The 72,089-nt window shown below is 30.3% G+C and overlaps 3 protein-coding genes across 3 annotated transcripts; all 3 read right to left on the minus strand.

Annotated features, from left to right (window-relative positions):
- Nucleotides 1–9,541: 9,541 nt before the first annotated feature.
- Nucleotides 9,542–16,413, minus strand: LOC126842100 (uncharacterized). Its single transcript, XM_050578981.1, has 9 exons — nucleotides 16,221–16,413; nucleotides 15,690–15,852; nucleotides 14,535–14,608; nucleotides 11,735–11,903; nucleotides 11,610–11,668; nucleotides 10,214–10,370; nucleotides 10,070–10,140; nucleotides 9,763–9,949; nucleotides 9,542–9,673 (listed from the first exon to the last, which is right to left on the minus strand). The coding sequence occupies exons 1-9, from the start codon at nucleotides 16,275–16,277 to the stop codon at nucleotides 9,594–9,596; spliced, it is 1,017 nt and encodes a 338-aa protein (XP_050434938.1). The 5' UTR covers nucleotides 16,278–16,413; the 3' UTR covers nucleotides 9,542–9,593.
- A 12,317-nt stretch (nucleotides 16,414–28,730) lies between these two features.
- On the minus strand, nucleotides 28,731–34,401 carry LOC126842099 (uncharacterized). Its single transcript, XM_050578979.1, has 9 exons — nucleotides 34,135–34,401; nucleotides 33,624–33,786; nucleotides 32,795–32,868; nucleotides 31,538–31,706; nucleotides 31,408–31,466; nucleotides 29,456–29,612; nucleotides 29,312–29,382; nucleotides 29,005–29,191; nucleotides 28,731–28,917 (listed from the first exon to the last, which is right to left on the minus strand). The coding sequence occupies exons 1-9, from the start codon at nucleotides 34,189–34,191 to the stop codon at nucleotides 28,796–28,798; spliced, it is 1,059 nt and encodes a 352-aa protein (XP_050434936.1). The 5' UTR covers nucleotides 34,192–34,401; the 3' UTR covers nucleotides 28,731–28,795.
- Nucleotides 34,402–36,554: 2,153 nt separating this feature from the next.
- On the minus strand, nucleotides 36,555–42,427 carry LOC126842072 (uncharacterized). The gene is made up of 9 exons (XM_050578931.1): nucleotides 42,212–42,427; nucleotides 41,871–42,033; nucleotides 39,670–39,749; nucleotides 39,058–39,238; nucleotides 38,930–38,988; nucleotides 37,369–37,525; nucleotides 37,230–37,300; nucleotides 36,923–37,109; nucleotides 36,555–36,844 (listed from the first exon to the last, which is right to left on the minus strand). The coding sequence occupies exons 1-9, from the start codon at nucleotides 42,266–42,268 to the stop codon at nucleotides 36,753–36,755; spliced, it is 1,047 nt and encodes a 348-aa protein (XP_050434888.1). The 5' UTR covers nucleotides 42,269–42,427; the 3' UTR covers nucleotides 36,555–36,752.
- Between the last annotated feature and the right edge of the window lie 29,662 nt (nucleotides 42,428–72,089).

Below are 72,089 nucleotides of genomic sequence, written 5' to 3' on the forward strand. Positions count from 1 at the left end.
AGAGTCGATAATAAATAAAACAGTTTATTTTCAAACCTTTAATGCGATTTACTTAATAATAGTCATTTCACTAATATATATGTATACATAGACATTAGGTATAAACCTTCCAGAAATGAACATTTAACAAACTTGGAATTTAGCACACGATAACGTGTTAAAAAGTAATATAAAATCAATGTACTTTTCAAATTAAAATATGTAGGATTAATTTTCGTACTCTGAATTGTTCTTACATAAATCTTATTTAAGCCAACCCAATACCAATGTGATTGTGGCCAGCCAGAATATGTTTTTCCACAACTCTCGTTCTCTCACTACATATAAAATATAATGTATATACCTGGACTCACTAGACACCAGGCTGAAAAATTGTAAAATAAAATAAAACGAAATAAAATTAGCTCGCGCCATAATATGTCCTTAAATGAAACACCCATTTCCCAATGCTCTCAAATCAAATATTTAGACTTAATATTTAACGAGCTCCTAACCTGATCACCACATTTAAAAGAAAAACGCGAAGCACTCAACTATCGACTTGACATGCTTCGACCTCTTCTACACTCAAAAATACCAATAAAAACAACCTCCTTCTTTACACTACCCTATATGAACTTATGATATTATTATCTGGTGATCAGCAAAAGCTTCAAACACAAAAACAATTCGGGCCTTTCAATCCATATGCCTCTGAATAATCACAAAGGGCCTCTTGGTATGTTCAAAATGTTTCACTCCATTCCGGACTCTTAGACGACTTGAAAGAAACTGGCCCAGAACTGGCTCAAGAACTACTAAAATTATACATTTTTTTATCTTATTCTAAAATAGTAACTGATAGGCCTAAAGAGTTTGATGAAGATCAAAACACACTTTATAAAATATAACAGGCGTAGCTAGTATTTAATTCAGAAAAGCGGTTTACAGCAGTTTTTTGGAGTAGTTCATTAAATATAAAAAAATTAACATTATGAAAAAAAATTTAGATGTGAACGAATACTTAGAGAGAGTTAAACCAACATTTTAAATACATTGTCAATAATATATTTTGTTATTTTATAAATTGCTTTTTTAATTAGTAGGTACTTAGTTAAATAAATATAAAATATAACTCAGACATAGCCAATATAATATCGCTTATAACAATTTAAAAAAAAACTTAACAATATTAACATAAAAGCATTCAGAAAGTTTAAAACTTTATAATTTTTAAAAAAAAATACTAGATTTATTCTGGGTTTTTCTAAAATTTTCTGCGAGAATGATTTGATGGAAATGATTTAATAATATCATCGTAATTCAAAATTGTTTTGGTTATAGATTACTCTATATTTAATAAGGCTAAACTATTTAATCTTTCTGATGACATAGTTGATTCTATTTAGGGTTCAAGTGTCAAAAGTCGATAGACCCTAGGATAATCCCAAAAAAGTTAAATATTTAGTAATTTCATAATGTTGTAAAATAACATTTTTTTTTTAAACTACAAAATTGCAATTTGCTTAAGAAATATTGAGTGTTAAATTGATCACCCTGTATATCTTAAAATGGCGTTACACCGTTTAGTTGCTACGAAAAATGATTGATTTCGCCTGTAAGCGTAAAGCGTTTTTTTTGTGTCTCAAAAAAACATGTTGTAAAATTTATGTGCATATTATGCCTTGTGCTCGGGTCTAAAAAACCGACACGAAGCGCTGAATATGAAGTATTAGGTGAACGCTATATATTTACAGTAAGAAAAAAATATTATGATACAGACGATTTTGGCTCGGTGGTAAACATACAAAAGAAAAACAGCTCATCGCAAAACAAATGCCTTACCTACGTTAGATTGGTTCAAAATACAGTATTACTATTTACTTGGCACCGATGAAAAAAGTCAGAATAACAAGTCATTGTATAGGTAAAGCATACGTTATATTTATACACACTTGTTACATGCCCAAGGGACATGATAAAATAACAATATAATGAAAATATTTTCTGTTGATTCACTCACACATAGCAATCTAGAAACTGACTACGGCCAAATTGTAAATTTACCCTATTTTTGTGGTTTTTCCTTAATAAAACAAAATTTGAATACAGATTTTTGAGAAAATTGTATATGTTATAGTTCCATTTTAGATCTACCTTCGGTCTAATTTTTAGATCTAAATCTAAAAAACTTTGCTTTCAAAATTGAAATAAATAAAAAAGTTCTATCCCTTCTAGGGGAAAAGATGATGGTTAGGTGTATAGCGTGGAAGTAAATGAGTATACACTAGTAACCAATATAAATATAATATTTATATTAAATATAATAATAATAAATAAATAAACCAAATATACAATTATTACACTACTATTTAACAACACAAATGATATCACTGAACTCGCGAAAGTGTAAGCCTGTAGTACTGTAGCAGGCGAGAGTTCGAGTGAGACTAATGTTGGCTGTATGATGGTGTAGCGCTGATATGCGCCGTAGAATATTCTAGGAGCGGCAACCGGTTGTGCGTGCTAGAACGTTCGGAAGCATTCTTCCAGAGACGCGGCGGCTATTGCTGTACGTCGCGAATGTTCGAGAATATTCCCTTACACCACATCGCCCCCTCTGGGAAGTGAGTTGCTGTGCTTGAAAGAACTTGGTAAAACAAACACGACGACCTGAACAAGGTCTGTCCGTGGACGTGGCATCATCAATGGCTGAGCTAGGAAGTTCTTCTTCAGCTGGTTTGGCTAGGAAGCGTTGGGTTGGATTGGAAGGGTTGGGAATGAAGTAAGCCGGTTTAAGGCGGTCAATTGACACGGTCGACTTCTTGTTTTCAACCTAAATGTCGGAAGCTTGTCACCACAGGTTAGAACTGGATAAGGTCCGGTGTAAGGTGGCTGAAGAGAAGCTCTAACCAAATCGGTGCGTAGCATGACACGAGTGCATGAGTTGCTAGATCTCGATGAACGAAAATGCGACCTTTCGAGTGAGGTGATGCAGGAACGGGACGGAGTTTTGAAATTACGGTTCGGAGTTCCGGATCGGTTTCTTGACTACGTGCCAGAGCTGAGATGTTAATTGGTGTTGGAACTCTCTTTTATGGATCGCATAAAAAAACAAAAACTGACAGCAAATAATATTGACAATAAATGGGGAAAAACGGCAATCTACGTAAATGAACAGATGACTTTAGCATACAAAGATCTATTTTTCAAGACAAGAAACGCAGTAAAAGAGGTTGGTTACAAATTCATCTGGTTCAAAAACAATAAAATCTTTGTTAGGAAAAACGAAGGTTCAAAGGTTATTATAATAGTTGATGAACTTTCCATCTCTAAAATTAAATAACTGTTATTATTTATCTCTTTTAATGTTTAATGTATTTGTTTCTTTTTTTGCATGGTTGATAATAATATTATTGAAAAATACGATAATTATGACACTAGATACTATGAATCTATCTCTGAATTTGTAAATAAAAAAAATCTTTTAACTAATTATTCTAAAAATTGTAATGTAATGTGTACTAACATTCGAAGTCTAATTGCTAATTTCGATGAAATAATTCTGTTTCTCGAGAATGATACTCATTCAAAAAACAATAACATTTTAATTTTAACTGAAATTTGGCACATCAATGCAGATAACTTCGGCTCCTGTAACTTGGTTACAGTTCTTACGTATCCTCAATTAAACGAAATCAAAACGATGGTGTTATTATTTTTGTCAAAAACAGTGTTACTGTTGAGTTGTATGAGTATGAGTTTGAAGAATGTAATATTGTAAGACTATCCGTAATTACCTATAGTATTATTTTGTATATACCATTCACCGTCTAGTAATAGAAATGAATTGATCAAAATTGTATCTAATATTTTTAATGACGGCAACGTAGATAATGAATATACAATAGTAATAGGTGACATCAATATTTATATAAAAGGTAAAACAGATAACGAGTATTTCGACGTAATGGCTGAAAATGGTTTTTTAATCATTTGTGAATATCTTTACGAGATTACCCACCTATGGTGTGTTTTCGTGTCTAGACCATATCTTCATAAGGTCTTCCCATTACGTTCTAGATATCACTGATGCGGGTGTACTACAAACGCAAATTACTGACCACTTTTCTCTAATAATTTCAATGCCAAAATACAATATTTTTAAACAAGAAGGTATTGTCGTAAAATCTGTAAATTATATTATGTTGTCTGACATTTTAAAAGAAGAGAGATGGGAAAATGTATATTGTACGACAAATACAAATGATTGTGTTGATAATTTGTACGTAAAAATAATAAGTGCTGTTGAGAAATCTAGGTTTTTGTTTAAAGTAAATTCGAAAAATAAAATACTTAAGGAATGGATGACATTAGGTTTACTTAATTTAACCAGAACAAACCATGAATTATCTAAAAAGGACCCTTTAAATAAGGGTGTTTTTAAAAACACCCTTTAAATATAAATTTACGTAAATATTGTAAAAAATATTCAAATAAACTAACTAATTAGAGCAGTGAAAATTACATTTTATAAGCATAAATTTTCAATACTTTTGGGAAACCCAAACTTAACTTGGAACTTAGTAAAGGAAATTACTGGAGAAAAAAATTAAAAAAACAATAAGGAATCCATAAATAGAATTCTTTATAATAATCAGATTATAAATGTACATAAAGACCCAGTACTTGCCGCAAACATACATAATGAGTATTTCATAAATGTTGGTAATGAATTATCAGAAAAATTTAAACAAACATCGCCAGAACAAGGTAATGTAATTTGTATTTATTCATTTAATGAAACATTTTTAATATCCATTGAGACTAAAGAAGTGTTGAATATAATACAAAATTTAAAAGGAGAATCTGCTTCCGTCTTTGATGGAATTTCTGTTAAAATTTTAAAAGTGATTCAAAATCATACTGTGGAACCTTAAACGTTTATTTTCAACACTTGTTTAAAACATGGACTTTTCCCAAATAAATTTGAAACAGCCATTGTCAAGCCACTATAAAAATTAGGTGACAAAGTTTTTATTTCAAACTACTGACCTATTTCCATGCGTTGCAATTTTTCGAAAATCTTTGAAAAAATAATTAAATCTAGACTTATTTCTTACTTGGAACCAAATAATCTTTTATCCAATAATCAGTATGGTTTTCGTCCAGGCAGAGGTACAACGAATGCTTTGTATTTAATAACGAAATTCATAAATGAAAATTTAGATAATAGTAAAAGAGTTATAACAATTTTTCTTAATTTAGCAAAAGCGTTCGACACTGTAGACCACAAAATTGTAATAAATATTCCACCTAGTTTTGGTATAAAGGGAGAAAATCTTTGTCGGTTTTCTAGCTATCTACATAGTAGGACTCAGATGGTATCATTAAACAATACTGTCAGTAGGGAGGGACAAATTGTTTGTGGTGTGCCGCAGGGCAGTGTATTGGGACCAATTTTATTTAACTTGTACATAAATTGTATTTGTGATTTAAATTTAGGTGGCTCAATAGTAACATATGCTGATGACACCTGTCTTCTTTTTTCTGATATAAGTTGGGATGCGGTGCATCAAAACACAACTCTAAGTACAGTACATAAAAAAATAAATAGTAGGACACTAACCTTAAATACTAAGAAAACTTATTTTATTACTTTTTCCATAAATAACATAATGATATATAATATATATCATATGATATATTTATTCACTCTTTTAATTATCCAGACTCCACTTTTTGTAACTGTCAGACAATAATTAGGGTTACACGAACAAAATACTTGGGTTTAATTATTGACTGGAATTTAAGATAGGCTATACATATTGAAAACTTGATAATGCGCCTGAAGTTAAATATATTAAAATTTTATAAACTAAATAAAATTCTACCATGAGATGTTATGCGTACTGTGTATGAGTCATTGTACAAGTCTATTTTGCAATATGGACTAATAGTATGGGGTGGATGTGGAGATAATGCAATAAAACCACTACTGGTGCAACAGAATCTAACTGTTAGAATATGTACGAATAAAAAAGAAATACTCGGATCTACATCATTAAACTACAAATATTTTAAAGTACTACCAGTTAGGGATCTGTTTAAGTTATCTGCTAATTTGTTGGTCTCCAACACTCAAACAAGCAATACTTATTGGGTCGAAAAAATCAAAATGTAGTTTATCGTTGTAAACTATATTATTTGTGAACTTTTTATTTTCAATAAATAAAAAAAAAAGTATTGTTTAAGCACACTTTGCAAAGGAAAAATGAATCAACTAATTACACCTTATAAGATATTGATTGACTCACGATAAAAAATTGATCTTGCATAACAATATTGTTAATTTAATCGATTCAATTTCGGTCATTACTATGATTTATATATTTTGTATTTTCAATAATGTTGCTTACAAATAATATACCGAGATCAAAGATATCGGATTTGTTATCCATCTTTACACCTATTTAAAATAAATTACAGGCAAGACAAAACTCAATTGTAGCTCAAAAACGAAACACGACACAATACGTTAGGTATTTATCACAGAATTCGACCAAGTTATTATGACAAATTGTTCCTATGGCCCTGAATCTAATTGAACTAGTTACATATAATTTACAGAGTGCAAAAAGAAATCACAACTAGGTATTAACAACAACAATAGTTGTATTTAATAATAATTTTGATTTTAATGCAAATTGCACGACAACGCTAAAATGTTCTAGACAGATAACAGCCTTGTGATAGTGTGTGTGTTTGTGTGATAACGAGTGATAGCCACAGGTGGAGTTAAACTGTCGCGCCAAACTATGTGTTTGCATTTTATAATGATGAGTAAAACAATGTTGGAACTATAACTGAGTAACGTAATTACAACACACAAATAAAAGCAAGCTTTTAGTGATATTTAATTTACTTAAAGTTTAATTAACCTATAATTAGCAGGTTAAAAAATCGATAGATCAAATGTACACTGAACATATAAAAATCATGAAAGAGTATTACTGCGTATTATATGCAGTTTTATTAGGTATTACAGTAATTACTGCAAAATAGAGAATTATTTACACACTAAAAATAAATAGTAAAACCGACTGCAAAAGTTAAAACAAAATTATACTAAACAAAATAATACACAAGTGTAAACATAGAAATTATTACACAATTTGAAATTAAATAAGTAATTTTGAAAATTACTCGATTAAATTACAAGTTATATGTAATGACATAGTTTAGCCGAGCAACGTATGGTTTAGGAATTTTTTAATTTTTAACACCCGTATAAATTATATATTTGAAAAAAAATTCAAAATTTGTTACAACAATATTTATTAACCAATATCGTTTAAAATCTAAATAGTTATTTCCCACTTCAATTAGGAGTCTATGCAACACTTCTGCATCACTTCTAATGCAATTTCCATCTGTTTTTAAGTTTTGGTTATTATAGCAATGTGTTCAGCGAATCTAAGCATTTGTATAAGTTCTCATTCGACTATCTCTCCTATTTTTGGTCTATTGAGCTTTTCCTTTATTTTTTGGATTGGTTGTTTGACATGTACATTAAACAACATTCCTAAATGTTATGCTTATAATAATATCTTAAGCCATTTAAGTTTTGCAATTAGAATTTTGCTGAATTATATTTTTTACACTTGCAATAATTGGTACATTAAGGGTACCTAAAAATGTCTGCATCAGGTCATGAATAATTTTACTATTTTATTTTTATATTCATTTAAACCCTTTTTGAAAACAATATATGGTTTTATTATTGTTATTACTATTACAAAAAAATGTATATTTAGTTTCTTACACGAAAACACAGTTTAAGTGTTATTCATTGAAATAAGAAGAAAACATTTTATTTTGATGTGATGTTTTGTAGGCTTGTTCAAACAATTACCTAATAGTCATATACCATTTGCACTAAATAAGAAATTTATACAAAACAAAAACCATGTCGTTACCATTGACCTAGATGTATTATTTTAAGTGTCTAAAATTTAAACAAAAAACATTAATAATTTCTATAACTAACGATATTCCTCCAGCCTATTTCTCAAAATGCTAATAACACCATAAATATTTATACAAAACTTGTTTTTTTACTAGATATTTATGATATACCTAATAAATAATTAAAGAATATATCTATAATATTTTTTTTTATTCTATCCAGAACGATTTTTTCTCAACGTGTGTAGAACTCTTCAACTAGAGACCCAAATTTAGGTTTCCAATTGAAGTGTTGTATGTAAAAACAGAATTATTTTTTTTTTTGTTTTTGGCGTTTTATTTTTCTCGGGTTCGTATCGAAGTGAATAACATATGAGTAATAGCCCACCCAAAAACACTTTTCTAAATCAATACACAACCACAAAAACAATTCAACAAACTTGGAATTTAGCACACGATAACGTGTTGAAAAGTAATATGAAATCTATGTACTTTTCAAATTAAAATATGTAGGATTAGTTTTCGTACTCTGAATTGTTCTTACATAAATCTTATTTAAGCCAACCCAAGCACTCAACTATCGACTAGATATGCTTCGACCTCTTCTACCAATAAAAAACAATCTCCTTCTTTACACTACCTTTTTGAACCCTATATGAACTTATGGTATTATTATTTGGTGATAAGCAAAACCTTCAAACATCAAAACAATTCGGGCCTTTCAATCCATATGCCTCTGAATAATCACAAAGGGCCTTTTGGTATGTTCAAAATGATTCACTCCATTCCGGCCTCTAAGATGACTTGAAAGAAACTGGCCCAGAACTGGCTCAAGAACTACTAAAATTAATGTTTTATTTTAATCATATTTGGTGTCTCAACTTTGAGATTCCTTATTCATGTTATTCACTGACAGTTTTGCATTCTTTAATATCATTCGTCACACCCTTGGACATGTGATACATGTTACATGATACACTTTTTATTTAATTATATTCTGATTTTTCAGTATAATGTAATAGTATTTTTATTAGCGCGCATTTACCAATAAGTTTTAAAAATCGATAAAAAAACAATAAGTTTGGAAGGGTATTAAAAACAAATAAAACGTGGGGTATTGAAATCATATTGTTTAAAAACACTTTACAAAAGAAAAATGAATCTAGTAATTCAACATTATAAGATATTGTTTGACTCACGATAAAAAATTTATCTTGCATAACAATATTGTTAATTTAATCGATTCAATTTGGGTCATTACTATGATTTATATAATATGTATTTTGAATAATGTTGCTTACAAATAATATACCGAGATCAAAGATATCGGGTTTGTTTTACACCTTTATATTTAAAATGTTCACAGTGCTGAGAAAATGTAGTGTAATAATATATAATGGGATTTTAATTAATTAAAAACAATAACTTTAGGTACTGATTTTTTTTTAAAATTATTTATTAATAGAAATCTAATTATTTAAGTAATTATTTTTTTTCTGACAATGAAGAGCGAGATATTTAAATTGAAAACACACAAAAATATTAAAAATACTATTATTATATATAATATATATATATATAATATGTATGGTTATTGAATATGTCCAATTAATATTGTTAAAGCTTGTACTTAATCACCAGCGGTATTAAGCTTTTAATTCATTGGTATGATTTTGAATGAAAAATACCGCTTTAATGTAATCCAAAGCATTTATTGTTTGAATGTCTAAAAAAGAAAAATTATTTTTTGTATTAGACAATGACCACTAATCGACGTTAATTAAAATATTTTAACATTGTTTAAATTAACTTCACCATCGAATTTGCTTAAACAATGTTTCGCTTTTTCGACAGTTTCTTCCGACCCTTTAAACACAGTACGCGACGTATCCACGTAGTTTTCATACTCTTTAGGGGAAAGTAAACAGTCATTGTTATTGTCCATCTTAATGAATTCGTTTATGGCAGTTACGACATCGTTTAGACTTAATACACTCAATTCCTAAACATTTTTTTCAGTTACAATGTCAAATAGTTATTAATCAGTAGGCATGATAGTTTAACAAACATTTTAGCAAAGAACTTTTAAATTTAAAAAAGAAATAATTATGAACGATATTACATTTTCCTCAACCGCCGTATTGCGTTCTGCCGCAAGGATGATTAAATCCATCAACAATCTTCCAGCCGGTCCTGTACGAATTTTAATAATTAGCAGTTCTCCATTTACTTATCATACGTATTATAATACAAACATAATTCTTACGCTGGGAGTTAAATAGCAGTTCCAATTCGTCATTTACGGTCATACCAAGCTCTTTGAACACTTTTTCACATGCTACACGATCAACGCTACCGGATGTCTTATGTGCTTCGTACAAACCATCAAACATTTCTATTTGTGCTATAGTTAGACCATTGCCCTACAATGTATGAAAAAAAATATTAATTCAAGCTTGCCCCTAAGATCGATAATAGTCTATTCAAACAGTAATTCCCTAAAATTCCACATCTCTAGACTCAACATTTCTACATTTTGAAAAAAAAAAATATCTTTAAAAATAAATTGCTGGCAATTTTTGTGAAGATTTTTCTCTATATTATGTGTAGTGCTCAGGTGCACAACTAGACATTCGTATAATTTGTGTTTCATAGGAAACGTCATAAATCACACACATATATATATATATATGTAATTGTGTTCTATTTTCTTACAAATTGGCGATGAAGAAAATAATTATCTAAAGTAAAAATTTCTAAGCAAACTCTATTGAAAATAATGTTCAAAAGAGAGCAGTATTGCTTTCGTAGCTAAGAAATACATACTATATTCTTGTATCTTAAAATTGACGAGCAAGTTTCACACACATTGTCAAAATACACTGACGCTATTTCTTCAGCTCAGGTTCCAGAAAATCAAACAATGTCAAAATCGTTTTTAGGTTAATTAACTTATTACATCAAATTTACACCAAATGCAGCAGATATTTTAAAACTACATTATTTGCTTCAACGTAAAGTTATTAAATAGCATTGGCCATTAAATTTTGACAAATCGTACAAAAAAATACATAATAAAACAATTTTTTAAAAAATGTTCTATTTTATTAAGTTATTGAAATACATTTTTGCTAATGTATAGGAATGCACCCCATCACCAACACATGAATCTCCCGCTCAACTTATATTAGGTCATTCGATACGAACAATATATGATTTTTTAAAACATTAACGAAGTAGTTATTAATAATCAAGTAATCCAAATAAAAAAAGTGGGTAAAAGAGACTTAAATTTAGACAAGGGGATGGTGTGATATGTATAGGTTACAGAAAAACAGGTGAAAATTGGTAAAAAGGTATAATTATTCATAATATTAGACACAACACTCATTAGAAGTTATAAACGATGGTTCTGAATGGATAAGACACAATGATCAGTTACGGCCACACAATCGAAATGAAAATTTGTTGAAAGAATTTTGACTTTTTGACCAATTAAAACTTCACATTATTTGAACTAATATAAAAATAAGTAAAAATAATAGGATCTGCTGTTTATTTATTTTTAGAAATCCTTATTTTAAGCCGGTTCTTATAAAAGTTTTCTTTTAAATGTTTCTAGAGATTACATTTTCTCCCTTTTTTATTAATTTTGCACTTACTGTTGGATTGATTTCCATCATAATCAACAAGAACTCCGTAGCCATTATTTCATGGTCGTCTAAAACAAAAAATTAAAATAATTGTCTACATCAAATGAACCGCCTCCTTGGTATATGTGCATTACCGCCTTTTTCTTTTTTAAGTTCTACTGATTTTGCGTTCAATGCATTATTTACACTCTTCCAATTATTGAATTTTTTTGATAGCTGTTGAATATTAAGGTAACCCAATTCGTTGTCATCCTCGAACTCTTCTAGATAAAAGCTTACATCCGAAAACGTGAGTTTTTTAACCTGAAAACAATTTATTATTACAGAATGGTTGGTTATGTGTAAGTCATATGAACTTAAGCTTTTCCTAAGTAAAGTATATATGTCAATTTTTTTTGCAAATTTCGACGGGTCAAAAGCCGTTTCTGAGGAATTAATTTTAAAGATACTCGCGCTGTGAACGTTGTCCGCATAACACGTGCTAACTTAACTCCGCGTTAATAAAATTATCTCAGGTTTATTCTCAATTTTTTGTGCTCTTATGTGTTATTAAAAAAAATCATCAGAAAAAGCTCTTTGAGATACGCTAATCAAAACTTTGGTTGAACCATCTTCGATCACATTATAACAAATAAACTGGTAATTATAATTACAAATATCAAATACTGCAGCGCACTGCTCATCACTAACGACTCCCCGGCTATCGGTCGGCGGCATTCATCTGTTTATCAAAATCAAAATTTATCTGTAACGACGTACAATTTCACATGCTCCTAAATCGTCAAAAGACCGCACCGCTAATACAAATCATTTCGATAAATGGCCTAAGCAACACTACTAATACAGCTACAAACGCATACAACGCGCGCATCATGCACTCTATCTCGTCTCCAGATTACAGTAACATTTCATCTGGACATTCCTTCCAAAACGCCTAAAAATACAGTCAAACGCACCTCCACAAGAAAAAAAAAACATCAGACTCCCCTGAGAAAAAAAACAAAACAATTTTTTGCTTCAACAATTAGGTACTCGCCTTTAGCTATAGACGATGCCGACAAAATACCACTATTCGAAACCCCATCAAACGAAAACTTAAATCCCGAACAAAATAAAACTAAAACGAACCCTCTTCCTCCGCCAACATTCGTCACTGGTGTTCTAGACTTTGTCGCTTTAAGATCTAATTTAATATAACTTATCAACTCGGAAAATTTCATTTTGAAATCCACCAAAAATAATCTATAAACACAAACAAGTACCCTTGACTCATATAGGGCTACTATTCGATATCTTAAAGAAAATAAAGCAGAATACCACACTTACCAAATGCAACAAGATAAAGCATTTCGCATAGTCATAAGAAATCTTCACCCCACCACACCAACAACAGAAATTGGGATAGCAATAGAAGAAATCGATTTCAATGTACGCCAAATCACCAATGTCACTCATAAAATAACAAAAATACCTTTACCGCTATTTTTTGTGGATTTAGAACCTGCAGAAATCAATAGGGATATTTTTAGTATTACATCACTTCTTCATACTAAGATAAAAGTTGAAGAACCGTACAAGCGCCATAACCTCACACAGTGTCTAAAATGTCAATAATACGAGCATACAAAATCCTACTGTGCACACCCAGCTAGATGCGTCCGTTGCGCAGAATATCATCTCTTATCTCAATGCACTAAATCGCGAGATCTTCCAGCCAAATGTGCCTTATGTAATGAAAACCATCCAGCATCCTATAAAGGCTGAAATATTCATGAAGAACTTCAAGAATTGCGCCATTTAAACTATCACGAAAACAGTCATCAATTTACTAAAAATAACGAATATACACTTAAGACTTCTCAACCCGCGCAAACTCCACCCAGCCACTCCTCTCAAAAACCTTCATATGCAAAAATCACAGCTAACCAAGATTATGCAACTCCTACCACAACTCTTAATGATACAGGTCTCCTACTTACCAATTTCTTGAACGATTTCAAAGGTATAATAAATCCCCTTCTCTCCCTCCTAACTACAGTACTCAACAAATTAATTTCTCAAAATGATAAATAATTCTCCAACATCAAAATCACTACTCATACTTTTCTGGAATGCCAACGGTATAAAAAACCATTTAGCTGAACTACAACAAACCCTTCACAAAAAAAAAATCGACGAAGCTTTAATATTCGAAACACACTTAACCGAATCAATGAAAATTTACATACCAAGCTATAAAATAATCTACACAAATCATCCGGAAAACACATCTCACGCTAATGCAGCAATTCTTGTCAGATCTACTTTAAATTGTATTTATCATTCACAACAAAAAAATCTTCAATCTGCAACTATACAACTAACATTGGACCACTCCCCTATCACAATGACCTTCTGTTATTGCCCACCAAAGCGTAAAATAACTGTAATCATTCACCTAACACACTTACTAAACGAAACTCTAAGACTCTCATACTTTCCAATCTCATGGAAGTTCTCAATAATAAATATTTTTCCAAAGCCCAACAAGCCAAAAATCAAGCATCATCTTACAGACCCATCAGTTTCCTACCTTTTTTCTCCAAGCTATGCGAAAAACTAATTTTGAAACGATTATATCCAATTATTAAAGAGAAATCTATCATTCCCGATACCCCATTTGGATTTCGAGAACCACACTACATAATACATCAAATTCACAGGGTATTGAATTTAAGATAAGACACTAGTTATCTCTAAAAATTACGATTATGTTAAGAGAAAATAAGATAATGTTTAATTCTTTATGTCTTAACACATAAGAGATGGGGCTATATTGTTGAGAAATATATTAAATTTCAGCTAATTCACAACTAGAATAATAGTATGATAGAGAATAATAAAAAAAGTTCACACTTAACCAACGCGCATTAAATTATTTGAAAATTTGAATACCTTGTCGTAGCTTTTTTCGCCTTTTTCCGCTAACGCAAGTAATAATTGATATAAATTAAAAGAATCAGACTCATCTGAAAAAAATGATTAGTTTTTAATTAAGTCATTAAGTATTTTTAATAAATTAGTTGTAACGGTGGCTTTTTGCCTGACGCACTATAAGCAATAATACTATTGTACATGGCTGGTGGTCAGTTTTGAATAAATAGTTTTCAAGAAAAAAAATTTGCAGTTGTTCCACAATTGGTTTTTTCACCGAACTGTTGTATGAACAACGCTGATCTACTTCTTGTGGTGAATTGCCCAGGAAATAAATATGACGAGATCTGCAACCTAAATTTTTTCGTCTTATGGTTGCATTGCAATACTACTTATCACTAAAATGGGCAACTATGTAAACTATGTAATGTTAAATGTGAAACTACTTCTTTTTTGGCCTGAAATAATGAATAAATACGATCAACCTTCAAACTGTCCATTTTTCAATAAGTCAGCTGATCAGCTATCAGTTGTAATATTTGCCCATGTAGTGCCATCTATTGGAATAAACTTTCAATAAAATTTAAATTTTTTTCGGCTAACTTTTAAAACTTTTCTTTCCGTAAAAAGCTTTATTCGGACTATTTCAAACATTTAAGAAAAAAATTTGCCAAATCGTCCCAGCCGTTCTCAAGTGATGCGATCAGCAACGAATAACATTCCATATATATAGGTAGATATAATTGTAGATAGAAGGAAGGGTGAATTGTTGAACTATTTGTATTTGCACACAATACTCAACCGCACGCCACTTCCTACCCTAACTTTCAAACTTAATCGACTTAAAAAATATTTATTCAAAACTGGTTATCGACAAGTCAATATTTTCAGCAAATTGTTCTTAACTTAACAATTTAATTTATTATGTATGTTACTAATTACATTTTGAAATTTGATAAACTTCCAACAAATACTAAAATAAGGTAACAATTTGTTTCAAGTATTGTGCTAAAACATGTAGTATTTAACTCGTGTAGGGCGTTAAATTCTTCACATTTACGAGCCATAAAGCTCATCAAATATTAACTAACTAAACGTAAAGCCTTTAACGGCCATAACGGACAACTTGTAGTGCTCAAAAAATAATTGTAATACAATTGTTTATTAATATGTTACCTTTGTTGTAGTTGAACATTTTTTCCGTATCTTTCCATTCCAGTCCAAAATATTCGTTTACGACTTGTGCGATTTGCTCCTCATTAACTCCATTGGTAGGCGTACTGTGATTTTCATAAAGTTCATGCAATCGTTTTAACTGAACACTGTCCAGTCCAGTGCTCTAAAATAAAATATACGGCTATCACTTTTATTGGTAAACGTACAAAATGAACCTAAGAATCTTTATCATCATCATCATGAAGCTTAACGAGCCATGAAGGCCCAACGCTGCCATCATGAGATGGTTTCTTGACAAATCCACTATCCGGGACGGGTCATCAGTCCGTCTCCAGAGAAGGGGATGGCGGCTCCTTTGACCTTTTCACCGGATGATTGCTCGCCCAGCAAACGGAGCACTCTTATCCGAGTGTCGAACCGGCGACAGTGATCGCTAACACACTACCGCCTTACCCACTCCGCCACTCCTCCTCATATAATATAATCGGTATGTATTTAAGATTTTGTAAATATAAAGTATTATAATCTTACCCATGTCGACGTTAAACATAACATCATGGAGACGAAAAGGGTGCTCTTGAAATGCATAATTTTAAGTGTTTTTTTAAAATATTTAAAAAATTTAATCGAGAACTTGTAATACTTTAGCTCTAGACTATAGGCATATAAGTCGAACGGCGAATAAAAAGTAAAATAAGTATTTTCTACGCGTCTTGTCGATGTTGTCGTCTTCGGCTATTTGCTAGACACATACAAAACCGATTTTTCTTATGTATTAATGTACACATTTTTTAGCAATGACGTCAACAAAGAGCGTGTTATTTTTCAATCGCCGACGCGAACGCCTTTTTTTTCAATAACATATTTTTCTTTTTTACCCGTGTCGACAACAGTCAATGAGTTGTTATTTTATTATAATGTTTTTATTTGTTATTATAATAATTTACAAAAACCCGTGACTTTCCCGATCACCCGATATGGACCACTTTTTTTTTCACTTTTAGGCTATTTATTTTTTGGGACACGATAATAATATAATATTAATAATAATTTAATATTATTAAATGGATGACACTGTGATGGGGGAAAACATTAATATTTAATAAATTTCGAAAACGAACAAATGCTAGTGTAGTTTGTCCACAGCTATTATCTTCGGAGTAGAAACGAATATTATACTTGACTCACTACTCCGAGCAATTGCTTCTCAAAACAGTGAACTCGATACACCAGTGGACTCGGCCAACAACCTTATCATGCTGATCATTGAGAGAGGGCAAAGGGAAAGAGAATCAGTTGTTTGGATTGTTGAGGTTCATCTAAATCACTTTTAGAACCTCATCTCCCAACCCATGTTCATTAGTTTCATGAGGAGTAGATCCCGTAAAATTGAGGAGTTAATCCAATGTTACAACTGATTAGGTTTCTCTCACACTAGCGTGTAGTAGAAGTCCGTTTTCAGGCTCTGAATATTTTTCTTCGTTACCCACCCCCTCCCCCCCCCCCGAGGACTAAAACCGCGTTAGCATATTCGTCTTCAACCTAGAGACCCTGGGCCTGCGACCACCTCTTAAGGGCACCTAGGCACCTAACATACTGGAAGTGACCTTCCCCCCCCCCTAAAATTTTGGTGTTTTGTAAACGTCATAACTCCGTAACAAACGGTCTTAGAAACTTGATCTATACGTTGATTATTTCGATTTGGAGTACCTTAACTGGTACACCATTAATCTAGGGGTCTACGATCCCTTCCAAGGGACCTCCCTAAGTTTTGGGCCCAAAGCTCTTAAACTCTGTAACCACCTTCAGGTGGCCTAACTTAGCCTTCTTACCAAATTTGGTGGCATTCGGATGATTTTAGCCCCGTGGTTAACGGTTTTAGTGTTGTACACCGTGTCTACAGCCCGTTGATCGTAAGTGCTGCATTCACGACGTAGTTAAGTGCAAATCGCGGCAACTTAATTTTCCATCAGTGTGCGTTAATGCTAGTATCCTCAACTATGGGGAACATCCACAAAACGAGGATTCTGAAATGAGCAATGTGGAAGATACGCCGTCGAGTCCACTCCATAAAAAACAGAAGTTGAGTTCCTTACACTTCCAGTCTATTTTGCATGCGGTAGGATAGCTTAAGACCACCATCGAGATAAAAGTAGAAACAACCAAGAAGTTATCTAAAATGACTGCCTTACTACTTTCTGGCCAATTGGTTACTATCATTAACTTAGCCAACCAGTTGGAGACAGATCGGAAAAATTTCTCAGGAATAGATATTGGTGTTCTTGTGGTCGAGTTCACAAAGGAAATATCGAATAAGCAAACAGAAATCAAGGTTCTCAAAAACCAGATTACCTACTCACACACACACAGACTATCTACTCACAATGAGATCTCGGAAACAATTGAGATGGAAGTTGTTGTTAGTGAGGAACCATATATTATAGGACTTATTTAGAACCCTAAAAACAAATGACAACCATGTTAAGTTTGTTATATCATTCTTGTTTAAAATAAATTTCGAAAACGCTACTGAGCTCTTATCGTTAAAAGTTAGGAAACCCCATATAAGATTTTTTATTCAAACCCTATTTTTGAATATAAAATAGCAATCAGATTATTATCGCTAATTCTCGGTTTGTTAATACTGCTGTCCGTCCAAATCCGATACCAAAGATAATGTGACAATTGAATCATTCCAATTTCCATGAGAAACCGACACTAGAAAGGAACTACTATTACAATATTTTTTTTCTTCTTCTAATAGCCAATAGATAGCAACAAATATTTCATTCCTATGTATAAACTGATAATATCAACATGATTCCCGTGAATTATCGGAGACAGCAACATCAAAAAAACGTCAACATTGACGTCTTTACTCGCCAAAAGGTTAAATTAGGTTTTGTTATGATGTTTTTTGCGGTTTGAAAATAAATCGAAGCAAATAGTATTAAGTTTTAAAATATCGATAGTGTTTAAAAAATGTATTTAAGTAGTAATGATTTTGATAAATATAATTAGGACTAAAGGAAAGAAAAACGGCAGAAGTCAACACAATATCATTATTTCAATCACTAAAGCTCATTTACAAATCCAAAACAAAAATCAGTGCAAACTAATCACAAAAGCAATGGATGGATGATAAATTCATTTAAAAAAACCGCTTCGATGTAATATTGCTGCCGACACTATATTTTATATAGTAAAAAGTAAAAATATAAATAGGTATTGATACCTATTGAGCACTGCAAATGCAAAAATGTACTTAAAATTACCGTATAATTATTGCATACAATTAGTACGAATTATGTCACGCTTTTGGTACAATACTACCACAACTCAAAAAATATATTTTTGAAGAAATTTCAAAAATAAATGGTTTCAAAAAACTATACTGCCAAATTCGATTTATGTGGTTTGATTTTAAATCGAATATTTTACGGTTAGGTTCGAGGGTATTTCAGAAACTTATACTCGAAAAGTAATCGGATTTGTCACCATATGAATTATACTATTGTTTAATCGACACAACAATGCGATAATATGTTCTGAGTTAATATCGTTAAACATTTAATTAAAGCATCAAAGCTATAAAATAGATTTATCAATTTTAAAAATGCCCATCGCATTGTATTGTACTCAATATTAAAATATTTATTATTGCGGTGACACCAAAAGTTCGTGGTAAATTTCAAACAAATTAGGAGTTTCAATTAGGCCAATGCGATGTAAAAATTATTTCAATTGTTAGATAAGTTTTTGTATATTTTCCAAAATCGGCGCATTTAAATCGGTGATTTAAGAATGATACCGAGTTCAAAAGTAAACGAAGATTTCAAATTATGATTTTTTATCAGAAGTGTTGTTTATCGAATTCTCGCCAAAGCGTTTACTCGAAACCACAATTGTTTTTACTGTAGAAAAACACTTAGGGATTCAATGTGCGTTTTCATTTCCACTGCTTACATAAATAAAAATACAGTAACCGCTTCTGTAAAAAAAATCGTACACGTTTAAAAGACTATAAACACTATTTAGATACTCATATGGAGCATGCGTTATAATAATGTTCACCTAACGCTGACTTGTTGACGATTTTTTTAAAATTATGAAAGCACAAGCTGTGTGAATCATTTTTGGTATTTATTATACAATGATATTTCAAGGTCATTTTGTTTTCCCCTTAGAGAATTTAGGGAGGCGGATTTTCGGAATCACTTTTAGCAACCTGTGTATTAATTTAAATATGCTTGTTGAGTTTTTTATTGGTAACATGGAATTTAAATGAACTTAAAAAGGTTTAATTCACCAAAAATTATCAACGTTGTAAGACCTTTTATTCGAATGAAAATATCAACTAACATTTGCAAGAGATGGAAATTGTCAAACGTTGCTAATAATATTTGCTATGTTCATCGTTTTTGGCGGTTTTGGAAATAATGAAAATATACAATATTCGTATGACGCACGTCGTTTTACATGTTAGACGTTAAAATATAAGAATAACATTTTTTTGTTATCAATAGTGTGTAAGTAATAGATATAAAAACAACATTTGAACCTAAGTTCTTATGTTTTTCGCTATTATTTAAATAAATACAACGGAAAAATTGCAGAAAGAAGAATATAAATGACTTTGAGTAAGGCTTTGTTATTCGCCGATGCGTCTCATTAAAAAAAAAAATAACATGTATTTGAAGAAAAAAAGATGCCAGCACATTTTTCATACCAGCTTGCTTCACAAAATATAATATTGAATAAAAAAAAACGTTATGAACATTTGTTACGGACCCACCCTTTTCAGGGCTAATAGATACATATATATATATATATTACATTGGACAACTTATCAGGACTAACATATACATATATCTATATATTATATTATATAACTTCTCATTGTTAAATATTGCTAAATATGAATGTACCACACTTGTCGATTTCACATCAGACCCAAAAGGTCATTACAGCATCTTGCGAAAGCAGACAACTTGTAATTCTGTTCACAGTTGACCTCAACAACGAGGTCAACCACTAAAAACTTAACGTTTTTGGCAACTACCGTGCGAATCTCACCTCGAGGCTAGCCAATTTTGACCATGCAAAGGCTGCACTCTCATGCCTCTACCCTTCCTCCACCGTTGACATAAGCGGATGTCATGGACAAGCGAGGTCATCCACGCGCGGACTTTCGAAAATTGCGAGGATTCCCACGGCCATTCAGCAAGCGGACCAGCATATAAGGGAGAACTTGAGTTATAGCAGGGCAGATGTGCTGATCTTCTTTTGAAGTCTTAAGCGGCTTATAATTGTTTTAATCATCATATTTATGAAGCATACTGAACGTATGCTATTAACTGTTTGTCGTTGTACATGTTTTATAAGTATATTAAATTAAATGTTTGTGATTTACCCTGAAGTTATTCTATTAAATATCTAAAAACCTACTACCACCATTGTGACAAGACTCAAACAGCCTGCAATACATACGTACAGGGCTACAGGGTTGTTACACATTACTGATGTACTAGATGGTTATAATAACAAAAAGGAGCAAACTTTTTCAAAACGTTGATAAAAAAATGGGGACGGAGCATGGTGGGGTCGGGGCATAGTGGGGACGGCAAGTTAGTATCCCGGTGTATTTATTTTAAAAGTATAAAAATAAAAGTTTATGTTTGACACAAGTCAGTAATAAGCGAAATATTATTCGAAAGGATATCGGTTTTGTCACCAGATAAATTATATAATTAATCGACACAACAATGTTCTTTTTTTTAATAGCCTTTATTAGATAATATGATGGCTCGACATTGTGATAATATGTTCTGAGCTAATATCGCTAATCATTTAATTAACATTAATATTTGCTGGAGATGGTCAAATAATATTTGAAAAGTTCAACAAAATGTTTAAAATGACTATTTTAAAGCTTTATGTATTTTTCCATCATTTTTAATATTTTTACTTATTCCCTTTATCTTTTTGTATCTATTTATTTACAATAAAGGGAATTTTTAAATGATTTACTGTACAACTTTTAGAAAATTACATAAAAAAAATGTAGGTACTACATTTCACAATTATTTTCCTATAATATATATTTTTTCCCAAAACGTATACATTTGTATTTGTGTCAGCCGTAGCAGCTGTATCGCAAAAAAAAAACTGATGTTATAAGTATAGTATAACAACTCTCAACTAAGGCCACCGTTTATTCGACTGCTTATGAATAATTTCACTATTTTACATAATTAACATTAGGTACTTTTAGTAGTGAGTATCAAAAAAATAATCAAAATATCAATTGCTAAAGATTGCTCTGTATTTTCGGCAGAATATTCTTTATTTAAAAAGAAAATCAAGCGTTTAATCAATAACTAAATTCTTAACCGGCGTTAAGTCTTTTTAAATATATAATATTGTACATTGCTACTCGAGAGTTTAGTTTATTTACTTAAAGGTACGACCGGCCCTTTTGCTCTTTTGGGGGGTTATATAAATTTACAAATAGTCTCTAGGAATATTCTAGGGCAGATACAGGGTAGCTTCCTGTCCCGGCTAGGGTCCCTTAATTTAGCCTTAGAAGGCGGACAGTCGTGGGTGTGATCCACTCACCGCATTGTACCGTAACAGTATCACCCTAATAATTTGTATCTTTGGGATTCTGATGACCAGTGGACTTATTGGTTTATCTTGGATTAAAATGAGGTCACGCGTCTCTCTAGCTACACTCTCCGCCGGGTTAGAGCCCTTAAAAGGCAAATTTGGGAAATTTTTCAGCTAAAGTCAATTGTTGATTTGCATAGCAATGGCCACCGACGGCCGGCTATCAACTTGGCAACCGCGAATAGGGTTGTTATTTCGGAGAAGGAGACGTCTTTTGGGCAATTCGACACAGGGCATCAATAGCTGTGGTAGGGTTACCAATTTTCAGGGTTTTAAGGCCCTAGGACCACTCTAAGATCGATTTATCGAATAAAGCTACTTTTTTAACTCAAATAGTAGTAGGTTACGTTCATCCGAGAACCGTTTTATGTACAAAAATGTTAATATGTCTATTGTGGACAGCGAAAGCGGAGAAAGCAGGAGACCGATGAACAGGACTCCTCCTCCTCCTCCTTTTCGACGGACTTAACATTAGTGAATAAGATGTCAAGGACCACGAGGCCGACACTTATCGCAAGATAAGATAAGATAAGATACATATAATTATTGTACCTCAAAAAAAAATTATGGTGTTATACAGACTGTAATGCTATACATATTCATGATTCAATGTTTTTTCAGGGAGCGGAGAAAATAACACTAATTTTTTTAATTTGCCCTCTTGTTTTAAAGACGCCGCCATCTTAAATATTTTTTAATTGACATTTATAAACTTAATAAAACATTATTTTTCATAGATTTGGACACTGAAATAAAATATGTTTTCATCATAGTTCAAAAATGGGATGAGTACAATTATTACTAGTGTTATTTAACAGTTTTTTTGTACGTTTTCATAAAAGCTGCTCTCAGCCCCACCGAATCGGGAATTGTTTTTATCGTTTATCTTTTAAATCAAATTTTACCATACAAAAAATAATGTTTTTTTTTATTTCACTACACGCGACCTTTTTAAATATCAATTAAATAGATTTTTGTTTTTTAGAATTTAAAAAAAAAATCCTAATTGTACTCATCCTATCACTGAACTATGATGAAAATATATTTTGATTTGAGTGTCTAATTCTATAAAAAAAAAAAAGTTTTATTAACTTCAAAAATGCACGTTGCTTTGTGTTCCGTTGAATTTAAAATTAATGGTAAATGTTAAAAATAAGGGGTATTTCATTGAAGGCCAATGCGAAACAATAAGTCGTTAATGATAAGCCCATGCATATGTGTAATAATTATTTTAATTGTTAGAAAATGAAGTTTTTACATATTTTCGCACAACGGTGCATGTGTTTCAAAAGGGGCACCGAGTCCAAAAGTACACAAAGGCTTAAAAATATGATTTTTTATTAAATTATTGTTTACTGAACTCTTGCCTAAGCGTTTACTCGAAAACACAATTCTTTTACCTTTGAAAAACACTCGTGTGATTCGATGTGCGTTTAAATTTTGCACTGTTTGCATAAATGAAATACAGTGCTTGTTTGTGTGAAAATATTGTAAAAGGCCAAAAGATACCCATATTAAGATTGCATTATTATAACGGTGTACGAAAAAATACTCATGGTCTTTAGAATTTCAAGGCCTTGAAATTCTACTTGACTTGTTGACGATTTTTTTAAAGTTACGATAACACCACCTATGTGAATAATTTTTATTTTTACCATACAATGATATTTCAAGGTCGTTGTGATTTTTCTGCACTTCGGTACCTGGATTTAGGGAGGGGTGATTTTGGAATCTCTTATCGATACCTGTATATTAATTTAGTTATGCTTGTTAAGCTATTTTTTTGGTAAAATAGAATTGACTGAACTTTGAAGTTTATAACGTCAATCAGAACAGCATTAGCCTCTTGAAATATTTAAAAAAAAATGAAATTTCTACAATAATTGTAAAGCATTTTAAAGACTTTAAATTATTTAGCTAAGTAAATTGGTTTTTTACTTTTTTTTTTAAATATAAATATCCACGTGTGATTAATAGGTGTTGGTTAAACGTTGGTTTCTTTTGTTATTTCCAATAGCTTCGTTTATAATTTATTATATTACGGTTTTTTTTTAATACAATATAAACTTATTTAACAAAAATACAAAAAAACCGAAGATGTACAGTATACGATGTTTTTTATAGTTTCATCAAAATGTTAAAATTGTAGAACCACTAAAGGAGAAAAAAAATACAGTTATTTAGTATTAGTTTTTATTTGTTCCGTCCAACAGCTGAGTCTAATTAAGCTATATAATAATTATTATATTGTTTTAATTAATTTAATTTTTCAAGTTATAATGTAAAATAGTTATTAATCAGTAGGCGTGATAGTGTAACAATCATTTCAGCGAAAAACCTTTAAATTTAAAAATGAAATAATTATGAACGATATTACATTTTTCTCAACCGCCGTAATGCGTTCTGCCGCTAGGATGATTAATTCCACCAACAATATTCAAGCAGGTCCTGTACGAATTTTAATATTTAGTAGATCTCCAATTACTTATCTTACCTAATACAATATAAAATTAATTCTTACAGTGGGTTTTAAATGGCAGTTTAAATTCGTCGTTTAAGGTTATACCAAGCTTTTCGAACACTTTTTTACATTCCACAAGATCAACGCTGCCGGATGTCTTATGTGCTTCGTACAAACTATCAAACATTTCTATTTGTGCTATGGTTAGACCACGGCCCTATAACGTATGAAGAATAGCATTAATACAAGCATACCCCTACATCGGTAATAGCCAATTCAAACAATAAATCCCCAAATTTCCACATATCTAGACTCAACATTTTTACACATTTTTGATTCTCTTTACTGTTTTACATTTTTTATTTAAATTTAAGATAGCCATTGTATTAAAAATCAATTCATGAAATTTTTTACTAGTTGACAAACGGATTTGAATAACTACTTAAAATTTTAAAATTTAGGATGGGAGGTGGAGTGTGGTAGAGTAATTAAAAAGAAGTAAATAACACTTTACCTCCCTTCCGATAAGGGATTTTATTTTCCCCCTTTTTTTAAATTTTGCATGAGTATAGAACTTAGTCCTTTTTTTCAACATCATAGAAAGATAATCCCACCCTGATACTAAAAATTATTTTTTTAAAACAGAAATGTCATTAGTACAGTGGTTTTATTTATATTTTTATTTTTATCCGTGAATACTGGGTTTTTCTTACTCACTTTATTTTTCTAGTTGTAAATTTATTGCAAACTAATTTGATTTCACATAAGTTATTTTCATATGGACAATGTTCTTTTAATATATTACACATAGTATAAAAATAATGTTAAAAAATCCTTGTTATAAAGGAATTGCATGCGAGCTTTAAGGAGTTTTGTATAGGCAATATTTAAGAAAAAGTGGTTATAATAATTTTCTCTCATGCCAATTAATATACCGGTTTTATTTTTATAAGCTTCGAGGTATTATTTTTAATTTAAATATTTTTTTCCATGAGTAAAAGTATTTTTGGTTTATTTTAGACCAAAATGCCATAATAAATTTCAACTACGTAGTATGGTCTAATGTCAATTCAAAATTTTATTCCGGACCAACCCAATGGAAAACCCTTTTTGGCCACCGTTGACTTCCGCGGGAATAGCTGATTTCGGTATATTTCAATTATATATGTCGACTGTAAGAACAGCAAAAAAAAAATTTCGATCGGGCTAACTTACTTTCCGCATGAACGTACCGAAAAAGCATCCGGTAACGACCACCTTGAAAATAGTTAGTCAGAAGGTTTATGGTGGTAAAAATATTGTTGATGGCCGTCGACATGCAAGCCACCAAAACTATTAAAAAATAAGATAATGTATCAGTATTGTCATCGAAATGACCTAATACCCAATTACTGTGTGAAAATTCAACAGAGTGTAAAAACCAGCTTAAAAAAACAATTATGAGATTTCGTGGCGGTAAGAAACGTAGAAACAACATTTTTAATTAAAATAGGTATATTTATGGCTGGAGATAGTTTAATAATTAGTAGGAACAAATTTCGTCCCAGATATTTGGACTTAAGTTTTAATAATTTTATACTTAAAAATAAATGAAAATGAATAATTATAGGCAATAATAGATTGCTTGAAAATAAATTAATACGGTCGATATTGATCAAAACCAGTTTTACTGCCTCCAAAAGACTCCTGTTAAACGCTTTAAAACAGGGTAAACTTAAACTTAATGTTTTGTGCATCGTTCAGATAATTAAAATACAAAATTATCTGAAAAATATCCTAATAATTGTGGACATGGTCGCTGGTGCCGTTTTGACCGGCACCATATTGGAAAACGTAATAATTTGTTTAGTTTTGCAATTTTAGGGGGAAACTCCATTTGTGTGCGCAGTACATTGGTCGGTTGATTAAAAAAACGAAATATTAATGTGCAAAAAAATTGTGTTCACTAAGTGCGATGAAAAATTCAAGATTAAAGTGTTATAAGGTCGTGCATTACCGACTCAGTCACTGCCACAATGGCAATCATGAACTTAGATTTTACTTAAGCAACGTCCGTACTTAGAAAATTAATTTTTTTTTACGCGTTGTGTCGTTTGTATATTGCGAAGATAAGTATGCGCCACAGCGATTTAAATCTTCTAAAGAAAAAATATTAAATAGGTTAAACTATAAAATCATGTTTTTGTAAAATATAACTGTTCTTAAACGCCATAACTTAAAAGGTCGTGTGTCACCAACAGGTGGTTTTCATATTTTGCTTGTAAGGCGAAATTCAATCAGTTATTGTGAAAAATACCGTAAAACAATATTTTGTGTAAAATATATTATTATATGCATCTGAACTAGATGTTCCAACTCAATTATTATACTACCTTCTTATTATGTTGGTTTATAAAATATGAGCAACAAGATTAGAGACTTTTGTGTACAGTATTTCGTGATAAAAAATGATTTTATACGGTTGTTGTTTTGTTTCGTGGTATTTTGTTTAGTTGTAACTATTTTTAAATGTTTGAGTAATTATTTTATAATAGTATGGTTATTTTTATTTAGAATTCTAGCATAAATCTAATTATAAATTGCTATATCATACATAATTACATAATATCATACTTAATCTGATATTGATGTGCATAGACTATGTATTGTAATCAATGTTTTTTTAAATGCACATTTAACTGCATAGTAAAGAATAAAGATACCTAAAGATTGATATTTGTTATAAATACAAACAATGCACCCGTCAACTGTAACTTCAATAGACATTTAAAAATAAAAATAAAACAGAAAATGATAAAGCAGACCATGTAGCATCCTTTTAAAGCGACATCCTCAACGTCATCTTCTTTTCTAAATATCTTTACACACCAGTTGGTAAAAACGAAACATCTTATTACATGATTAACAGATAGCACTCCCATTGGTATAATCTTAATACTGTGATAAGGTAGTGAAATCTACACAAAATCTTGAAATTTTAAATTTTTTTTGTCTTCTGAGATGTTGTAAGTTTCGAGTTTTGCAAATGTTAGACAAGTTGTACACTTTTAGGGATTGCTTATGCTAACTTTGCAGTTCATCAGTTTTTTGCATGTTTTGCAATACAAATCTCGAAATAACTCCACTTCTTATCCACGGATTTTCTCGTTCTGTTTCGGATGATATACTCGTCGAATTGTAGAGAGGGTTTTTAGATAGCGTTAATTGGGGGAGAAGGGGTGGGGGTAGTGGAAGGCATAAAACCCATTTTTTTTGTGAAGTTTGCGAAGCTGTTAAAATTACAAATCTTTAGTTAAAGCAAAACGCTCTCTACGGTTTTTTGAATGTACCACTCGCATCAGAATGATACCAAGAATACGAAATTCCATCGTTAATAATTAGAAATGGAGTTATTTCGAATTTTATGACAGAACTTTTTTCGCCTAAATGAATTCCCACTGGTCACTATATACATTTATAAACAATTTTTTTCTCAACAGGATAAAAAACAATATGGTAAAATCCCGGACTAAACAGAAAAAAAGAGTCTGTAATTAACCGACTTCGAATAGGTCACACCCAGCTAACGCACAGTTGAAAAATTAATCTACTTATTAAACCTTATAAGATATTGATTGACTCACGATAAAACAGTTACCTTGCATAACAGTATTGTTAATTTAATCGATTCAATTTCGGTCATTACTATGATTTATTAATGTTATTATAATATTATTATTTATACATTTTATTATTAGTATTGATAATAAAAAGTTCACAATGCTGAGAAAATGTAGTGTAATAATAAATAATGGGGTTTTAATTAAACAAAAACAATAACTTTAGGTACTGAATATTTTTTTGTAATTATTTATTAATAGAAATTTAATTATTTAAGTAATAATTTTTTTTTTTGACAATAAAGAGCGAGATATTTAAATTGAAAACACATAAAAATATTTAAAATCTATTATTATATATATGGTTATTGAATATGTTATATTAATATTGTTAAAGCTTGTGAGTTATCACCAACGGTATAAAGTTTAAAGTCATTGGATGTTTTTGCATGAAAAATACAGCTTTCAATGTATTCCAAAGCATTTATTGTTTGAAAACCTAATAAGGAAAATTCATTTTTTTATTAGACAATGACCAACAATCGACATTAATTAAACATTTTAACATTGTTTAAAATAACTTCACCATCGAATTTCCTTAAATAATTTTCCGCTTTTCTGACAGTTTCTGCCGACCCTGTAAAAGCAGTGCTCGACCCATTCAAGTAGTCTTCATACTCCTCAGGAGACAGTACATAGTCGTTGTTACGGTCCATCTTAATGAATTCGTTTATGGCAGTTACGACATCGTTTAGCCTTAATACACTCAATTCCTAAACAAATTTTAAAGTAACTATGTAAAATAGTTATTTATCAGCAACCATGATTGTATAACAAATATTTCAGCGAAGAACTTATAAAATAAAAAAAAAAATAGTTATGAACGATATTACATTTTCCTCAACCACCGTATTGCGTTCTGCCGCAAGGATGATTAAATCCATCAACAATCTTTCAGCTGGTCCTGTACGAATTTTAATAATTAGCAGTTCTCCATTTACTTATCATACGTATAATAATACAAACATAATTCTTACGCTGGGAGTTAAATAGCAGTTCCAATTCGTCATTTACGGTTATACCAAGCTCTTCGAACACTTTTTCACATGCTACACGATCAATGCTACCGGATGTCTTATGTGCTTCGTACAAACTATCAAACGTTTCTATTTGTGCTATGTTTAGACCATGACCCTACAATGTATGAAAAAAAGTATTAATTCAAATTTTCCTCCAAGATCAATAATAGTCTATTCAAACAATAAATCACCAAAATTCCACATCTCTAGACTCAACATTTTTACAATTAATGCCATATACACGGATGTAAAAAAAGCTTTTGACACGGTAGACCATGACTTATTCATTTTCAAATTTAGTCGTTTGGACGTTAGTAAACCTATTCTTTCGAGGCTTTTTTCCTATTTGACTGGACGTAGCCAGTTTGTCAAAATCGGTGGTGCTTTAACTAACAGGATATTAGTTACATCTGGTGTCCCTCAGGGAGGCCATTTATCTCCCCTGCTTTTTCTATAGTTTGTAAACGACGTAACCTCCTTATTCCAGTCATGCAAGCATTTATGTTTGCCGATGACCTTAAACTATTTATGAAAGTGACTTCTCTGGAAGAGGCTCAGCTCCTCTAAGAAGATGTTAATAGATTTTGAAATTGGTGTATTAATAATGGACTGAAGCTTAATGTAACTAAATGTGTTTATATTTCATTTTGTCAAGAACATGATTTCAGCTACTATATTGGTGACGATAAACTGGTACGTGATGATTCTATACATGATCTTGGGATAACCTTTTCATCAGACCTGCCTTTTAGCACACACATCAGCATAATATATGGTAAATCTTTAAGAACCCTGGGGTGTATTAAAAGAACTTGTGGGGAGTTCTCTGACATTGGATGTCTAGTGACGCTATATTCTTCTCTTGTTAGGTTAATACTGGAATATGGTTGTATTATATGGAATCCTACACAAATTGGCCAAATTAAAAAGTAAGAGCGAGTACAGAAACGGTTCTCTAGAATGGTAGCCTATAAGTTAGAAATGGCAGGTCGGTCATCTGAGGTAGTCCTGAAGCATTGCGGTTTAGTCACCTTGCAGCAATGACGTCTCTACTTAGACGTGGCATTTGTCATGAAACTAATGAAAGGCGACATTGATTGCCCTGAATTCCTAGAAAAAAATTAATATAAAGTTCCCGTTTTCAATACGAGAAATAATCTAACGTTTGTCTCCCCCTTTTCCAATCAAAAATATGTTTTATCTTGTCCAGAGTGCCTCATAAAAAATTGTAATTCGTATAGTGGTTTTGATTTTTGTTTCAATTCGCTTTTTAAACTAAGATATTATAATAAATAAGATAAAAAAATACATAATAAAACAATTTTTTAAAAAATGTTCTATTCCATTAAGTTATTAAAATACATTTTTGCTGATGTATAGGAATGCACCCCATCCCTAACACATGAATCTCCCTCTCAACTTATGTTAAGTCATTCGATACGAACAATATATGATTTATTAAAACACCAACAAAGTAGTTATTAATAATCAAGTAATCCAAATAAAAAAGGGGGTAAAAGAGACTTAAATTTAGACAAGGGGATGGTGTGATATGTAAAGGTTACAGAAAACAGGTGAAAATTGGCAAAAGGGTATAACTATTACTGATAATATTAGACACAATACTTATTAAGAAGTTATAAACGATGGTTCTAAATGGATAAGACACAATGATCAGATAGGGCCACACAGTCGTAATGAAAATGTGTCGTGTTGAAAGAATTTTGACTTTTTGTTCAATTAAATTTTCACATTATTTGAACTAATATAAAAATAAATGAAAATAATAGGATCGGCTGTTTGTATATTTATTTTTTGTAAACCCTTGTTTTAAGCCGGTTCTTATAAAAGTTTTCCATTAAATGTTTATAGAGATTATATTTTCCCCCTTTTTTTAATTTTACACTTACTTCTGGTTTGATTTCTATCATGATCAACAAAAACTCAGTAGCAATAATTTTATGGTCTTCTAAAATCAAATTAAAAATTAAAATAATTGCCTACAACAAATGAACCGCCTCTTTGGCATATGTGCATTACCGCCTTTTTCATTTTTAAGTTCTTCTGATTTTGCGTTCAATGCATCATTTACAGTTTTCCAATTAGTGAATACTTTTGAAAGCTGTTGAAGATTAAGGTAACCCAATTCGTTGCATTCCTCGAACTCTTCTAGATAAAAGCTTACATCCGAAAACGTGAGTTTTTTAACCTGAAAACAATTTTTGATTACAGAATGATTGGTTATGTGTAAGTCATATGAACTTAAGCTTTTTGGTAAAGTATATATGTTATTAATTTTAGAACGAAGTTCCTTATCGTGGGTTGGCGAGGAGACCTAGCCGAGGAAAAATTTAACGCGTTATGTGTTACGAAAACGCGTTAGGAAAATTATACATGTGTGGTGCGATCGAGCGTGATCGTTTCCCAGGAGTGAGTGGTACCGAGCTCTCAAATCCGGTTCTCCTCTCAACACTTTTTGCATTTTTTTACAACTTTTTTTCAATTTTTATGCTTATTTATATTGCAAGAAGTCTAAAACTTATAAAATATTATATTTTATTACTACAGAATACATTTCCTCCCTTAAAAGTACTTGATAAGTACTTGCATTCGGTTTTGCGTTATTTATTATACTTGGCAGGAGATTTTAATATTAATTTTCAAAAACAAGGATCTTTTTATATAGTAATATTAAAATCTACTGCCAAGTATAATAAATGACGAAAAACCGAATGCAACGTAGGTTATCGAGTACTTTTAAGGGTAAAAGTGTATTCTGTAGTAATAAAATATAAATATTTTATAAGTTTTTAGACTTCTTGCAATATAATCACATATAGTTTTTATAACAAAACTTATACGAAACCTGCATACGAAAGGGACTTCGTGTCCCATGACACGAACCAGTTTTTTAAATAATTTGCTGCAAATTTCGACGGGTCGAAAGCCGGTTTTGAGCAATTATTTTTAATGGTACTAAAGTTAATATCACTCAATCTTCCGTTCTAAATTTTAAACTTACATTTAATTCACAGGGTATTGAATTTTAGATAAGACACTAGTTATCTCTAAATAAAATCTACAAAATCACGATTATGTTAAGAGAAAATGAGTAATGTTGAAAATGAGAAAAAGTTTAATTCTTTATGTTTTATGTTTCTCTTAAGATGGGGCTATATTGTTGAGAAATATATTAAATTTCAGCTAATTCACAACTAGAATAATAGTATGATAGAGAATAATAAAAAAAGTTCACACTTTACCAACGCGCATTAAATCATTTGAAAATTTGAATACCTTGTCGGAGCTTTTTTCGCCTTTTTTTGCTAACGTAAGTAATAAATTATTTAAATTCAAAGAATCAGACTCATCTGAAAAAAAAATGATTAGTTTTTAATTAAGTCATTAAGTATTTTTAATAAATTAGTTGTAACGGTGACTTTTGCCTGACGCACTAAAAGCAATAATACTATTGTGCATGGCTGGTGGTCAGTTTTGAATAAATAGTTTTCAAGTTAACGAAGTATATAATTGTGCTGCATGTGTACGTGGCTTGGCTCGGATTAAGAATTCTTGTTATTGTTCGGACTATTTCAAACATTTAAAAAAAAAATTGCCAAATCGGTCCAGCCGTTCTCAAGTGATGTGATCAGCAACGAACCGCATTTTATTTATATATAAAGGTAGATATAATTGTAGATAGAAGGAAGGGTGAATTGTTGAACTATTTGTATTTGCACACAATACTCAACCGCACGCCACTTCCTACCCTAACTTTCAAACTTAATCGACTTAAAAAATATTTATTCAAAACTGGTTATCGACAAGTCAATATTTTCAGCAAATTGTTCTTAACTTAACAATTTAATTTATTATGCATGTTACTAATTATATTTTGAAATTTGATAAACTTCCAACAAATACTAAAATAAGGTAACAATTTGTTTCAAGTAATGTGCTCAAACATGTAGTATTTAACTCGTGTAGGGCGTTAAATTCTTCACAGTTACGAGCCATGAAGCTCATCAAATATTAATTAACTAAACGTAAAGCCTTTAACGGCCATAACGGTCAACTTGAAGTGCCCAAAAAATAATTGTAATAAAATTGTTTATTAATATGTTACCTTTGTTGTAGTTGAACATTTTTTCCGTATCTTTCCATTCCAGTCCAAAATATTCTTTCACGACTTGTGCGATTTGCTCCTCATCAACTCCATTGGTACTTGTACTGTGATTTTCAAACAGTTCATGCAAACGTATTAACTGAACACTGTCCAATCCAGTGCTCTAAAATAAAATATACGGCTATCACTTTTATTGGTAAACGTACAGATTGAACCTAAGAAACATCATCATCATCATTCTTGCAGCTTCATGTAGCTTAACGGGCCATGAAGGCCCAACGCTGCCACCATGAGATGGTTTCTTGACGAATTCAGAGATGGGAAGGGCGGCTCCTTTGACCTTTTCACCGAAAGATTGCTCGCCCAGCAAACGGAGCACCCTAATTTGAGTGTCGAACCGGTGACAGTGATCGCTAACACACTACCGCCTTACCCACTCCGCCACTCCTCCTCATATAATATAATCGGTATGTATATAAGTTTTTGTAAATATATAGTATTATAATCTTACCCATGTCGAAGTTAGAAATAACATCATGGAGACGAAAAGGGTGCTCTTGAAATGCATAATTTTAAGTGTTTTTTTTTAAAAATATATTTAAAATTCAATCGAGAACTTGTAATACTTTAGCTCTAGACTATGGGAATATGAGTCGAACGGCGAATAAAAAGTAAAATAAGTATTTTCTACGTGTCTTGTCGATGTTGTCGTTTTCGGCTATTTGCTAGACACATACAAAACCGTGTTTTATTTTGTATAAGTGTACACTTTTTTAGCAATGACGTCAACAAAGAGCGTGTTATTTTTCTACTGCGGACGAGAATGCTTTTTTTTACAATAACATATTTTTCTTTTTTACCCGTGTTGACAACAGTCAACGAGTATAGGAAAAACAATTTGTTATGTTATTATAATGTTATTATTTGTTATTATAATAATTTACAAAAACCCGTGACTTTCCCGATCACCCGATTTAGACCACTTTTTTTTTACTTTTAGTCTATTTATTTTTTGAACACGATAATAATAGAATATTAATAATAATTGAATATTATTAAATGGATGACACTGTGATGAGGGAAAACATTAATATTTAATACATTTTGAAAACGACCAAATAGTAGTGTAGGTTGTCCACAGCTATTATCTTCGGAGTAGAAACGAATATTATACTTGACTCACTACTCCGAGCAATTGCTTCTCAAAACAGTGAACTCGATATACCAGTGGACTCAGCCAACAACATTATCATGCCGATCATTGAGAGAGGGCAAAGGGAAAGAGAATTAGTTGTTTGGATTGTTGAGGTTCATCTAAATCACTTTTAGAACCTCATCTCCCAACCCATGTTCATTAGTTTCATGAGGAGTAGATCCCGTAAAATTGAGGAGTTAATCCAATGTTACAACTGATTAGGTTTCTCTCACACTAGCGTGTAGTAGAAGTCCGTTTTCAGGCTCTGAATATTTTTCTTCGTTACCCACCCCCTCCCCCCCGAGGACTAAAACCGCGTTAGCATATTCGTCTTCAACCTAGAGACCCTGGGCCTGCGGCCACCTCTTAAGGGCACCTAGGCACCTAACATACTGAAAGTGACCTTTCCCCCCCCCCTAAAATTTTGGTGTTTTGTAAACGTCATAACTCCGTACCAAACGGTCTTAGAAACTTGATTTATACGTTGATTATTTCGATTTGGAGTACCTTAACTGGTACGCCATTACTCTAGGGGTCTACGATCCCTTCCAATGGACCCCCCTAAGTTTTGGGCCCAAAGCTCTTAAACTCTGTAACCACCTTCGGGTGGCCTAACTTAGCCTTCTTACCAAATTTGGTGACATTCGGATGATTTTATTCCCGTGGTTAACGGTTTTAGTGATGTACACCGTGTCTACAGCCCGTTGATCGTAAGTGCTGTTATCACGACGTAGTCAAGTGCAAGTCGCGGCAACCCGATTTTCCATCAGTGCGCGTTAGTGTACGTATCCTCAACTATGGCGAAAATCCACACAAAACCGAGGATTCTGAAATGAGCAATGTGGAAGATACGCCATCGAGTCCACTCCATAAAAAACAGAAGTTGAGTTCCTCACACTTCCAGTCTATTTTGCATGCGATAGGATGGGTTTAGACCACCATCGAGAAAAAAGCAGAAACAAACAGGAAGTTAGAGATAATTGGAAACAGATCGGAAAAATTTCTCAGGAATAGATATTGGTGTTCTTGTGGTGGAGTTCACAGAGGAAATATCGAATAAGCAAACAGAAATTGAGGTCTTCAAAAAGCAGGTTACCGTACTATGTACTCACAGTGAGATCTCGGAAACAATTGAGGTGGAAGTTGTTGATAGTGAGGAACCTAATCGAGGAAGAAAGGATACCAAAATCAATCTGGCCAAAGCAGGATAATCTCGATCCCGCAAGTCAAACAGGTTTAAATCGAAGGTAATACTTATCCCGATTAGGTTTTGAAACTATATTATTTATTATTATAATCTATTTAATACAGAATTAAAAGTTGAGATTATTATTTAGACACACTTTGTGCTAAAAATTTAAAGTAAATAAATTATATTAGATATTACAGCTCTTTGTTGGACGATTTAAAAATAATTATATATTAAATAATTGTGAATAAATTATCACTTATTAAAAATTGTTTACACAATATTATTCTAAATAAAATATATTAGTCTTCTGGTTGGATTAAAGTCGTGGTTGAACGGTGCACGGATCAGCTGTCTCCATATTTTAAAATTGTTTAAGACAACAAAATAAAAAACCATTATCTTATTTACTACTATTGGCTGGGAAAAATAAGTTCTATAATAACTTCTTAGGTAATAGCCCGATTTTACTGTTTATATCTTTATACAGTGAAAACTTTAGTGTAATTAAATATAATAGGATTGTGACTAAATAAAAATAATATCATTTAATCACTGCATTTTTTTGTTTTTAATTATTTGTTAACACAAAAAAGATAATGTTTTTTTTTTTATTAGTCACTGAGAGCATAATATTTATATTTATAAATACATTAAAATTTTCAAAATGTTATTTGTATCATTATGGTTAATGAACATGTCCGATAACAATAGCTAAAGTTAGTGAAATTTATCTTACACGGTGCTAAAATTTAGTGGAATAGGGACAGTCTTCGGTATGTTTATCAATGAAAAATACAACTTCCATGTATTCCGCAACGTTTATAACATTAACACCTAAAAAAGGAAAACCCGTTTTTTTAAAAACAATCGTCGTTCATTAAGGCATTTTAACACTGTTTAAATTAATTTCACCATCGAATTTCTTTAAATAATTTTTCAGATTTTTGACAGGTTCTTCCGACTCTATCAAAAAAGGGCTTGACTCATCCACAAAGCTGGCATACTCATTAGGGGATAGTACACCATTGGTGTTACCATCGAGCATTTGGAATTCGTTTATGGCAGATATGACCTCGCATAGACTTAATACACTCAATTCCTAAACAGTTTTTTAAGTAATAATGTAAAATAGTTATTAATCAATAGGCGCGATAGTGTAACAAACATAACAGCGAAGAACTTTTAAATTTAAAAAAGAAATAATTATCAACGATATTACATTTTCCTCAACCGCCGTATTACGTTCTGCCGCTAGGATGATTAAATCCATCAACAATATTCCAGCGGGTCCTGTACGAATTTTAATAATTAGCAGTTTTCCAATTACATACGTAATATAATACAAAAACAAGTCTTACGCTGGGAGTTAAATAGCAGTTCCAATTCGTCATTTACGGTTATACCAAGCTCTTCGAACACTTTTTCACATGCTACACGATCCACGCTACCGGATGTCTTATGTGCTTCGTATAAAGTATCAAACATTTCTATTTGTGCTATTGTTAAACCACGACCCTACAATGTATGAAGAATATTATTAATACAAGCATAGCCCAAATTCGGTAATAGCCAATTCAAACAATAAATCCCCAAATTTCCACATCTCTAGATTCACCATTTTTCGAAATTTTTGATTCTCTTTACTGCTTTACAATTTTTATTTAAATTTAAGATAGCCATTGTATTAAAAATAAATTGCTGAAATTTTTTACTGGTTGACAAACGGATTTTAATATCTACTTTAAATTTTAAAATTTGGGATAGGAGATGTAGTGTGGTAGAATAATTTAAAAGAAGTAAATAACACCTTAACTCCCTTCCGATAAGGGTTTTCATTTTCCCCTAAAATTTTGCACGATTATAAAACTTACTGCTAGTTTTTCAACATCATATAAAGACGAATAAACCTAATTGTATCCACCCTAATACTAAAAGTTAATTTTTTATAACAAAAATGTCATTAGGTACAATGTTTTTATTGATATTTTTATTTTTATCCGTGAATACTGGATTTTTCTTACTCACTTTATTTTTCTAGGTGTAATTTTATTAAAACTTATTTAATTTCCCATCAGTAATTTTCATATGGAACTTTTTTTTTAATATTTTACACATAGTTTAAAAATAAATAAAAATAATGTTTGAAAATCCTTACTAAAAAGGAATTGCATGCGAGCTGTTTTTAAGGAGTTTTGTATAGGCAATATTTAAGAAAAAAGTTCTTATAACAATTTTCTCTCATGCCAATTAACATACCGGTTTTTTTTTTGTAAGCTTCGAGGTATTATTTTTAATTTAAATAATTTTTTCCATGAGTAAAAGTATTTTTGGTTTATTTTAGACCAAAATGCTATAATAAATTTTAACTACGTAGTATGGTCCAATGTCAACTAAAAATTTAATTTTAAATTCAAGTTCTTTGGTTACTTTACTGTGTTAGGTAGGAAGCTGATATTCATTTAAAAATTACAGGTCTTTGTGATTATATTAATTAATTTTGCAATTTTTTCAATATTAAAAATCTCTTTTCTACATAACCTATAGTCAAGTTGCCAATGAACTCGTATATCATTACAGAATTTAAATCAGACCATCCTAAGAAGTCGAAATGTCTGCCTTTTTAGTATAAAACGTCTCAAAAACAGACCGCATGCAATCAATTTGGTTAGTTTTTCTATTCGAAATTTTTTATTAAATGTATGTAAAATTTGATTTATTATTTTATTTATCAAACGTATCTACAGATTTTATTTTCCCTTTTTTTGTGATTAATTTTTTTCTAGTTTTAAATTATTACTTATTTTATTTGCATTCGTTATTTTCGTTCAGACTAAGTTCGTTTAATATTTTCATATTACTATCAAATAATTTCAAAAGAAATAAATATAATATGGTCTCCTGTTTATTTTTTTCACTCACTACTGGTTTGATTTCCAACATGATCAACAAGAATTCCCCTGCATGCAAAACATAGTCGTCTAAAATAGAATAAAAAATGTTTAATTGTCTACATCAAGTCAACCGCCTCCTCGGCTTATGTGCATTACCGCCTTTTTCGGATTTAAGTTTTTCTAGTTTTGCGTTCAATGCATCATTCATCGTTTTCCAATATTGGAATGCTTTCGATAGCTCTTGAAGTGCAAGATATCTCGGTTGCTCATAAGATCCGATGCACGTAACGAACTCCTCCAGGAAAAAGTCTACTTCAAAAGGCGTAAGTCTATTACCCTGAAAAAAATTGTTACTTAATGGGTTATTGCTAATAACAGCATTGGCCCAGCCATTATGTTAAAAAATATCTTGGACTTTTTAAAATTATCCTTTTATAGTGATTATATTTAAAAAACAACATCTCTTATTACAGAACGATGAAGTATATATGTTATTTTTTGTTGAATAGCAAATAATTAAATACAAATTTTGACTGGTCGAAGGCTGGTTTTGAGAAATTACTTATAAAGATACTAAAGTTAATATCACTCAATCTCCAGTTCTAAATTTTAAACTTGAGTTACATTTTGTTCATAGTGTGTTTAATTTAAGAAAAGACACTAATTTGTTTTTTTTTTTTTGAACTACAAAATTACGATTATTTTAAGAGAAAATGAGTGTCTTATTCTGAAACAATCTTAAACTAGTTGATTTAAGACTTTAAATACCTTGAATTTGTCGGAGCTCTTGTTGTCATGTTCTGCCAAAGCCCTCAGTAAGTAAAATAAATTAGTAGAATCGTACTCATCTGTATACAAATCGATAAGTTGTTAATTAAATCATTCATTTTTAGTTAATCAGTTATGACAATTGCTTTTTGTCCGAAATATTATAAACAGTAAAAATATTGTGCATGGATAGTAGCTATCGTTACTATCCAACAAAACCTACTTGGTATAATATGTCGGACAGCACCCTGGGCTAATATTAATTTAACCACTAACCTAATTTTTACTCGGCACTAATCCTTTTTAATAAATTTAATTGTACATTAAAAATTGAGTGTTAATTCATTTAAAGGTCCGACCTCCCTTTTGCTCTTCTGGTGGTTTTATAAACGTATAAATAGTCTCTAGGGATATTTTAGGCTAGATACAAGGTAGCTTCCAGTTCTGGCTAGGTTTCGTTAATTTAGGTCTAGAAGGCGGTCAGTCGTGGATGTAATCCACTCACCGCACTGCAACATAACGCAGAATAATTGTTTAAAAGGAAAGGGGTAGTGATTTGAAAAAATGTATTTACAGTCAAATTTATAATAGTCAATAACTTAGAATATGTTATACTTTTTTCCCGTCCCTTATATTATGTTAAACCGTATTAACTGAACTTGTTTAAATTAATAATAATATTCTGAAAATGTTGACTGATCAAAAACTAGTTTTGGATAATTACATTTGAAGTTATGATACTTTAAAATTTAGGAAGGAAGGGCGGAGAGTTGAGTTATTTTTATCTGCGCGCAATATTCAACCCCCTGCCTACTCCCATCCTTAGTTTTAAGCTTAATTAACTTAATTAAATTATTTTTCCTTTAAAAATTCAGTTAAATATTTATGCTACTAATTATAAAACCTTTGGCAAATACTAAAAAATATAAGAATGTGAATATTTTCTAATATTATGGTAAAGCATAAGTGAAAATGTCTTCAAAAGGAAACCCTTCAAAATTGCAATAATGTTAAGAATAAACTAGTGTAGATCGTTAAAAGAATTATCCGGTATTAGCTCCTAAGCTCAACAAAATATATTAATTAACCGAGCGTAAAGCCCTTAACGGTCGATCACGGTCAAATTAAAATGTCCAAAAGCAAGTTGTAATTTTTTTTTGCAGCACACACCATTCAGGCTATTTTCCGCTTCTACCAGAGTCCTCCAACCTTCTCGATTTATTTCTTTATTTCTTAATCTCTTTCAGTCAACTTTTACTCAGTCCGTCCACCGTTGTCTTGCTCTTCCCATAGGTCGTTTTTTATTTGGCTTGTTAATGAGTACCTGTCTAATCAATCCAACCTCTACACGCCATACATGACCAACCCAATCTAATCTTTTCGATCTCAAAAAATCTTGTAAATTGGGTGCATTATACAGTCTGCTTAAGTTACTCCGCTCGTATACACCAGTGGAGTAACACATTGGGGTTTAACATAGGCCTATGTTATATTTTTCTAGGTATTTTCCTCTCGAAGGTCAAAAGTTTATTGTCGTCAACTTGCGTTGTGGACAATGTTTCACATCTGTACATGACAATGGGGTGTAAGTAGGCAATGTATAGTTCTTTTTTTGTTTCTTTTGAGAGGAGTTTCGATGTGAATATTTTACTCACTGCATGGTAGTTGATACCCTCGGCTTGCTGCACTTATTCTGCATTAAGTCTCGTTATGCATATTATTGTTATGATATTAGCACCTAAATATTTAAAATTCTCGACTTGTTCAAAACAGAAACGATTAGTGCTAAAATAGTAAATTGTTGTAACAGTGTTGGGCGCCTACTCATTAGCATATACTTAGTTCTATTTTCGTTTATTTTAAGGCCCATCTTTTTACTTGTCACTACGAGCTTTCTCACAGTCCCTTCTAATTCCATTTTTGACTCTCCAAGTATTACAGTGTCATCCGCTTAGGCTAAAGCTGGGCTTACACTAGGATAGTACTCGGCCGAGTTACTAATTTTTTTTTTTGCTTGAAAGATGTGGACCTATCATTTAGTAGTAACTCCAGTGACGATTCTAGTAAACATTTTAGTCGAGCGACTAGAAAACAACTCTATTTTTTTGACCGAGTGGGTATTTCCACTAGCACTTGCTTAGCACTCTACTAAACCAATGTAGACACCATTATTATCATTCCAACAAATAATAATATATTACCTGAATCGTATCCATAAATAATTGAAGGATCATCCCATTTCATTCCAAAGGTTTCGTAAACGAACTGTGCGATTTGTTCCTCGCTAATTCCGTTTTTAGCCTTTTTGTAATTTTCAAACTGTTTATTCAGCAGTTGTAATTGATCACTGTTCAGTCCGATGCTCTGAAAAAAACGTATGACGACCTATTAATTGTGTTAGTAAACGTACAGAGTGCATCCATTGACGATGACGTGGTATAACATATATATTATAATGTATCAAGTATAATCGGTGTGTATTAAATTGGTTGAGTTTATACTATCCGTGTTAAATAATAAATATGTAATATCATACTCTTACCCATGCCGACGTTAGGTAATACACCGCGCAGACAATAAGGGCGCTCTTGAAATGCATACTTAAGAGTATTATTGTATTTTTAAACAATAATTAAAATTCAATCGAGTAATTTTAATAATATAGCTGTACGACTATTGAAACTGAAGTCGAACGATGAATAAAAGTATTTAAATAAGTAGTGTCTACGCGTCTTCCGTGTAGCGTTGACTCAAGTGCGAAAAAAAAAAACAATATTATACCTACACTCGGATATTATATTCGATTGCACTGTGATACTATAAGATGTATAGGCTATACTTTGCTAGACAAATACAAAACCGTGTTTTTTTCCTGTTAGCTCACAATATTTCTAGTACTGATGTTTGCAAAGGTGTGTTTTTATTTTAACACCGCGGACGAGTAGGCTTTCTTTAAAAAATAATATGGTTTTGTGTTTTCATTAGAACTTAACTAGAGATGTACAATGGCTGTGAACATATATTATCTGCCAATTCCTATAAAATACCTAATGAATAACAGTATTACTATTATTTTGTATATTTTCAGTTTTATATATCAACCATATCTATAAAAATGAAGACATAGATACAACCAAAAATATGCAAAATAATAGTTTATTCAATTCAATATATATTCCAAATTACAAACAATCATTTGAAGCATAATTCTAAATTATAATAATTAATTAATATATTAAAAAAATGTATAGGTATAAATTTAAATTGTAAAATGTTTTATAAACAGTACTTACATTGCATTTAATTTTGAATAAATAACTTTGGTAACTAGCAATAATATAAACGTCTAAAATGATATGTCGTGATATAATTATCACATTAAACAATTTAAAGTTAATAAAGAGTAGTACTGAGCTGTTGAACTTTTTTTTATACACTTGTAGATAACAATATTTTGATTAAAAATTATGTATTATCATCATAGCAGTTGTCGCTCGACAACTTAAGCCTCGTTTGGACCTGAACGTGTAGAGAACATTTAATTTTCAAAATACTAATATCTTCCGAGAAAACAAGTGTCTTGCCCAAAATAAATCAGTCTCTAGTACATAAAACCTAATATTAACTGTACTTCCTATATTAAAAAAAAACACCTTTTTAGTTTTTATCCGAAATGTAACTTGTAGTTCCTCCATTTCCTGCTAAAGACTTTTGTATTCGAAGCCTTATTAGTTAGATTAAAAACCCCTTATATTATTAATTATAAAGTAATCATATAAAAACTGCAACTTACTAAATAACTTGGTTTAATAAAAATATATATATTTCAGTAATTTCAGACTACAGATTTTTAAGAAAGTTATATATGTTTATAGCCAACGCAAGATCCTTCTTTCTAGTTAAATTTTTAGGGGTTTAGTCATATAAACTTGCTGAAAAAAGAGAAATGAAGGAAAAGTTTCTACTATTTTTAGGAAAAATGTTTTTGTCTGTTTTTTCAATGTACGTCGATGGTATTTTATCTGAAAAATATTTCATAAATATTTGGAACTAATTAAACGTGCCTTAATTTTGAAATGAAAAATATGTACAGTTTGTGTAGGTTTGATATTATTTGAAGGGGAAGGGTTAAACTTTAAAAATTTTAAAAATCATAAAAAATACATTTATGAATCTAAAATAAATTAATTTTAATTTTAGAGGGAGTGTTGAAAAGCCCGGGTACACGTATATTCTCAATGCGCGTTTCAAATCATGAGCTCTAAATTATTACCGTACCAAAGGCACGCATATTCATCAATTAGTATATCAAAAGTTGTAATCGATACGCTTGAATTATATTTTAAAACTATACAAATAATATGTCAAGCAGTATAAAAGAGTATTAAAAAAATATGTTAAACACCATGTCCGTACATTTTATTATATTTCTATTATTATCTACTATTGAGCGACGATATGATGTTTGATTAGACATATTTTGAAACTCAATAAATTTCGATAAAATAATAATCTTTACATATTTTTATTTTTTCATGAAGTTCAGATTTGGATTGAATGGTCAAAAACGACAATACACATTAAATTGCCTATACAGGGTGATTCTTTTGTCGTGAACCAGTCAATATCTCACTGGGTTTAATTAATAATTTACTTTTTTTTTTTAAACTTGCTCATTATAAGTGATCTCAATTTTTCACTTTAATTTTATACTGTTACCCCTTCCTAGATAGATAATATAGTTGTCAACTTACAATTTTCAAATAGGACGATATGTTTTTTTTTTTTAAATTATTATTCAAAACTAAAAAACTAAAAATTTGACAAAAAAAAAAATCAAAATAGAATTTTGCATTGGTTAGCTATTAATGTTTAAAGATTAGGTATAGGAGAGGCTATGTAAACGTAATTCGATAATTTCGTAACCGATTTCATGAAAACCGTTTCAACTTCCAACATTAAAACCGTATTATACTTCATTAATATATAATGGCATTTGTCTATAGTAATGAACTCATTACTATTTGGCCGAGTTCAGGTAAGCTTTAAACAAGATATTACGTTTTAAAATGTGTACTCAATCAATTGTTTGATATGTTTTGTTTTAGCTTGCTACTTATCGAAGTTGTAATATTTTTCATTCGCTTACCAAAAACGGTTTAAAGAAAATCAAACCGTACAAAATGAAATTTCAAGAAATATTTACAGTCAGATTTACAAACATATTACAATGAGCTTTGTGTCATACAAAAAATACTGATTCTGTATTGACGTATTTAAGTTTTTTTATTTGTAAGACATCTCAAAACACCCGAACAAAATAGTAAATCATTTAATTTAAATAACTTTTGCTATATGTTTACCGTTCCACATTTGTATTTTAATATGACAAAGACTCCAAATAATACCGAAAAGTAGTACGGCAACCTAATTTGAAATCAATTTATCATAATACTAGCTGCCTGTACCCGGCTTTGCCCGGGATACTTTTCCAATTTTTTTTCCCGCTTTAACCTTATCCGGACTATCATGAATATTAAAAAAAAATGAGCCAAATCAGTCCAGCCGTTCTCAAGTGATGCGCTGACAAACCAACAGCATTTAATTTTTATTAATATAAATAATAATTATCAGTACCTAGATAATCACCACTTTTGTAAGCATTCCATTTGTACATATATTTTTTTTTCTTTTTTCAATAAACTACTTTGAACAATTTATGTAATTTCCCAAGTAAATTTCTTACAGCTGTATGTATGCTAATTACTTGCTTGGTTAATTATTTAAAATACCAGTTTGAGATTACCTATGTTGAATAGTTTCATAGTGAACATAAATAGATTTTTAATAACCCACTTTATGTTATTTGACAATTTTTAGCATTTTCACGATTGTTTTAAGAGGTAGTAATTAATTTGGTGGTGATTGGATTTTTATTTCTGGGGGTTCATTTAAAATAAAAATTATAGTAAAACATTATTAAATAAAAAGGAATTGAAAAACAAGATAGGTAACAAAAGTGTGCTCGGAAATAGATTTGAATATTATTCAAAAAGCTACAAATAATGAAATAATAAATCGCCTGAATTTGTGTGTGCAAGAAAACTGTAATAAATAGCGAACACATACCTTCTTATATTATGTCTCATTTTTGCTTCAAGAGAACAGTTTGTAACTCTTGATGATTGCGCTTATTTTGTTAAATGTTGACCACGCTTTTTCTATGCGACATTTTATTTTTATATGATTAGATAATATTAATTATTAAATTAATACATCAAAACTTCTTAATGTAGACCATAAAGTTTCTTATTATAAAGAAATAATACTAAGTTATGAATGTGTTAAAACTTTCATGGATTGAAATATCATTTCGAAATTCATCCACATAATAAGTTTAAAAAATACCCGAATAAAAACACAAGTACAATATAAGTAAAAATTAATAATTACACAATTATTGACATTCTACAGGATCTTTATCAATTAATATGTTTGTTTGATAATATTAAACCAAACAGTGATAACTGATAAGTATAAAATGTCAACCGAAAAAGAAGTACATTGTTTCAGTTTTATTGGTGGCATATAATGCTGCCAGTGTAAAAAATTATGTCATTTTCTTCGTGTAAATCAATGTCCATTCTGATTTTATCTATCATAACTTAATTATGTGGGAACCTATGACCGAAGGCCCAGTATATAAAAAATTGCTTCTACAAATTGTCCTACTGTGAGTATTGTATCTCACAATAGCACCTACATAAGAGTCGATCAGCAGCGCGCTGAACGTTTACACGGTACCCCGCCGACCTACAATATTTAAATGTATGTAGTTAACTACTCATCCAAAATAAAAAATTCAAGTGTACATATTTTAATATACTATAGTTCTTCATAATTAAAAAAAAAACATAACATCCCTTTTGAAAATCAATAGTTGCTATCAAAATAACTAAATTGGGAGGGGGTTAAAAACCAAAAACAAAATTGTGAAAAATTAATATCACCTTTTATAAAAACATTATAAAAACAAAATTCAATTATTAATTAGACCCAGTGAGATATTGACTGGTCCATGATAAAAGAATCACCGTGTATGTGAATATTTATCGATATAATAAAAAAAATGTATTTTTCCGATTTACAAATTTTTTTAATCATTTAGAATTTAGAAATAAGTTTTATCACTTTTAGTTATAATAATTATGATTAAAACTCCTCAAGGCAAATAGTGTATTTTGTTTTGACGATACTTACGAATGGAAATAAATCTCACAACTTATTAAAATAATTATTATATTCAGCTTAATATGCATCAGAGCTTATAATAAAATATAAATGATGTGCGAAATTGTTATGTGATTATTTATTTGTAGAAATTTAATTATCGTGACGTGGCATACAAGTTGGTTATTAATTATTATTATAAATAATGCAATAGACATTTTATAGTAAACATAAGTACGTGTATTAGATATATTTAACTAATATTAATCGTAATCTAATAAATGTTGAGATGTAGATTTTCCAATCCGTTGGTAAATTCGTCCGACCTCACAACACCACTAATTGTCGGATTGAGTTCATCGATATATTCTGTAAACAACCGAATGGTGCTAAAATTGACCATACTGAAAGCCAGCTTCAGATGAGACGATAAAGTTTTTGCGTTCTCCAAACTATTGTACTCGATCCCCACAGTTGCACTGACCGTACTTTTCAGAGATTCCATTTGTTCTGCGGACAGACTTGTATGTTGTTTTGTAAATTCTCGATTGTCTATAACGAATCGATTGCTAGCTTTGCATCCGAAAGGCTGACAAAGCGTAATCAGTGTCAAGAGTTTCGAACATTTTCGGATGGTCTTCCCGCGGATTTTTTGATTCCTGATAAAAAACGCCTACCAAACCCGTGAACAAATGTACTAACCACAAAGCGCCAATACGGACTCCATTCAACCCGAACAGCGAAACAATCTGGGATCTCACTATGTTGTTGACACCATAAATGGTGCCAATCAAAAATCTGAATTCTGTATTATAAGGTGGTTCAAGTAAAAGCTTTAGTACCCGCGTGTGTGTATACCCGTCAAACAGGTATCCACATTTTAAGTCCTTATGGAGATCATCAAGTTCAGTATGTAATTCTGCATACTGGTACCCGGTTTCCAATGACCGCACTAAAGTGTATACGAACAACATCAAACCCAAAACTGTTTTCGGCAAACTGTAGCGTACCATATTTCAGTTTTGAAAACGATTTAATCGGTCAAAAAGTAATACGTTTGCTTGCTTCCTAATGTGACGAAGTGCTGTGACTGAAGATCAAAATTAGAATTGTATTATTAGTATTTGTGACACTTGATAAGAAAAAAAATCATTTTTTGCTGTAGGTGGTATTTGTTTATACCAGACCTTTTATCTGTTTAAAACACGTTTTATAATATAGTTTTTAAATTTAGCTTTTAAAATGTTTACTTACTTAATGCTATTTCGAGGTGTGTTTTATTAAGTACACACTTAACAGATATTTTTGGCCTTTTTGAATTAGCCTATTGTAGTAAATTTATGTGAACTATATAATATAAGATTGTTTATTAAATTCAATAGTATATATGCACACGTAATATGATTCATTATACGCACACAATAATACCTGCGCCCGAATAATACCATGTACTATTATTTTTTTTGAACAATTTACACTTAAAAAATTATATTTAATCAATTGTTTTATAATATTTAATTTAGAAATATCTTATGCCACACGTTTTATTAAAATTATACATAATTTAAATTTTAGTAAATGTATTAATCTCTTTCCTATCTTTATTACAATGTGACTTTGTGATACAATATTAATTAAATTGTTTTTTAAGAAAATATATTCTTCAAAATAATTGTCTATTTCCGGAAAAAGCATGTTTTGTTTAAAATTGCCACATTTTTTCCCAATACATAAGTTTTCCAAATTTATTTTATTACAATTTAATTATCGCAAGATAGTCCGGTTATAGTAGTCTGTTATTCTAGGTCACTATATTTCTTGGGAAGCGAATGCAGCCCAAGAATCCAATTTTATTGAATTGTCAATGATTTGGGTGTTCTCGATTAGAATTGGATACTTTAGGTAATTAAATTATAAGGTGTTTGGTAAAGGAAAGTACATTTGTGCTTTCTTAATAAGACCCGTAGCCTTGAAACAGGAAAACCAGATGTACTTAACTTCCAAATGAGCTTTGAGTAGTCTCTCAACTAGTTGTCAAGCAGCCTGAGAGGGCATAACCAGAGCTAAAGAGTGTAAAATACAAACATTAGTTTGATCTAAGTAAAGATTATCATACGCTGAGTCAGCCGTAAATATATTACACTTAAGTATACGTGTTAGAAAAACATATCAGTACCTAAAAAAGATGACTGATTTAAATTAGACGAAAGTGTGTTTCCTAAAAGAAATCGAATCAATAAATTAACAAAATCTATAAAGCTGCTGCTTCAACACCGTTGCTAAATCACAATCAAGGCACGTACAAAACAACATATTATAACACATATTAGTGTAATAATAGAATTAAAAGAGACTAGGGCACGATAGGAAATGCATCAGCACACAATTCAATATCATACCTGCAAATAATTTACTACCCCCCTTTTAATATTTTCTTTTCATTATTACACTATGGTGCATTATTTAAAAAAAAAATGTAATTAAAATCTATACAATTCGTATATTAAGTAAATGTGACAAAAAAGCGTAACATGCCAACGAGATAACGTTTATGGAAAAACAGTACTTGGGTTACTTTGAGCCGCGGCCGTATTCATTATCTAGAACATTTGAGCGTTATATGATTTTTTTTCTATTAGAATTTAATTAACAAGAAGGTAATATAGGACAAATTTGCATTTTTTTCCTTCCGATATTTGATCTGGTTCCAGAGGTAAAGAATTCTTCAGTGCAACAATTGGTGTTGGGTAACTAGTATCTTTAGGTTCATGTTAATCTTTAGAATGTTTATATTTCTTATGTTTTTTTATGGGATTTATCCATTGTTTTTTATTTAGCACAAGATTTAAACATCTAAAAGTACTTAGCCATTAAAAAAAATTAATTCAAAATTTTAATTTCTAACTAAAGTTGCAAATAAAATAATAACATGTTCAGTACTTAAGTAAAATAGTGTACAATTAAATATAATTAAATGAAGTGCGTTTTTACGATAACGCCAAAGTTGTGAAGTTTATACTGTAAATCGTATAATAGAACATAATGATAATGGTTCACACTTCTTAGAGATAGGGTTCTGAAACCTTGAGTTTTATCTCTTTTCCATACATATATATTTATATAACCATATCTATAATGTAAACACTGTTCCTAAGAGGGGTAGTACCACTTAAGCCAAAAAAAACAATAGTCTTCGTGATCATTGTTCACCAGTTACCAGCTTACTTATTAACTACTTATCCTTATATTATATTAAGTAAAAAAATCTAAAAGACATTTTTAAACATAATTTAAAAATGGACTATTCATTTATGGTCTGAAATAAACTAAGATGGCTTTTACTATTGAAAAAATTATTTAAATTACAAATATTACTTGAAACTTATACAAATAACTGGTCAATTAATTGACATGATCGAAATGTATTAAATCTTCTTTTTTTCTAAAATATTGCCTATACAAAACTCCTTAAAAACAGACCATATTTAATATTTTTCCCTATATTAATGAAAACAAAAAAAAAATATGATAAATTATATACTTTAACAAATCAAAAATAATTTGAATAAAAAATAGTTTTTTAATTAATCACGATTTAAAACGGGCTAAAAAATAAAAAAAAATTTCTCCTAGCCCTATACAGATTTATAATTGGGCGCATGCACAGTTCATATCAATTGCAGTGCAATAAAATTGTTAGTGAATTAGTTGAATATTCATGCATAGTATATCTATTGCATGCGCCCATGTTTTTCGTTTTAAATATTAAAAGTATTAATAATTGCGAATTTTTAGGTCAAACTTTAAAGGGTTAAAAATCTGTATCTATGGGGATAGGAGAAATTATTTTCTACTTTTTAGTCTTGCAAGTGTGAAATTTTCTAATCGATTTTAAAATCTTGATGAGATTATGGCAGAGAAATGTTGCAAATTTCAGGTTTATTTCAGTTTTTCTAAATATGATCATAGCTTAAAGAGAAAATTTAAATTAATTGTGTAAGATTTGTATTTCAATTTACATAAAATTTCAATCGATTTAAATTTACGGAAGTCATTAATTAAAATACGTTTAACAAGAAGAAAAATCATCGGTTTAGTTAGTTTCTCTATATTATTTCTGCTATAAAAATATTATTTCGAAGATCAGTCAATTATAGCATTCAAAAGCTAAGTTAAACGCTTTGTGGTCAATTGTCATAAGCTTTCAAACAAAAAATTTATAATTGTTTGCTATAAATGATGATCAGTTCAAATAGTAAATAACAATAATATGGTATGTTTTTAACATCTTATATTGATATAATTTAGTCACATAAAAAAGTAACTAGCTATACACAGAGGTCACAGGAATTATTATTAATAAAAGTGATAAAATCTCTCAAATATACGCTTTTAAACAAATTAATTGTGACACATTTTATTCAAAAAACGATCAAATGAAAGTATCTTAGTAATCTTAGTAAGACGTCTGCGTATACACATCCTAATAAACCTAGTGTCATGTAATATTTTGTCTTCATGTATTTCTCATCGGCATTACGTTTTTTAATATCAGCTGCATATTCTTTATTTAGGTCCAACTCAAATTTTTGTTACTAAATCTTTTCCGTTGTACGATTCCATTTCATTGCCTACCAGTTCTGGACACTTCGCTCTTATTTCTATTTGCTTCCATCCTGGAAATTTCAGAAGCGCACTCAGTGTGTTGGCTAACGTTTCTTTATCCTAAGTGGGACTTAATGAAACTTCACAAACTATGATTAAAATAATCAGTGGAGCGATTGTAAAATTCAAAATCATTTTATCGCACCGAAAGTATTCAAAAAATTGGAAGCCACACAGCAGTTGTGTTATTTTGCGGTATCTACTAAATTGTGTATTTTAGGGAAAAACATTGTAGTTTGTTTTTCAGTTGCACAAAAAAATGAACGCACAAAAACATATTTTTTTCATGTTTGTTTTTGTAGTTTTCTTGCAGTATTCGGCTATTCAATTTGTTTTTATGACTAGTTTAAATAATATTTTACGGTTTGTGCGAAGAAACCAAAGTACAACAACATGTTTTTTGATGCTCGTTTCGCTTATATCGGTACAGGGTGTCCCGCCAAGATTTAATAATACCTTTTTGAATTTTGATTGACAGCACTTTGGCCTACAATACTACACAAAAATATGTTTTATCAAACAAATTTACGAGTATGATGGTCATTGTCAGAGTAGGAACAATTGTACTTGGATTAGATTAACTATATAAGATTTAAATTTGAAACTTATTTAGTGGGATGCAACACTTATATATACATAAGCATCAGAGACAACTACTGTAGATTGACCTATTTAGTCAAATGCGATTGGTAGATTCCCGGATGTAACTAGAATGCTGGATGAAAATATAGGATATAGGATGAAATTATTTTATCTTTTTAAGCCCGTTTAAAAACGTGGTAAATTAAAAAATTATTTTTTATTTTAATATTTATTTTCTACATTTTTGTCTTGTGTGTGTGAAAATTTCCAACTGATTTTAAATATCTTGATTATATTATGACAGAGACATGTGGTGAATATTAGGTTTACTTCAGTTTCTCATCACCTGATCATAACTCAAAAAGAAAATTGTGAAGATTACTCATAGTTTTAATGAATTTAAATTTACGAAAGCCATTTTGCTCATTAACTAAAATGGTTAAACAAGAAAAAAAAGCTAAGGCTCAGTTAATTTCTCTAAAATATTTAGTTTAGAAAAGCACCCCACAAGAACAGCCATTAGTAGTACGGGCTTGTATAAAGTCAATCATAGAGCTCAAAATTAAATTACATTTTTAGAAGCACGTTACTTGTAGTGAGTTGCATTTTTAAATTTATTTTTTAATTACTATTGGAACTTACAAAATATTGAAATTATAAATTGTAATTTTAAAACTTTTATTTTCACTAAAACATCATTAAAAGATTAAATAATTCTTAACTTATAATACACTACGAGTAAATAGAAGGTGTTAAATTGAAACAGGCAAATAAGGAATATTTTTAATTGCATTTTTGGTTATTTAATAATATACAATGCTTACTATTGAAAAAAAAAATTTAGCACATATTTTGACATGCTCTTTTTTTGTCAAGGAAACTAAAATCTGAGCCTACTTTAAAATATTACTTTTAAAAGTAATGTCAACCTTTAAACTTTGGAAGTATGTATGACTTCAGCTTGAAATCCCTGTCGCAAAAAAAAACTATTCAGTGGGAACTATATTAGATAGAGTAGTAATTCCGTTCCCATATACAAACCCTAAATCAGAATAGTAGGTCTCGACAATCACGCCGACAAACTGTTGAACTTCAACTTCAACAATACTAACGAACTCTTCATCGTTGCTTTTCTTACATTTCTTTTGTAAAGTCTCGAACCATTCACTGATAGGAGTATCAGCGTTCTCAGCAGGATCAACGCAATGATTGTTTTTGAATACGGTGAAATTACCACGGTCATCACGTTCATTAACGTTTAACACGGTGTCCAGTGATTTCAACAATACCCCGGAAGATTTACTAATTCTTAACTTAAAATCGTTATCGTTTTCATTGGAACCATTTCTCGACATTATTTCTAAAATCTTCAGGTTGTGTCTTATACCGACGAAAGCATGGCGGACTTTCCTTTTAGTATTAGTTGCGAGTGTTAACACGTCAAACAACAATCTATTTTTAGAATCGTTTAACGGAAACATACCTACTACGTATTGCAAAGCTGTGAACATGTACTCCGTCATCGGCTGACATTTTTCCACATGTCGTAAGACAATAATGAAAATGCCCCAGGATTTTTTTTTAGTGTCATCTTTTAGTTTATTTCTTTTTCTTTCATTGTGGCATAACATAAAAATGTGTTTTAATAAGGTGAAAAATCTTAGTAAGACGTCTGCGTATACACATCCTAATAAACCTAGTGTCATGTAATATTTTGTCTTCATGTATTTCTCATCGACAATACGTTTTTTAATATCAGCTGCATATTCTTTATTTAGGTCCAACTCACGCTCAATTTTTGTTACTAAATCTTTTCCGTTGTACGATTCCATTTCATTGCCTGTCGGTTCCGAACACTTCGCTCTCATTTTTATTTGCTTCCATCCTGGAAATTTCAGAAGCGCACTCAGTGTATTGGCAAACGGTTCTTTATCCTTAGTGGGACCTAATGAAACTTCACAAACTACGATTAAAATAATCAGTGGAGCGATTGTAAAATTCAAATTCATTTTATCGTACCGAAAGTATTCAAAAAATGTAACACGTAGGTAAATGTTCTAATAGTTTTAACACAACTGCTTATTATTTGGTAAAAAATGGTATAACATTTAATGTTACCAATATGGTGTGTAAAACGAAGTATATGACGTGTTTAATACCATCTGTACATTTGAAATGGTTAAACAGTAGTTGTTGTTTACTCAGCCATTTTGTTTTTTTTTATCGCATTAACATTTTTCAACATATTGTTTCTTCGATGAATTATTTTATACATTTAAATTTATCTTTGCACTGTTTTTACTAATGAAAGCTTAGTGGTTGCTATCGTTTAACTGTTAATATGCAGTGAACTAGTACTTTTTTATAATTTTCGTTGCTTATTTCTTTCTTTAAGAAAAAAAAGGGCTATTATATTGTTATCGGTTATTATTATTGAAAAAACTGATTTATGAACATTTTTCACTATGTTTGTATCTATAGATAACGTCTATTTGAAAGTGATTCTATCAATTATAATAATTTCAGTATACCGGTCAACACTTTTCCTCCACAATATGCTCCGTCACCACTAGGGTGTCCCTTAAATATAGTTTTTTTAAAATTTTTTACGGTACCCACAAAATCAGTTATACTTTATTTGAGACCTTTTCGTTAACGTGGAACCGTGCCTTCGATACTTTAAATTTAATTAGTGTTCAAACAAAAAATTGAACATCTCGCTATAACATTTCATTTTTTCAACACACAATTAAGGAAGTATAATCTCTGAATATGTTTATATAACGTAATAACCATCATTGCTAACTTCAAATGTCTTTAATCATATTTTTAATGACAACAAACATAAGCCTTATCAAATACCAAATAATGTATTTTAAATGTCGGTATTAAAATATCTTGCAAGGCTGAATGTTATTTACAATCTATTAGTAGGTTTTTAAAATAATTATTATGAAATAGTTATTATGATAACTGACTAAAATGAAAATATCAAAAATATTGAATATGTTATAAAACTATTCAATTATTATCATGACATTATTTATATATATTTATAGTTATTAGACAATAGCAGGTATTGTTAAGGGTTAAACTTACTAAGGCTAATTTATTATTTATTTTTAGAATCTATAATTACTGTATTATACTCTGCATACAAATAAAGATAACGGTGTCTGGACTTTATAATACAATTTATATCGAACACATCATTGTATACTCAAACAAAGAGAGTATTCAATATGTTAAACATCCTTCATTTGAACGCATCATATAACATCACTTAATACAATACACAGATACAAATCACTCGCTATCGAGAGTAAACGTGTCTATGAGAACAGATTTAGAAAAAATACATTTGGTTTACTTTTACTTTATTGTGTCAAAAACTACATCTAAAAACTAATGCATTTCTAAATAATAAAATTATAAAAAAATATATACTATATACTAAAAAAGCTTTGAATCTTTATCGTAATTAAATATTATTTAATATAAAATTATCAAAAAAGTAAGTATTAAAACATGTTTTGAGTTGTAAAATAACACAAACAAAAATGTTTTGAAAATCATTTTACCTAATTGAAATTATTATGACAGAAAATTAGTCAATCACACTATATAATTAAGCTAACCAAGAAAAAACAACTTTTATTTCTAAAAAACAATATAGACTTCCTGTCCAACAGGCTACCTATAGTAACACAGTATACATTTCAGACCAATTTTATAATTTATAAAGTACAATTCATAAAGTTTGATAAGTCATTTTAAATAAATAATAAATAGTAATAATAGAAATAATAAATGTAATAGTTTAAGACACATCAAATAATCTGGTAAATAGTATAAAATATGTAGAAATATTTAATTGTTTAATACATAATATATTAATCAGTGAATTGACATTGATTAAAATAAAACAATTTTTTATGATACTTAAGTTAAGATATTTTTTAGTTAAAAAAAGTATATATTATAAACTAAACATCAAAATTTACAAATGTATAATTACTTGTTTTAGCAAAAAAAAATTGTACTGTTTTTTTTTTAATCTAGATATTCAAAATTTTGACTACACATTTTTTCCTAACAACATCGACATAATTTCACAACAGTTAACAAATTTCCAATCTTTCAGTTAGGTCAAGATATTTTTACAATAAATTAATATTTTAATGTTATTAAGGTATCCTACAAATTGTGTGAGTTTTATGAAAACTTAAGTTCTTTATCAAAATAATTTTACAGAAATATTGACTTATCTAAAAATTACTTTTTCTTAGATTCTTAAAAGTTTAAACGCAAATTATCTATCTTGGTTAAATTATATTTTTATGTGTACCATTACTATAAACAAAAATACTTAATAATTATTATTATTAATCGATAATTTTTTAAAAAATATATTAAGAAGAAGGAATTGGTGAAAATAAAGTATTGATCATGAAAGAATGTGTTTAATAGATTGATTACTAAAATAACCAAGTAATTTAAAGTATAACAATGAATTTTTATTTTATTCCCATAGGTTAATATCATATACATTGACTATGGTAATAAAGGAAAAAGTGAAATCGCAAAACTACTGGATTTGGAAAAATACGATCCACTTATGACAAAGATTCCACCTCAGGTATTTAACTTTTTATAATACAGAACTTTAACAACTCAAAATGTATTTAAAGTTTTATTGTACCATATAATTATAGGCAATAAAAGTGACAATGAACTTGTTGCCACCCAGTATCATGACCTCTCAAATAGCAAATGAAATTTATGAAATGGTAGGTAGTGAAAAAGTATTGGTGAATCTAATTAATGCACCGGCAAACAAAGTTCCATGCATACAACCTTACAAAACTCAACCTGAAGATGATGCCCCTATTTGCTTGAAAATAGGGGCTTGGTGCCCCTATTAATTTGGAAGTTTTCATAAAACTTACACAATTTGTAGGATTTATGTTTTCTTTAATATATTTAAAACATAACTCTTTTATATATTCAGTTCGGTGCTCGAAATGAATGCGCCAATGTTTTCTCAGGCTTGATTTTGATGATAACATTTTTAAACAAATGCCACAATTAAATAGGCCATCATTGTTTCGAGTATACCCTTTATTCTGCTGTTTTGATGATCGAGTATATTTTTTTGAGGCGCTTTCTTTCCAATAGAAGTACTGGAATGCGATTTCACAATATGCCGGATTATTTTACTTTTGGTTGTAAACCTTTTTTGACATATATTTCAGTCAAACTGGCGTATTTTGTATATATTTTTCTCTGAATTGTTCTTTATAGTTTCAATAAAACTGCAATCTATGGGTTTTGTATTATTTGAAGAATCGGTCGGTTTACACGGGTAATGAATTCTGCAACACGTAAATAACAAAAAAGATTTATTTAAGATTATATTTTGATGTTATACAGCAAGTATTATTATTACTTGTATGAAATGCACGATGCATCAAACATGCATCATTTTTAAGAATTCATTTAATTGATTTCAGATGAAATACCAAAAAATTTATTTTGAAATAAATAAAAGAACCTTACCCATAAGTATTTCCGATTTCTTTCTTTATCAAATAGCCCTTGGTATTAGAAATGCAATTGTGTGATGATGTTATACGACGGTTCAGTTTCCTTTCAGAAGTAAACGACTGCAAACACACGTTGCAAATTATGTCTGCGGTGTGAGCGCCGATCACCAGATTTTCTTAACATCAGACTCGTGCGGCAATATAGAGATTAAATCAATTAAAACAAATTTACAAAAAATAACTCCATACCTGTTACCACGTTTAATCAGACTAGAGATAGTTTCAGGAATCGAACCGCTCTAATGAATAAGCATACCGATAAGCTTTTTATGACCTCAGACGACTACCATCATACTGTAACACATAATTTACTTGTATTAATAGTTTTATTTAAATAAGATATAATAAGATTGTCACACAAATTAGTACAATATAGTGTACGTATGAACTTTGCCGCTAGGTACTATAAGTGATAAATATATTATGTTGTTCATATTAAATATTGCAAGTTTATACTATGTGAAAATAAGAGTTTTGAATTATGAATTAAAAAAAAAATTCTAATAAAAATATTCATTTAATATTAATAAGTAACGAAAGTAAATTTTATTTACCAATAATTATCGTTGTCGTCATATGAACTAGTTGGTTTTTTGTCATTACAAATGTATCGTAAAAATGGGTACTATTTAAGAAAATATAATATATTTTAACACGGTTGTTTTTTTTTGTCATTTGAATTATTGCCGTTCGGTTCTAGAGATAACAGTTAACTCTGATTAACGTTAGTTATATTTTAGTTACTTTTATTCTGATAGAATTGGCAGACTGATAGAATGTGATTTTATATTTTGGTGTTTCTGGGTTGGTCACGCTGATAAAATAAAAATTGTGTTATCTTTTGGAAGAACTTTTATCTCTTATCATTTTTTGGAAGAACTGCCCCAAACACGTGTTGATCGAACATACTTATACGAGTAGGTTGGGCAACGCATATGATAACATAATAATATTAAGAAGCTTATCATATTATCATGGTTATAGAAAAAACGATCAAATGAAAGTATGACTTCAAAGTCTATACCACTAAAATATTTTTTTTATGGTATCAAGTTGATATCTCCGCGGGTTTTCATACACAACAAATTTCACAACCTCGTAGTAAATGTCGTGACATTTAGTAAAATTATTGGTCAGTGATTAAAAAGATTCGACGTTAAGAATCGTCGTATTGGTCAATATTCAAATTGTTATTATTTTCAATATTACAATGCAGTTGAGTGAATTGTGCAATTCGGGTGGAAACCGTTGTGAACTCTTGCAATAAATGGATTCGTTTGTCACCGTTTAATTGACGGTTTTTGTCTAGCGAGTTCAAACTGCTCGAATACATGTACAAGAGCCATAAGTGATCCACGAAACCGATCTTACCGAAATTGTTTTCGGTCGATCACTTTGTCTTCAAAAAAACACGGATTCCATCTTATAATACCTTGGTTCCTTTAACGCATCTAACGCACCTAACCTAACCTAACCTAACCTTCTGCGAACAACAGATGTCTGATCAAATTCATGTAATGACTACTATTAAATACAAAACTGCATAGGAGTTTCCCATACACATCATCAGTCACCGTCTTCGCCATCCACGTTACACTACTGTTTTGTTTAGCATAATTATTGTTTAACTGTTCGTGAGAGTATCCCGTATCTATTTTGAGCAGTTGTTCATAATGATTTTGCGTTTCATATTTGGAATATTTTTGAGGGATATTTTAAACTTAAAAAAAAAAAATGTTTTATTACACGTAAAGTATTAAGCAAAACTCTTAAAACTGGAAGCCACACAGCAGTTGTGTTATTTTGCGGTATCTACTAAATTGTGTATTTTAGGGAAAAACATTGTAGTTTGTTTTTCAGTTGCACAAAAACATATTTTTTTCATGTTTATTTTTGTAGTTATTTTGCAGTATACGGCTATTCAATTTGTTTTTATGACTAGTTTAAATAATATTTTACGGTTTGTGCGAAGAAACCAAAGTACAACAACATGTTTTTCGATGCTCGTTTCGCTTATATCGGTACAGGGTGTCCCGCCAAGATTTAATAATACCTTTTTGAATTTTGATTGACAGCACTTTGGCCTACAATACTACACAAATATATGTTTTATCAAACAAATTTACGAGTATGATGGTCATTGTCAGAGTAGGAACAATTGTACTTGGATTAGATTAACTATATGAGATTTAAATTTGAAACTTATTTAGTGGGATGCAACACTAATATATACATAAGCATCAGAGACAACTACTGTAGATTGACCTTCTTAATTGCATGCGATTCGTAGATTCCCGGATGTAACTAGAATGCTGATTACTCATAGTTTTAATGAATTTTAATTTACGGAAGCCATTCTGATCATTAATTAAAATGGTTAAACAAGAAAAAAAACTTAGGCTCAGTTAATTTCTCTAAAATATTTAGTTTAAAAAAGCACCCCACAAGAACAGCAAGTAGTAGTACGGGCCTGTATAAAGTCAATCATAGAGCTCAAAATGAAATGACTTTTTTAGAAGCAGGTTACTTGTAGTGAGTTGTATTTTTTTTTAATTACTATTGGGACTTACAAAATATTGAAATTATAAATTGTAATTTTAAAACTTTTATTTTCACTAAAACATCATTAAAAGATTAAATAATTCTTAACTTATAATACACTACGAGTAAATAGAAGGTGTTAAATTGAAACAGGCAGGCAATATTGCATTTTTGGTAATTTGATAATATACAATGCTTACTATTAAAAAAAAAATTTAGCACATATTATTTTGCATGCTCTTTTTTTGTCAAGGAAACTTAAATCTGAGACTACTCTAAAAAAATCTTTCAAAGCAATGTCAACCTTAAAACTTTGAAAGTATTTATGACTTCAGCTTGAGATCCCTGTCGCAAAAAAAAACTATTCAGTGGGAACTATATTAGAAAGAGTAGTAATTCCGTTCCCATATACAAACCCTAAATCAGAATAGTAGGTCTCGACCATTACGCCGACAAACTGTTGAACTTCAACTTCAACAATACTAACGAACTCTTCATCGTTGCTTTTCTTACATTTCTCTTGTAAAGCCTCGAACCGTTCACTGATAGGAGTATCAGCGTTCTCAGCAGGATCAACGCAATGATTGTTTTTGAATACGGTTAAATTACCACGGTCATCACGTTCATTAACGTTTAACACGGTGTCCAGTAATTTCAACAATACCCCGGAAGATTTACTAATTCTTAACTTAAAATCGTTATCGTTTTTATTGGAACCATTTCTCGACATTATTTCTAAAATCTTCAGGTTGTGTCTTATACCAACGAAAACATGGCGGATCTTTTTTTTAGTATTAGTTGCGAGTGTTGTCACGTCAAACAACAATCTATTTTTAGAATCTTTTAACGGAAACATACCTATTACGTATTGCAAAGCTGTGAACATGTACTCCGTCATCGGCTGACATTTTTCCACATGTCGTAAGACAACAATGAAAATTCCCCAGGATTTTTTTTTAGTGTCATCTTTGAGATTACTTCTTGTTCTTTCTTTGTGGCATAACATAAAAATGCGTTTTAAAAAGGTGAACAATCTTAGTAAGACGTCTGCGTATACACATCCTAATAAACCTAGTGTCATGTGATATTTTGTCTTCATGTATTTCTCATCGGCATTACGTTTTTTAATATCAGCTGCATATTCTTTATTTTGGTCCAACTCACGCTCAATTTTTGTTACTAAATCTTTTCCGTTATACGATTCCATGTCATTGCCTGTCGGTTCCGGATACTTCGCTCTCATTTCTATTTGCTTCCATCCTGGAAATTTCAGAAGCGCACTCAGTGTATTGGCAAACGGTTCTTTATTATTAGTGGGACCTAATGAAACTTCACAAACTACGATTAAAATAATCAGTGGAGCGATTGTAAAATTCAAAATCATTTTATCGTACCGAAAGTATTCAAAAAATGTAACACGTAGGTAAATGTTCTAATAGTTTTAACACAACTGCTTATTATTTGGTAAAAAATGGTATAACATTTAATGTTACCAATATGGTGTTGAATCGAAGTTTATAACGTATTTAATACTATCTGTACAGTTGAAATGTTCGAACAGTACACATACATTGTTGTTTACTCAGCCATTTTGTCTTTTTTATCGCATTAACATTTTTCAACATATTGTTGCTTCGATGAATTATTTCATACAGTTAAATTTATCTTTGCACTGCTTTTGTTAATGAAAGCTTTGTGGTTGCTATCGTTTAACTGTTAATATGCAATGAACTAGTACTTTTTTATAGTTTTCGTTGCTTATTTCTTTCTTTAAGAAAAAAAAAACAGCCATAAAACGTATTATTTAAATATCCTTTTTATAAGGGCTATTATATTGTTATCGGTTATTATTACTGAAGAAAACTGATTTAATAACATTTTTGACTATGTTTGTATCTATAGATAACGTTTATTTCAAAGTGATTCTATTAATTATAACAATTTCAGTATACCGGTCAACACTTTCCCTCCACAATAGATTTTATTACACGTACAGTATTAAGCAAAACTCTTAAAACTGGAAGCCACACAGCAGTTGTGATTTTTTGCGGTACCTACTAAATTGTGTATTTTAGGGAAAAAAATTGTAATTTGTTTTTTAGTTGCACAAAAAATGAACGCACAAAAATATATTTTTTTCATGTTTGTTTTTGTAGTTTTCTTGCAGTATGCGGCTATTCAATTTGTTTTTATGACTAGTTTAAATAATATTTTACGGTTTGCGCGAAGAAACCAAAGTACAACAACATGTTTTTCGATGAGCGTTTTGCTTATACAGAGTGTCCCGCCAAGATTTCATAATACTTTTTTGAATTTTGATTTACAGTACTATGGCCTACAATACTACACGAAAATATATTTTATCAAACAAATATATGTTGGCCATTGTAATAGTAGGAACAATTATTGTACTTGGATTAGATTAACTATATCATATTTTAATTTTAAATTAAGGATTAGTTAGTAAATAAATATTATGTAGAATGCGAGTGTGAAATGTTCATGAAAATAAAACAGATCTTTTTCTGCTGCATTAATAGTTAGTCAAAGCTCATATAAAGAAAATAACGAAACATAATATTCTACATGGGAATAACTGGATTCTTATAAAATATTGTTAAATTAAACCATATTGATAAAATTTCAATCGATTTAAATTTTCGGTACAATTAATGTTATATTTACGCAACGAATCCCCAATTACGGTGTACTAAACATCAGCTACATGCCTAAATGACAATGCATAGTTACATAATCGGTCATTTATCAGCTATCATTTATTTATAACTACGGCAGTCAATTGCGCTATCGGCACATTGCAGTTTAGTAAAAGTATGACATACACACTTTAGTACCAAACGATAGCTGTAGTAATAACGATAATACAACTCAAAGCACAATAATTACTTTTTAACTTTGTTGTACAACTTTTTTTAAATTACTGACTTATTTTTGATATCAGTCGAATGTTGGTATAGAAACTTTTAATAACGATAATATCAGTTTTATAAGAAAAATGCAATAAAATATTAGCATACTAGCAAACTAGTATGCGCCCTAAAATCCGTAAAGGGATGTATAAATATTTACCTACATCACTGTCCAAAATATTAGAGAGAATAATACTGAACAGACTAAAACCACACCTCAGTGTTATTCCACCCCGCCAGTTCGGTTTTAAGAACCACCACTCAACCTGTCACCATCTACAACGTATATCCAAAATAGTTGTTCGCGGTTTTGAAAATAAAGCATACACTACAGTTTTATTTCTTGACGTCACCAAAGCATTTGACCAAGTTTAGCACGAAGGGCTTACTAAAAAATTGAATTCTCTTAACCTTCCAGCGTACATATTCAAAATCCTAGATTCTTTTATCTTAAACAGATCTTTCCAAGTAAGAGTTGGAACAGATTTATCTAAATATCACCTCATACAAGGTGGAGTTTCTCAAGGGTCAGTCACATGACTGTCCAATACCGACAAATTCGCAACTAGCTATGTTTTCCGATGACACTACAATCATCACCAATGATAAATCTCTCGACTAAGATGTTCACCAACTTCAAATCTCACTAAACGAAATGGTTTAATGGTTTAAGAAGAGGAAACTAAACCTAAATCCCAGCAAAACCAAATATAACCTTTTAAATTGAGATTAATACACTAAACTTTGACTGGTCAATAGCCAGATAATCAGATATCCATTTTTGAAGTTATTGAAGTTTCAAGTTTAGGGCTGGAGAAAAGATGGTGAATAGTATTATTTTTATATGTGCGCACTTAACATTTTAAAAATAGTTTAAAACTGGTTATCAATCAGTTAAAATGTTTAGTACATTATTCTTAATGTAATAAACTAATGAAATGTAGGCGTTAACATTTAGGTTCAAAAGTTGCTATCAAAAAAACTAAACTGGTGGGGGGGGGGGGTGAAAAATTATGGATAATCGAGACCACATTGTATAAAATCAATATGAAAAACAAATTTAATTTCTTATTAAACCCAATGAGATTTTGAGTGGTTCACAATAAAATGATCACGTTACTTTCAAGAGATCGGGAGATATTTCCAGAATTACTTAAGCTTGAGCACAGACTTGCAACGAATAACAATGTATCAGTATGGCCGACAAGCATAGAAATGAGTATAGCAATGATTGACAAACGGCAAACCCAGCACAACGAGCATGAGCAAGAATAGTGATTAATCGTTTCCATGCACGATGAATAAAAAATATGGTAAAAAAAAACTTGAAAAAGTGCATTATTTATTTATGAGTTCTAAACTTGTATCAACTTCTCGTCGATAGACGATATTTACAAGATAATTATTTAGTTTCTTTTTATATAATATGTATATGCAGTCATAATACACTATAATATAGTTGGCGTGGTTGGAGCACTTTTGAGCATTAGGCAAGCGGCAATCGCCTTCATTTTTAAATATATATAGTTTTTAATTATAGTGTTGTATAAAGTATTCTAAAAGGTCATATAAAATATTCATGATAACTAACCCTTAGCTAAACTTTTTTCGATAATTAAAGAGGCGGTGTATATATTAATTAGGGTTTTCCTCTGGTGAGATGAGTACGACGAAGAGGACCGCCGACATCCAAGAAAACCTTTTCAAATGGCTTTGAGGATGTAGTGGTAATAACCATCGGGACCTTTACACAGTGATTAGTGAATTTGTTTTGAATAATAGTGATATATTATTTTAATGTGAAATATAGAAATAACAATAGTAATATATTATTATGCGAAAGACAAAAAAAACAATTATTTAAAAAAGAAAACCTTATTTATTTTATTTATATTTAATTGTTATGCGAGAGAAAAAAAAAGTTAAATAATTTTATTATTTATTTACGATATAATAACCATAAATTAAAAAAACCTACAGTACGACGAGGTGTACTACCATAATGGACATGGTGCTAGATATTCTGTGAAGGGTCTGGAATGAAGATGATCTATAGATGATTGTATGGAGAACCAATAATGATAATAAATAATAAATTCCACGGAGGCTTGAAGTTTCTTCAGTGACGGTCTACGCTCCGAAGCAGGTCACGCGGAGATCACTTAAACTTGTTTGTGGGTTTACAATTGGCGTATTGGTTAAATAATAAATTGTATTATATTATGCTAAACTATATAATATAATAATACACTAATTGTCAGTATATTGTATGCTTATCGTTTGAATGAATTGTATAAGATATTATTAAACATGTCTCACGTTACAACGTCACGTAAACGCCCTTATTAAGAATGTCGATGCTCAGATGTGTTTGTGTAGTGACCGGCCAACCCGCCGGACTTGCTTAACCAAAAAAAAAACACGAGGGATCTAAGTACCTAAGCATTTTTCCACGACCAGACCGCTTTAAAATATACGATTTATAGCCTTTAATCTTATGGTATCAAGTATACTATTCCATTTGGTAAGACAGGTTTTAGAAAGTTGTAGGTTAAGTCATAAGTAGTGAAGTATCGAGTCAATTACTGTTATTTTTCCTTTAGTATGAAGAAATAACTGTTTTTATTTTATAAAATATAAATGTTCATTTCCGTTTACCATTGTTTGTTTACTAGAAGGGAAACATTGCTTAAGTAAATAAATACTCCATTATCATCGAATAGTTAGAACAGTTAAAAAGTTTATTTTATAATATTATGATGTAATAAAAATTGTTAAAACCAATATTTTCTCAGCTCCGTATTGAAGTTTTAGTTTTATTTATAAATAAGCTGTATAATTACGTTCTAAATTTTTTTCAATCCGTACTATGTGTTTTGTACATCGAGCTGCAATGACTTTATGGCATGGGAAATATTTTATATAATTTAAAATTTTATAATAAAAAAAAAAATATATTGAAAAAGAAGATTTGAAAAACTTTTTCAGTGAATATTATTAACTGATAGTTTAAAATATTTTTTCATCATATGTATATCATTTTTTCAACTCATCATGTTCTTCACCTTTCAGCATTCTTTCGACAAATTCATCTTCGGTATTATGTTCAACTGAAATGTATAAATACTCACATTAAAATAAACAAACACATATACTTGCAATGACTTTTTCTTAAGTTGTTGATGACAATATCTTTGGCTATAAGCTGACACGATACTTTTATTTATTACAACGTATATATTACACTAAGGTTGCAATAATTTTTTTAAGTTTTTGATGATGCTACTTTTAGCTAATAACTAACTCAAGAATTTTATTTATTACAACGTATATAGTTTTTAAGTATAAAAAGGTTGTCCAAAAAAGAATAAATATATTTTTTTTTAAATGTCTTGTCGATCGACAATTACTTCAATTCGAATAGGCATATTGTGAATTTTCTTCTAAATAAAAATGTATGATAGTCTTATTTATCTTTGGACAACCTTTGCGCGTTATTTAGTTTGCAAATTTTTAGTATAATTATTATTGTGCATGTTACTATACCACAATAGTAATTTTCACAATTTTCCATAATCGAAATATTTAACCTAAACCCAAATTTAAAAATTAACCGTTACTTCATAATCCAACTCCAAAGTAGATACACTAAAAACCAGTAGGTTAAAGATACTGTCAATTGAGCAATATTTAATAAATTAATTAGTTCGCATATAATCAATTGTTTAATTTTTTAGAAAATATTGTTATGCGACATAAACTTTAAATTGTGTCTATTTTAAATGATAAAAACTAAATTTAATATAATATTTAAGAGCCCAGATTGAAATTAAGCGAATTTAATTTTATACATACTATCTAAATATCGCACTGCCTTTTTGGCATCTGGTTCAGAAAACCCATATGCTATTAGATATAGTTTTGTCCAACCCTGTGATACTTGTCCAACATAAAAGTTTCTCGTAATTGCCGCATACATATCTCTTAACTCCTAAAATATAATTTTTTATTAAATACATACATATAATATAACCCAGACAGCAGCAAATAGAAAAAAATGATAAATTTCTATAAAATATCGTGAAAAAGTTTGTAAAACTTTCTTTATCATAAATATATAACACTTAATATATAATACTTTAAAATATTTAAAAAAACATCATTAAAAATACGCAATAACTAGTTTTATTACATAAACTTAAAAATTATTTTAACAATATAAACTAAATCCTAATTGCTATAAAAAATAATACGGGCTCTGAAAATGTAGTTGCCTGTTGGATGAATAATGCAACACATAGAAAACCAACGAACTTGAAGTGCATGTTGCTGTAAATGAATTACTACTCTTTCAAATAAGTTAAAACATAAAATATGACACTTACCTGATATTCTTTGGTTTTTATAGGAAATTTTACTATGAATCATACACACGCATGTTTGTTGTAAGCAGTTATTTATTTTAAAACGTAAATATATTTTATATTGAAAATTATTAATTTGTGTTTTGGCTGTGTTTTTTTAAATTTTTTCTGTACAGAGTGATCATCTTCAAGTGGTCTACTCGATATCTCATTGGCCTTTATTAACTAGTAAACTTTTTTTTTTGAACATTCACATACAACTTGATCTTAATTTTCCACTAATATTTTTATAAAAACAATAAAGAATGTCTCGACTGGTTTAAGCACACCACTTCTTAAGATGCGTCCGGTCGCTTCATCGTGTCATTACCGCTTAAGATAGACGTATCATATCTGGGAGACCCGAAGCGAATAACACTAGAGAGATTCTGTGGGTTAGAAAAACGCCAATCTAAAGGAAGCTCATCCCGAATTTATGTAGGAAACCTAAGACCTAGAAAGTACTATAGAACTGCGTGATCAACTCATTAAGTTATTGTCATAAGCTGGTCTTCGATTAAAAAAATGGCTATCAAATAACAGTTACGTACTCTCTGATCTATCTACGGATGATGTTGTAAATTTCATGGGTACTGGACCATAAGAAGCGTCATTAAAAGCTTTGCGAAAGTCTTGGCGATATATCTAATCTAGTAAATATAAAATCTCATGATCTCGTGACCGTTCGACCTTCGTTTCTTACAACAAAAACCAGTTGGCTAGATAATTGCTTTTGGAAAAAAGACACATATGGTGTTGTTTGTTGTAGCTTATCATAATTTGTGTTGATAAGTGTTGTAGTTCAGACGTTAGTACCACTGCTGTAAATGTTGCAGTCGTTTGCAAAAAGAATATATTTGACTGATTTGGGAAGTTTTAAGGAAATATATTATATATATAACATATCCTAGAAATTTTATATGCTTAATTTCCTTTATGTGGGTCTCGTCATACATAGGGATAGCTGGGAACGAGTAAGCCGACCTAGCTGCGAACGTGGCTATTTTAACTGCATCCTCGGGGCATTTGACCCAAACCATCGCCCGGCAGCAATGAAAACTATTATGGCTAACATAATGGAGAGCTGGCAATCTCACTGGGACAGCATACCACTAACTAGCAAACTCGATGTATGGAGCCAACCAACGAGACTGTTTGTATTTGATGACTCTGTACATTTTGGTCACTACCAGTCCGTGGTCTACAGCCTGCTTGAGAGCCCGGTAGTGAACAGTGTATTTGCTTTTTGGGTTGAGAGTGGTCACCAACTTGTTGTATTTGGCCCCTTTCAGTGGTGGACGTTCGTTGACTTGTAAAATGGTAAAAATCATCGTGTTGCCGTCTGACGATAATAAAACTTATATCACTGAAAAGAATCGTTGCGTTCTAATTTTATTATTTAAAAATAACGGTTACAGGAAATGCGATGCGATGCCATGAAACGTTTTTCGATTTTAATATATTATAATGTTACACCCTGTAGAGATTGTCATAATTTATAAATTATTTACTTTGATTTACATCATTTATTATTAATAAAAATCAATAGAATGTACACGAATGATTTATTTAAACATTAATTACAAGTGGAGTTATTTATTATACAAATCAAGTTGTTAGGTTTTGCCAGACACCTTTACCATTAAAATAATTATTTCAAAAGCGATTATTAGTCAAATTACTTTGTACAAAAATATAAAAATATATTAGTATAGCATATCATAATTTACCCACCCTGATGTATTATGCAACTTTAATCTGAATTCAACGTTTTACTGTTTAAAATGTGTACATAAGATAACTTGGGCATAAGACATATATTTTATATCAGGACAAATTTAATACTATAATTGTTCGGTTTGAACTGTACAGGTTATGACTCTATAATATAGATTTTTGAAAATTTGTATTTATATAGGGTCGCACTTGTCCCATCTTTAGTCAAATTTTCAGAGTTCAAGTTACAAAAAATGGACTTTATAAATCTTTAAATAAAAAGTGTCCATCCCATTCAGATTTAATTGTTAAGGGGGCCGCAGCATGGTTTTTACAACAAAATATTAATTTTCGATTTAAAATTTTGCTATGCCTAAAAAACAACCAAATGTAATTCGGGAATAATTGAGTTTTCAAACTAAAATGTTGGATGTCTTCAAAAGAGAAAATTTAAAATTGCCTTCCTAAGAAACCTAGAAAATTTGTCAACAAATGCATACATTTTTTAAAATTAAAATCCAATATTGGGAAGTATGTCTAATTTAGCACCGCTTATTAGTCTAAAACGCATGAAAACTAGTTGTGCTCCGACCCCCTTAAGGGGTAGATTTACCAAATTCTCACAATATAGAGAGAAAAATGTTATCAATGGGGTGGCGTTTTTATTATTTTAGTATCTATACTTAATATTTTGCTATAAAGCCCATGCTGCGGCCCCCTTAACATCACATGACCGATTTCTCTCAGTAGTATTTCTACTGTTAACAAATAGTATTGGTACTTTGGAGGATTAAGAAATAGGATATCAGAAATAGAGATGGCTTAATTTTTAAAAGACTTTATCAGAAAGAAAAATGTGTGTGAAAAAATCGCTATTTACGATTTTTTTCTTATAATACAACGACTAAAGTTGTTATCATTATATTTTGGGCGGCCGACTTACAGGTAATACATCACTAAGGGTAGGAGAATATTCATTAATATTAGTTCTATTAATTCTGTTTAACTGAACAATACGGTTTGTGTTTTCTAATGGAATAAAATATTAATTGAGGTAAAAAAATATGTATATTAATTAAAGCATTAGAGATGGTCTTCGGTGTTAGCTAATGTTTGTAAAATATTTACACTTGCTTCTAGCAGCAGAGAAAAGTTTGGGAACGGAACCATTTTAAAACGATTTCTGGATAAATTGGCCATGTATTTATCAATTAAACTATTTCATATTTGATAAATACATTCAACATGATCATCGATGGATTTCCCTATGATTGTGTTATCCCAATGAACACAGTTAAGATTATGTCATATTGTAGCAGTAAAATTAGACTTATTAAGTTAAGTATGTCCTTCATAAATATATGAAAACTCTGGATGGTAATTATACCCAATGACACTAGTACAGCCTGGGTTGTAGAAACCGTAGTATTTAATGTTATATTACTAAAAAATCATAACAAGTAAGGATCCATGATTGAAAAGAAAGAAATTATTCTGTCTAAGCCCAGTAAATAAAAACAACTCAAAAATAAGATCAGATTGCCCAGAGTGCACAACCATTCCCTCCCTGTCACTTGAATTGTGACATCCGCCTAACTTTTTGGACCAACTTTTAAGCCGACCCTCAACCATTAAACATGTTCATGTGAAAAATCAAACCTTATAATAAATCATAAATTGGCAATATTCTCGAATCAGACAAAGAAACTATTTTAGAATTTTCACACTTATTATGTTTGGTATATAGGTATTATTTGTACTTTCGTATAAATAAATCACATGTAATTAAATACAATCGATGATTATGACGTGTACCATGTATGTAATTTGTACACGTGTTGTCTTTATATTTTATAATTATTTATGACCAAACTACAAAATAAATTTAAAAGATTTGTGGTTATAACTACATAAATGTAATATTTTTCAGGAATTGCAGGAATCTAATAGGTCTCTGTGTTATGGTCTTTTAAGGCGTTGAAGAGGAAGAGGAATTTCTGAAATTGTGCTAAAGCTTATGTTTGGCACAACCCCGTAGTTGTACATCGCACGCCTATATTGGTCTCAGCATTGCTTTGGAAATATGTAAGGTTTTACACTGAGTTATAACTGAATGTTAGAACCTTAATTTTCTTTTTAAGTAGTTGTTTTAGAACTTCATTAGTGTTGTTAAATCGTAACCACGAAGCTTTAATCTTATGGTAGCAAATTTACTATTTCATTTGGTAAGACAGGTATAGTGGTAAAAGGTAGGTATAGTCATAGATAGTGGAGTATCGAGAAAGTTATTGTTATTTTTCCTCACAGTATGAAGAAATAACTGTTTTTATACCATAAAATACAAATGTTGATTTTCGTTTTCCATTCCTTATTTAACAGTATTGAAAATATTGCTTAAGTAATAAATAGTTCTATATCATCGAATAGCTTCAAGTTAAAAAGCTTATTTTATAATATTATGATAATATACAAATTGGTAAAACCAATATCTTCTCAGCATCGTATTAAAGTTTTAGCCTTATGTATAAAGAACAAGTTGTATAATAATGGTCAAATCTTTTATTCCGAAGTATATTTTTAGTACATTGAGTTGTAATGATTTTATGACATAGGAGATGTTTTATAAAGTTTAACATTTTTATTAATAAAAAATTAGAATTTATATTAAAAAAGAAGATTTGAAAAACAGATTGAGTAAATATCAATAACTGATAGTTTTAAATCTAGTTTTATTTTAATTCATCATG

This window comes from Adelges cooleyi, unplaced genomic scaffold (genome assembly GCF_023614345.1).
Source record: "Adelges cooleyi isolate 19-005CV unplaced genomic scaffold, UGA_ACOO_1.1 ACOO_flye_CR_arks_rails_tigmint_CR_PRNA_446, whole genome shotgun sequence".
Taxonomy (NCBI): domain Eukaryota; kingdom Metazoa; phylum Arthropoda; class Insecta; order Hemiptera; family Adelgidae; genus Adelges; species Adelges cooleyi.

Bases quoted from the DNA above. Each gene is read 5' to 3' on its own strand.
- LOC126842100 (XM_050578981.1), bottom strand. From the start codon at position 16,277: ATGCATTTCAAGAGCACCCTTTTCGTCTCCATGATGTTATGTTTAACG. The intron at 14,609-15,689 runs GTAACATATTAA...CATTTTTTTCAG, and splicing joins AATGTTCAACTACAACAAAG to ATGAGTCTGATTCTTTTAAT. The intron at 11,904-14,534 runs GTATTCAAATTT...AATTGTTTTCAG, and splicing joins GCGAAAAAAGCTACGACAAG to GTTAAAAAACTCACGTTTTC.
- LOC126842099 (XM_050578979.1), bottom strand. From the start codon at position 34,191: ATGCATTTCAAGAGCACCCTTTTCGTCTCCATGATGTTATTTCTAACT. The intron at 29,383-29,455 runs GTAAGAATTATG...AAATTCGTACAG, and splicing joins ACTGCTATTTAACTCCCAGC to GACCAGCTGAAAGATTGTTG. The intron at 28,918-29,004 runs GTGAAGTTATTT...TTTCCTTATTAG, and splicing joins TTATTTAAGGAAATTCGATG to GTTTTCAAACAATAAATGCT.
- LOC126842072 (XM_050578931.1), bottom strand. From the start codon at position 42,268: ATGCATTTCAAGAGCGCCCTTATTGTCTGCGCGGTGTATTACCTAACG. The intron at 39,239-39,669 runs GTATTTAAAGTC...AATTTTTTTCAG, and splicing joins AGAGCTCCGACAAATTCAAG to GGTAATAGACTTACGCCTTT. The intron at 37,526-38,929 runs GTGAGTGAAAAA...CATACATTGTAG, and splicing joins TGTTGGAAATCAAACCAGTA to GGTCGTGGTTTAACAATAGC.